This window comes from Parasteatoda tepidariorum, chromosome X2, assembly GCF_043381705.1.
Source record: "Parasteatoda tepidariorum isolate YZ-2023 chromosome X2, CAS_Ptep_4.0, whole genome shotgun sequence".
NCBI classification, from domain to species: domain Eukaryota; kingdom Metazoa; phylum Arthropoda; class Arachnida; order Araneae; family Theridiidae; genus Parasteatoda; species Parasteatoda tepidariorum.
In genome coordinates this window covers 8,372,256-8,439,611 of record NC_092215.1, presented here as the reverse complement: position 1 = coordinate 8,439,611, position 67,356 = coordinate 8,372,256, and the positions used below count along the sequence as shown (strand labels likewise).

At 28.1% G+C, this 67,356-nt stretch overlaps 2 protein-coding genes across 3 annotated transcripts; both read left to right on the top strand.

The window, feature by feature from the left end:
- The first annotated feature begins 888 nt into the window (after window positions 1-888).
- On the top strand, window positions 889-5,354 carry LOC107452334 (uncharacterized). Its single transcript, XM_016068734.3, has 2 exons — window positions 889-1,473; window positions 4,740-5,354. Exon 2 carries the CDS (start codon window positions 4,740-4,742, stop codon window positions 5,232-5,234), a length of 495 nt encoding a protein of 164 aa, XP_015924220.1. The 5' UTR covers window positions 889-1,473; the 3' UTR covers window positions 5,235-5,354.
- Window positions 5,355-19,433: 14,079 nt separating this feature from the next.
- Window positions 19,434-53,527, top strand: LOC107452324 (uncharacterized). 2 transcript variants are annotated; one of them, XM_016068723.4, is made up of 2 exons: window positions 19,434-19,573; window positions 52,459-53,527. In XM_016068723.4, the coding sequence occupies exon 2, from the start codon at window positions 52,505-52,507 to the stop codon at window positions 53,099-53,101; it is 597 nt and encodes a 198-aa protein (XP_015924209.1). In that variant the 5' UTR covers window positions 19,434-19,573; window positions 52,459-52,504; the 3' UTR covers window positions 53,102-53,527. The 2 variants fall into 2 exon arrangements, with proteins under 2 accessions (XP_015924209.1, XP_071044177.1); XM_071188076.1 differs by lacking the exon at window positions 19,434-19,573 and adding an exon at window positions 48,250-48,370.
- The last annotated feature ends 13,829 nt before the right edge of the window (window positions 53,528-67,356 follow it).

Sequence of the window (67,356 nt, the reverse complement as noted above, 5' to 3'; positions counted from 1 at the left end):
TTGTAGTTCATTTACGTCGCACTAGAGCTGCACAATGGGCTATTGGCGACGGTCTGGGAAACATCCCTGAGGATGATCCGAAGACACGCCATCACAATTTCGATCCTCTGCAGAGGGGATGGCACCCCCGCTTCGGTAGCCCGACAACCTGCACGCGAAGTCGAGCACTTTACGGTAGAACAGTTTAACGAGGACCAATACCGCACACCTTCGATCCCTACGCAGACTGAACCAGGTGGTCACCCACCCGCACACTGACCGCAACCAGTGATGCTTGACTTCGGTGATCTGCTGGGAACCTTGTCTTACCGATCTGTGGAACGCAAACTAGGAGAATTAGCGTAGAAAAATCATGCTTTCGATCCTCTTGTGATGTCACGTGCCTGCTATCAGGCATAGAGTATGTGTGGAGTAAGCGATAGTAAGTCGAATAGCCTACAGACAGCCATAGTGGATATTGCAGGTTCGTGCTTTGAAGTTACAGAGAAAACTTACTGTTTACAAGTGAATAACTATTAGGCATTTTGGGGGACTCCACAATCATTGTTCCACCGCTCATTCAGTAGCGTCAAGGTAGAGGGTTCGAATCCCACCCCTGGATGTGTCTTTTTGAAACCTTTCTATAACTTAAGCTAACAGTTGTTTAGTTTTACAAGATCTGTAATGAGCACATAAACCTGTAATTATATTTAAACAAAATTAACAGGCTTTCAGTAGTCACAGTAGTAATGCTTTGTTTTTGTCGCACTAGAGCTACACAATGGACTATTGGAGATATTCTGAGAAACGTCTCTGAGAATGATTCGGATCATCACAATTTTGATCCTCTGCAGAGGGGATGACTTTTCGTTTTGGTAGCCCGACGACCTGCCAGCGAAGTCGAGCTCTGGACGGTAGAACTGTTTAACGAGGAACAAATCCCTTCGTAGGCTAATCAAGTGGTCAACTATCTGCTCACTGACCGTTGCCAGCAACGCTTGACTTCGATGATTTATTGAAATCGGATCTTTTGATCTGTCCATTACCGTGGGACTTAATTGTTGCACATTTGCATACATATGCAGGTTGGTGTGCTCATTGGAAAGAGGGCTTATTAGCCCTTGTTACGTTGAATGCCAAAGAGCACAAAATAGAGAAGGGCATCACAAAGATCCATGTAAGGTTACGGTAGGATTCGAACCCACAACCTCAAATCTATAAAGCCTTTGGTAGATCAGTGAGACCGCTTGTCCAAAGAGGTTCCTAAAGGTACTGTTTAAGAAACTGTAATTTAGACACTAACTTCAGGCACTAACTAACTGCAGATACTGTTTAAGAAAATAGCCCTATGCGCATGTCGCAATAAAATGCGCTTTCACATCCGGTTTCAGATTTGTCTATTTAAGCCTGGTCTGTGCCAATTTGCTTCAGAAATTTTGTTTGTGCAGTGCGATCATATTTGGATTGTGATAATTTCCAAGCTTCTTCTTAAAGGTAAGACTCGTTTTGATTTGTCTTCAACTAATTAAACGTTTAATGTAGTAGTTAAGTCTATAAGTTTTAAGTTATAATTTATTACGTTAGCATCTTTTTTATTTTGAAGTTAAAAATTTCTTCGAAGTGTAATTTTAGCCGTTGAGTAAGAATTTCTTGTTGTGATATATATACGTATATAGTGCTAGACTGGCAACTTTCTTAATTCTAATTTTTACTATATCACAATTTTAATAATCTCTGCTGAGCATATCTTTATCTCTCTAATTACTTTAAACTTATTCATCTAAAGATTACCGATCTTTAACTTTAAGATTTTTCCTAATGCGAAGTCCATTTTCACAAGATTTTTAAAGATCTTAATGATAGGCTAAGTAGTCCTTTTTTTTTATCTAATGTATTGCATTTTCCTTTGAACGTGTGTTTTTAGTGCTGCTATTAAATCTTAATTTTAAAAAATCTTCTCAAACTGTCTATGCAATTGGTAGAAATGTAGACTAGAACTATACAGCTTGTGGACTGACTCCTTATATTAATAAATTTTGTTCGAAGCGTTTTAAACTTAAGATTAACATAAAATCAATGATTGCGAATAGTTTTTGAGTTTATCTAAAAGTTTCTTATACAATTATCTTTAACGGAATTCGGCTTAATCAAACTAAAATTAGTCTTAAATTCGTAAAGTTTAAATAAATTTATCTTTATCTTTATCTTATGGTTATAGTTTCTAATTTGTAATTCTTGCAAATTGAGCATGCAAGTATTAATTTGCAGTTAAAGAACTTAAACCACTTTAGAATTTTTTCGTCAGGTTTACTTTCTAAATTTAATTTCTTTCGCTTATATAAAATACATTTTGGTGCTTAAGAAGTTAGTTTATAATGGAATAAATCCTGTGATTTGGATTCCAACGAAATCTTTATACTGGTATCCAACTGCGTTAATGTTATTTTAAACTTAAGATACTTACTAATTACTGAAAATCTCTACGAAATTAAAATTCATATTTCAAATATTCCAGATACTTTTGTGCCTAAATCTGATTAGAAGTTAAACTGAAATTTTAAAGCTTTTCAAGACTGTTTTTAAAATAGATTTCATTCGAATTTAATTTTCCAAAGTAAAAAGAGTTCCAGTTCCTATTACTACTTTTGTACTAGATTCATATAGATAGGTCTGTTGGATAGATTTTCCATATTGTTAATCTATCGCCTAACAGTTTTTTAAAATTGTTAAGGCACTTAAAAATTTCACGATTAAAGCTTTTTAAATTGGTCTTTCCATATATATCCAAAACTTTTGAAAATTATCTGAAATTTTGACTTTTTAAATTTACTTCTAAGGTGTTCAAAGTTTTACTTTGACTTCTGGTCAACTCATTTAAAACATTTTTATTTTGTGTGTGCAAAATACATTGTATCAGCTCAATATAGAATCACACGGAATATAGCTATTTCTATGAATTAATTTAAATAGAATGATTTTGGAAAAAAAATATTCAATGTTTCCATTTAGAACGAAATTGAGCTAACATTTTCTGTATACGGTTGCAGACTTTGTATTGACCCAAACAGCATAATTTCTGAAAGTCTTATCCCGAAATTTAAAAGCTACCTTTTATGACTTTGTTTAACGGGTCACCTATATTTAGGTAGACTTTGCTTTCCATAGCATATTGCCTTTTCAACAAGCAGTTAAGTCAGAGCTACGTGTGACAGTTCGTACCTTAAAACAAAGGACTATTTCTAAAATATTTACTCCTGACAAATGTGTACGATGAATTAAATTTAATTCAAATTTTACTAGCTTCCCCTGGATCTAAAAATTCTGGTTCTTTGCTTTTAGAATATTTTTACTCAGATTATTAAATACATATAAACTGAAATGTTTAAATTTCAACTAAATAACAATTTATCGTTATGGAAACTAGGTTTAAATTCAAACTACGTAATTAAATTAAATATTTATATTATATAGTTTGTCTAAAGTAAGAACTTCTCCAGACATTCGTCTGGACTTGTGGTGGTGACTATGGTAACGAGATATGACTAGGGTTTCGGCAAGATAAAGAGAATCTCTTCTGTCTATTGAGTTAGTCCTAGAGTGAAGCCACCCTCCCTAAAATGCGCCATTCTTGTTTCCATAGCAACAGACGGCCTCAGACTTTGTGACGGGAATTTTTAGCTCACACAAAGTATAGATGGCTTTCCTTTTTGTTCTGTTTTGGTATTACACTAGCTAAATCGGTTCTGTAAGATTGTGAATATATTACGACTTTTGACAATAAGTCTTAAAATTATTTTTCTTAAATTTCGTTATCAAGGAAATGGGCTAGTTTTAATTAGTATTGGAGTCGAATGAGTAAATACTGATTTCATTTGTAAGAGAATTCCTAACTTCAAAAACCAGTGTTTTAAAACTTCAGTACCAATATTTTAAATATCCAGTTTTTAGAGAAACTTGGCTGTAGGCCGGATGCGAGTATTTAGACAGGTTGAGTGTAATTATTGTATTTAATATGAACACCAGTCCTTTGGGCACTTAATTCTTAATAGTTATCTTTGTAATTTATTTAAAACTACTCTAAAAAATTTCACTCAGAACTAAATTACAAATTTTTACTTTTTAAAAATATTTTTACCAAAAATAAATTTAAAAACTGCTATATGTAGCGTAATAAGTGCTTTTTTAAATCCAATTGCATACCATGAAAGCTAAACGTAAGATTTACATATTCCTAAACTTCTCAATTTTGATTGTTTGGAGTATTCTGAAATATGGATTTGACAGAAGATGCATAACGTATATTGTCGAAAAATCTCAAATTTACTACGAACTAGGCACAAAGCAAGTTAAAAGTAATTTTTTAAGTGTGTAATTTGAAAATTGAAGGTCTTGAAATTTATAATATCTATTTAAGAAAGTAGTCCTTTGCAATAGTTGAGTCCGATAGTGTTAATCGGAAATTCACTTAGAATAACTATTAAATCAACACTGCGACAACCAAAAACAAACTGAAGTTCCCAATTCGGTTTTAAATTTTTGTTCTAAGAAAATTTCTTTTAAAGTGCAGATTCCGATGCAGTGAAGTTGTGCATTTCTATTGTATCAGCAAAATTTCTACGGAAATGGCAAGTTAACTTCGTCTAAAACAACTCTAGATGGAGTCATTGTGCTGAATTTATGAAAAATTAAAATTTCACAGAACTATTAGTTTAATTGTTAATGTTTCAGTGTTAATTTATTTTAAAATTTAATTCTTTTAGATGGCTGAAAGAGAACCTACTCCTTCAAAAAGTGAGAAATCAACGTCACCAGCAGAGGAAGAACGTACTGAAGTACCAGATTTGGAGTCTGGTAGTGGTTCAATTCAGCATCCTTCATCAGAGACTGGAGAGTCTTCAGCAGTACCAGAAGCTGAGGCAGTTCCGGGCTCTTCTACGTCCTTCTTTGCCACACTTACTTCAAACATACAAGTTAGATTTAGAAGATTTACTAAAAAGAAAAGCAAAGGCGAGAAATGGTGGAGCAGAGGAAAGAAACAGAAAATATCCAAGGCTGAATATGCAAGACAACATGGAGGTTTCCTTCATTCTGACATGGAAGGTTATTTTGAAGAAGAGTCTAGTGGGATAGCCACTGAAAGTTCTGTGGTTGAAGAGTCCTCTGTGGCTCAATCTCCCCTAGAAAAGGAATTTCCTGATAAACCCGATTTAAAGGATGATCCCTCTGATGAAGACGCACCTCCAATGGAACAGTAGATCTGGAACACTTTCAAACAATGTTTAATTTGTGGGAGACTACGTTGCTATTTTTAAGCCCTTATCTTGCCGTTCCACTTTTATGACCTTGTTTAAATAAAGTTTTAATTCTTATGCTGCTATAGTTTAAAATTCTTTCTTTATTATTTAATTCTTGTCTTAGATTAGTTGAGTTATGTTCTCCAATTATTGCACTTGAAGTTTTAAAATACTCGCCTATTTTTCTGCTTAAACTTTGTCTTAAGATGACTATATACAACGGGATAAATCATTCGCGACAAATGTTAAACCTCCATTGTTAAGTTTAGATAAACTAGTTCAGGAAACCTTAAGTTTAAAAAATGTCCTTCATATCGAAAGGAAAATAAATTTATTCCAGGATAACTTCCCTCCCACGTCATCGTAATTTGCATCTACTTTTCGATGTTTAGCAAATTTTGTCACCTGTAAAACTTCATGGTTTATTTAGCTATGAAGGATTTCGTCCGATGTATAGCGTCATCTTGAGGCAGTGATTATTTAGTGAAAACTGAATAAATTGAAAACTTTCGGTGCATCACTTTAGACTGGCCATGAGTAATAGTTTTATTTCAGTTAAATCTTATTATACCGGAAGGCTACTTTTCAATCTAGCGTCGTTTGAGGACCAGCTCTCCTGTATGACATTTTACTAAGATCTGGCGCCATTCTTTGCTTCGCCACAGCGAAGAAGAGTTTAGTTCGTTCTTAAAAGGAAAAATATATTTGTTTTTCTCTAAAGAAATATTATTTATTGTTAGTCATATGTAGTTAGTCTATACTTTTTCACCATTCTTCAATTTTTATTTTTCGTATTCGTTGATACAATATTAATATCAAGGTTTTATACATAACTGTATAAAACTTGATCTTCATTCTTATTTTTTTTTAGGAGTGCAGTAGAATTTTATTCCGAAATTCGAAAAATATATAGCAGACTAATAAATTAGGCTTTGATAATTGAAGTTATCCGAAACAGTAACTTAAGAAGCATAATCGATGTAAACTACTTTTTAAGACTTAAAAAGCTAAACTATAATGTCAAAGAAATGTTAAGCTCTTTTCAGTTTTGTTGCAGACAGTAAAGTATTCAGTACATGAATATTCTTTCGAAATTTAAAAAACTAAGTTGAAAACAAATGGTGAAAGGGAAAAGGAGTTCGTTCTTACGTCTGCACCATAAACTTTTAGAAGATATATTTTAAAAATTATAAGTTTTTTTTTAAATGTAGAACTTTCTTTTGAAACTGTGATAGATTTATATAACTATGTTAAGGCAACCTTTAGTTTTTTTTAATATCGTAATAACTGCTGTGGAAAGTTCTTATTTAATTGTAAAATAGACAAGAAACTTTTAAAAGAAAGAGTATTTGAATTAACTTTTACCTACAAAGTATAATTATGAGATTATCTAAATCAAATTGTCGGCCAAATTATTTTTTAAATTATTCAATTAAATGAAATTTTGCATTTACTTGTAATTGAACACTTTATGGTGATTTTTTAATTTCCTAATAGAAAATATTTTGGGTAGAGAGTTTGTTCCATGAGAGATTCTTTGAGTGCGAACATGAAAAATCTGATTTATTGAAAAAAGGTAAATTTGGATCATAGGTAATGAGCTAAATAAGGGTTATAAGATAATTTAGTGAGCAAAAGATGTAGTAAATTATTTTAAGATATAGAGACTAGCTTATAAGATAAAGGTTTTGGAAATTATCAGTTGATATTTTTCAAATGCAAAATCATACGGCACAAATCATAAAATAACAATTGAATAAAAGTGACGTATAAATAAATGAAACAAAAATTGAAACGCTACTAAATCAAAATTTTTGAAATTACAATGAATAAACGTTACTTCTCGAAAATATAATACACTGAATCAATTTAAAATACATAAATCGAGTCAAAATATATTGAAATATTAAATTATATTTAAAATAAATTGTTATAAACTTAAAAAAATTTCATGAATTCAAATAAAATTATTTTTTGTGTGAAAAAAATATTTTCTGCAACTTCTGCAAACTATCGAAAAATTTAATTTTTGCTCTTTATGGAAATTGATTTTTAGTGCTCAAAATTTCACTACGAATTTTGGTAAACATGCTCATTTTGAAAAACTTTTGAGTTTTGTGTTAAATGGAGCCAAAATACTTTGTATCAGATGCATGGAATAGCTATTTCGTGAGTTTTGTGTCAAATCGAGCCAAAATACTTTGTATCAGATGCATGGAGTAGCTATTTCGTGAGTTTTGTGTCAAATAGAGCCAAAATACTTTGTATCAGATGCATGGAATAGCTATTTCGCGAGTTTTGTGTCAAATAGAGCCAAAATACTTTGTATCAGATGCATGGAATAGCTATTTCGTGAGTTTTGGTGTCAAATAGAGCCAAAATACTTTGTATCAGATGCATGGAATAGCTATTTCGATGAAAACGAATTGAAATCAAATGGTTGTGGAGAAAATTTTCAATGTATCTATTTATAACGAAACTTGGCCAAAATTTTCTGCGTACGGTTACAAATTTTGTATTGGAAATAAGAAATAATGGTGATCAAAATGACAAAGAAGAAATAGTCTCCTCCAATCAAAATTTCGATGAGAATGATTTTATTTTTATGGAAGAAAAAGGTCGGAGGGCGATACGCAAAACATTAAAGAAGACTATGTCGGATTCAAAGCTAAGTTAATGGAAAAAGAAAATTTCAGTTCAACCATCATAAATTTAAAAATAAAGCAGAGATAGTCTTACTAAAAGCAAAGGCCTTAGGTAAGCCACATGCAAAAGGCTATAAAAAATACATTGAAGAGAAAAATATTCTTGAGAGATAATATTGAAAACGAATCGCCAAATGCAAAATCACAACACACAAATCATAAAATAACTATTTTTTTCGAATGGCAGGCACTGAATTTTATTCGTTTCGCCTTAGAAGATGCCAGATGTGTTACTCATTTCGCGTTACCCAGTGGGCACCTGTGAGCCAAAGTCACGGAGACGAGTAACATTGCCCACGCCACACTGCCACAAACTCGTTCATAGGGTGGGCCACATTCACACATCGCACATAACAGAGGACAACACAAGAGAGAGAAACATCCATGCCCAGAGCGGGATTCGAACCCGCGCCCATTTTCTTCGCAATCAGGTGCGCTAACCGCTCGGGCACATAGCCGGCCATAAAATAACGATAGAATATATTCGAATAAAAGTAACGTATAAATAAATGAAACAAAAATTGCATAACGGGAAAAATTTAAATGTATGAAATTACAATAAATTAAGCATTACTACGCTAAAATATCACAGCATTTACGAAGAAAAAAATAAATTTCTTTAACCGTTATAACATATATATACATAACTGTTTTTTTCTTTTTTCCTAGCATAAAGTAAATAGGGATGAATAATTTACAATTTCTAATAGTATGAGTTTACTCAAAACAAAAACAATCTAAATATTATTTGGTTTTGCAACCAGTTTTTTTTCCCAGCTGATTTCCAGTTTTGCTTCAGATTCTTCAAAAGTTTTGGGACCGAATGCTTCAGTTTCTTTTATTCAAGAATATCTAGAACTCTACTTCGTAGAATAAAGGGTTAATAATGACCCACCTAATTGTTCACATAAATCAACACACGCCAATCAAGTCATGGCTTATGTATATGATCAATTTAGGGTCATGAGCCTTTCTGTGCCCCTGTGTTCTGCAATATAAAAGACATACCATCAAGTGATATTCTTCTTGTACTTTATTGAAATTTCGAGTTTTTTTTTTTGATAATTTTTTTTCACGACGAGTATGTACGCGTCAAGCACGCTTAACTGGTAGAAACAAGCTTAATAATATAGTTTAAGTTAAAAAATAAAAATAAATAAAAAATAAATGAAATCTTTTTTACGCTTCGAAAAATTTAAGAATATTTTGTTAAAAATAAATATTTATCGTAAAATATTTACATAAAAATAAATTCAAAATATGGATTAAAATTTTTATGACTCTATGTCGTTCGATTGTTTCTTTTTTTTCAGTTAAATTAAAATGGCTTTTTTATTTGGTCTTACTGTTGATTGTATTATTACCCTCCTATTTAACAGGGACCTCAAATGAAGATGATTTTGTCCACGTATCAACACACTTTAACACTCCATTGCAGCACAAAGACAGAAGCGTATTTTGCGTATTTCGCCATATCTCAAGAAATTTTTAGGTGAATTGAATTAGTTTTTTCACACAGTTATATAATTCGTATATCCAAAGATAATTCCACTAAAAAAATGACTATTTTATTTTATAAACTTATTTGATAATATTCTAAAACATTTTGAATAGAAACATACACATTTTTATATCCTTTAAAAGAATGTAATTTTGAACGGTAGAAAACAAAATTTGAACGAAATCGGTCGAATGATTCCTGAGAAACTGAACATTCTCAGGATTTTTTGTTATCATTATTTTGTTACATTTTGAGTTTAACAATATTAAACCTACAATAATTTAAATAATAATTTAATGCTTTTTTATTAAAATTTTCTGCGTCATATTTGAGAGAACCTTTAACCTTCTGGGTATTGAGTTTTAAAAATGGCAGAAAATATGGTTTTTCTGAGAAATATGTTGCTTAGAAAGAAGCAAAATCATAAATGTGATTAAAACAATTTATTAAAAAACTCAATAAAGTTTAATGAGATTTTTTTTTACTAAAAAATTATAAATTTTAATATTGTGGGATATTGAAGGATAGTTTCCTATTAATAATGTTTTTCGTCAGATTTCGGTTACAAAATGAAATACGCAAGACTCTAATAAAATATTTATCAGCCTTAAAACTGTTCAAAAGGTTACCTCTATCTAATTTATTAAATCTAATTAATAAATAATTAATTAATAATAATTTATTACTAAATTTATTTAGCAAATAATAATTAATTAACAAATTTATTTTTAGTTGTGATTAAAATTTTGTCTAACGAAGGTAAAACCAATTATATTTTTACAGAAATTCTTTATAAAGGCATACTAACAGAAAAAAAAAATCATTAAAAAATAATATTTTACAAGGGATGCAATTGTACCTAATGTTGTCCATGTGTTTGAAATAGGGTTAAATCTATAAAATAATTTAGTAATAAATTAACTAACTTCTAATCTTCAATATTAGTAAAAAAAAGTTAAACTTTGTCGTAAATTTAATCAATATGGAAAGTTAGAACTACAAATATTTTACAATATGATTTGTAAAATGATGATCTAAGTATTTCATTTTATATTGCAAATTTTATTTCCTTTCCTATCTATCATCTAAATGTGATTCGATGCAAGCAAATGCAAAAAAAGTAAGGAACAATTATCAAAAATTACGCAGGTGTCCTTGAAGAAAACGAATTGGTATGACGTAGAATGAATATAATCGGATGACATCATCGTTGGCGCGCAAATCCCGAAGGAAGTTTTCTGTCATTTCCGAGAACAAAACTATAAAACATTAGTTTGCAAGATTTGGCGCATTATCGCTATCTTGGCAAATAAGTATATATTTCATGTTTTCATTTATTCTCAAAATCTACTATTTCAATCGTATCAAGCAATTTTGCCGTTACAGTTTTTGATGTTAGAAAACTGCACTTTTTTATCACTACCTGCAAAATACCAAAAAATCAAAATGTTTAAAACGATTAATATATTTCATTTTAAATTTATTATTATGAGTGAAGTTTATAAGTAAATATCAAATTCGCTGTTATAAGCTAAATATAAAAAATTTATACCTTTTCAAACTTTCCTACTTAGTAAACTCATATTTAAAATATACACATTTCAATTATAAATATTTAAAATATACATATTTAAAATACATTTTTGAAATTAGCAAAAAAATTGGCGTGTTAATTCATATGTTGCGTGTTAATTTACATTCACATTTTATTCCATGCTGAAAATTTAGGAACATGGAATTATATTCGGATTAGAAAAAAAGTGCAAAAAGTTTTTATTCTTTAAGTTCTCAGTGTCCAATATATTGCACAACATTTGGTAGACTTGTATGTCTTAAAAAATAAGATTAAGAATAAGATTTAAGATTTTGTTATAATTGTGTGCCTTTACAAATCGATTATCTATGTGAAAATATAATTAAATTTTTAGAACAGAATCGAAAATGTAATTGAATTTATTGAATTGAATTTGGGCAGAAGGTTTTTAATTACAAAAATTTTTAATTAAATTTATTAATTAAATTAATAAATACTTTATTTTTTGAGTTTAATGGATTTTGTTTCGGACCAAGTTTTTTAGCAATATATCTTACTATAAAACTAAATAATAAAAATTAAAATTAATTATTTTAAATGTGCTAATTAAAAATAACTAAAAGTTAAGTTTAATTAATTAGATTTTTTTTAGAGAAAAATGTTTTAATACGTCTGTGATTTTAATTTCTTCGAAGTAAAAATCGAAATAATAATTCTAAATAAAAATCATATTTTATGCCATTATTTAAAGCTGAGGTCTTAAGAGGTTAAATAGTTTTAGAGATGAAACTATTTAACCTCAGGTAGTGAATAGTTTTAAAGACGAATAGATTCAAAGAAGATGAAAAAAGTAAATTAGGATTTAAGGATCCACCGTACGTTTTTGTGTTTGATTTTAATATTTAAAACATTGTTTAGTCAGGAAAAATAGCATATGCAACGATAGCTCCTGGAATCCTTAATTTTCTATCCCAACACGTGAAATTACGACCAATACATCAAAAGTTACTACAATTTTTCGTTTTTCCATTTCACAGACGTTTTGATTTTGAATTGATTAGGTTATGGTGATAAATACTTTATAAAGATATGAAGGGACAAACTTCATAACAAAGTAATTGACAGATGTCTATTTTTTAAAGGTAAATTTTATTTTATATTATAACCGTCGTTGAACAGCAGACCCATTTTTAAGGTTTACGACTACTAATGTTCAGCTCCGTAGCCTTGTAATTTTGAACCCAATCCAGAAGACAAGAGAACTCCTGGACCAAGTATTTAGTAGATTTTTGATGGAACTAACCCGCATTTGCCTTACATGGAGAGGAAAAGCGCGAAAATCTCCCACGGTTAGCCTGACGGCAAGGGGACTCCTACTCATGATCCGCCTAATACTGAGGATATTTTGCGTTAGCGCTGTGGTCGGGGAATTCGTATCGACCAGCCATCGCTGGGATTCGGTTCACCTCATTGGAAGGGGAGCGTTCTATCCCCTGAGTCATTTTACGGTAAATTGTATTAATTGGTCCGAAATTATTTAATATTTTTTTACAGTCCACTGATTGTTTTAAAGTCATCCAGTAATATTACGCTAACATATTACAATACTGACAGAATTCTTATAAAAATTCTTGTTTTTAATATTTTTTTTTTTTTTAAATCTAATTTTTTTTTTTTTTTTTTTTTAAATCTAATTTTTTAATTTATATATTTTCTAAGAAGTGATACTTTTGCAAGTCATGATTTTTTTCTAAAAAGTTCATGTACATGCACAGTGCACAAAATAAAAAATTTTACACCCTGAATTACTTTTAATCTAATGATCAGATCTTCATGTTCCAGGATTCAATCTTAAATGGTTTGAGGGGGTGACCTCAAATTAAATATTAGCTAATTTAATAAATTTGTCTTAAATAACAGATAATTAATTAGTGCTGACAATACCTTAAGTTAAGAAATCAGACACAAAAACGTACTTTCTCAAAATAAACAAACGTTTATTTCGATGGATTTGGATTTCAGACTCTCAAAATATAAGGCCAAAAATAAATTTAGCACACAATTATAAAATTTAATTAGCCAAAGTTAATTCATGCAAAAAATAACTTTTGGTAAATATTTATTATTTTATTTAATAACTGACGATATACCGGAGTTCCCTTCAAAATTGCATGGCTACACTGATAAATATTGATAGTTATAAACTCAGAATTAGGTCAGTTGCTCAACGCCAGTTATAAAATAAAATAAAATCCCGGGGTTTGTCGAGCAATTTCATTTTAGAGTTGATATGTATGGAAATCGGTGCACGGAAAAACAAAAATACAAAAAAAAAAAAAAAACTTATTTAACTTCTAAATAAATGTAAGCATCGATTTGATTCGAGCAATTGTGTCCCAATTTAATGTAAATAAATAATAATAATTCGAAAGGTAATTAAATATTTCCTTACAAAATTAATTAGCGTATCAGTGTTTATTTCATTTAGTGTGTTTGCAGAAAGGAACCATTCTCTCTTAATTCTACTTAACGATTAGGACTCTTAAGCGATTCGAAAATTTTTTCGAAATTTAATTCATTACACTTATTGTATTGTAATTTTGTATTCATTAAAAGATCAACCTCTAAAGACTATTGTTAATTGGTAAACTATCTGTTACAAGAAATTATATAATTGTATTTGCAATAAAAAATATATAAAATATTAAAAGTTCCGCTAAGTAAACTTCAAATTAAAATTTGTACCTTAATTATTATTTAAGATACATCTAATGATGATCTAATATTTAATTACATTAAATTCGGGTTCAATTGAATTCCAATTGAACATCACAATTGTAGAATAATTTATAAGGTGCTTTTTTCCTGTGCGAGCTTTTTTTTCGGTTTTCTTTTATGTATGAAAACACTGTCAAATCAAACCTCTAAACCAGTGTTTCCCAAACTTATGAATTTTGTGTACCCTTTCTAAATTTTTCGTAACGCTGTGTACCCCTAATAAAAAAATGAATGTATTTTTTACCATAAAAAATGCAAAAAAGTTAAAAATCACAACTGGCTGTTGACACCACGAATTATTAACTGTTAACTCTGCCAAAAATAACCAATAGAAAAATACGTAATCGTAAATTTTCATGGCTAGTTTTGCTTTTAAAAAATTTTTTTTGAAATTTTCATATGTTGCAAGATATTTCGCATAAGAACGCGTACCCCCGCTGAACTGTTCCCGTACCCCTGGGGGTACGCGTACCATACTTTGGGAAACACTGCTCTAAACAATAAACTGTCTCTTAAAAAAGGTAATTCCAAAAAGCATTTACGTGAATTTACAACCAAAATAAAATTGTCACATGGAACTCTGATTTCAAACATTTTAATAATTAATAACAAAATTGATGGACTAATTTTCTTTGCCATAAATCATAAAAAAAGGCATTCATTTTCTTTAAAAAAAATATTTAGTAGCCCACACACCTTTGCACCGAACGTAGCTTTTCTTTCAACGATACTGATTAAATAACAACCATGTCTAAACTGAACATAATTCAAAAGTTGATCGAGCAATTAAAATTAGTTCTTACAAATAATTGCGTTGGCGGTAGTGTTTGAGTGCCTTGGGGTAGAAAATGATAAATTTCCTGTCATATCTTCATTAAACGAAGAGAGAAGGTCAAAACGGGTCAAATTCTCGTTTCCCTCCTCTTATGGATTTTTTTATTTTTAATCTTGCATCAGTAAAGTCGAGGAGACCGGAAAACCCACTTCCCCTGAAGGATTTGACCCCCATCAAAATCTGGAAAGTGTCACTGTAAAAAAAGAGGAAGAGAAAAAAAATCTTCCCCGCAACGCCCCATGCCGAACAAAAATCTCTCACGAATAAAATAATAAAATAAATACCAGTGTCACTCAGTTATACTATTCTAGGAATGCCTGCAACAAGTGTGCGAATTGTTTCTTCTTCCAAACGAGCGAATACTTGGAGAACATAAATTTTAAGATAAGAAAAAATGGAAGGCTTAACTAATGTTGTACAATTAGTTTACTTTAATATTTTTTAAACTAAAAAATTATTTAATTATAAGTTAATCTTATTTAATCCAATAAATAAATAAATAAGTAAATAAGTGAATGAATGAATAAATAAATAAATAAAATAAACGCCAGTGTCACTTAGTTATACTATTCTAGAAATGCCTGCAACAAGTGTGTGAATTGTTTCTTGTTCCAAACGAGCGAATACTTGGAGAACATAAATTCTAAGATAAGAAAAAAATGGAAGGCTTAACAAATGTTGTACAATTAGTTTACTTTAATATTTTATAAAGTAAAAAACTATTTAATTATAAGTTAACCTTATTTAATCCAATAAATAAATAAATAAATATATAAAATAAACGCCAGTGTCACTTAGTTATACTATTCTAGGAATGCCTGCAACAAGTGTGCGAATTGTTTCTTCTTCCAAACGAGCGAATACTTGGAGAACATAAATTCTAAGATAAGAAAAAAATGGAAGGCTTAACTAATGTGGTACAGTTAGTTTACTTTAATATTTTTTAAAGTAAAGAATTATTCAATTATAAGTTAACCTTATTTCATCCAATAAATAAATAAATAAATAAGTAAAATGAATAAATAAATAAATAAACACCAGTGTCACTTAGTTATACTATTCTAGAAATGCCTGCAACAAGTGTGCGAATTGTTTCTTGTTCCAAACGAGCGAATACTTGGAGAGCATAAATTCTGAGATAAGAAAAAATGGAAGGCTTAACTAATGTTGTACAATTAGTTTACTTTAATATTTTTTAAAGTAAAAAATTATTTAATTATAAGTTAACCTTATTTAATCCAATAAATAAATAAATAAATAAGTAAGTAAATATATAAATAAATAAAATAAACGCCAGTGTCACTTAGTTATACTATTCTAGGAATGCCTGCAACAAGTGTGCGAATTGCTTCGTACTCCAAACGAGAGAATATTTGGAAAACATCAATTCTAAGATGGGAAAAAATGGAAGGTTTAACTCAAGTTGCACAATTAATTAGTTATTTTTTAAAGTAAAAAAAAAATTCCAAGTTAACATTATTAAATCAAAAGCAAATAAAATAAGTAAAATAAATACCAATGTCACTGAGTTATACTATTCCAGGAATGCCTGCAACAAGCATGTGAATTATTCCAAAGGAGCGAATATTTGGGGAACATAAATTTTAAGATAGGAAAAAATGGAAGCTTTAACTCATGTCGTTAAATTATTATTTTTTAAGAAAATTTTTTAAAGTTAAAAAAAAATTCCAAGTTAACATTATTGGATCAAAGATGAATAAATTAAAAAAGTAAATACCACGTTTCTTATTCGAAACGAGCAAATATTTGGAGAACATAAATTCTAAGATAAGAAAAAATGGAAGGTTTAACTCATGTTGTACAATTTTGAAAGTATTTAAGGGGAGCGAACTCCGACGTATTATCCGATTATAGCTTTAGTCAAGAAGTATGACTTCTATTAACACTTCTTTGAAACCACCGACCACCATTTCCGTGGCATTTTAGTGGAAGTTCCGGTGCTTCAATTAATTTTTAAAGTGAAAGAAGAGATCAAACTACTTCAACTCGACTGCCAACTGGATATTTAAAAACGTTCTGACTTTCCATGGTGTTTAGACATTGTTTGTACATCAAACTAAGACACAGTTTGTACTAAGTGTGGTGAAGCAAGAGCCACTTCGCGACATCTGATATATCACGCAACAGCTCGCGTACCAAATTAAGAATTTTATGAGGAGACCTATCTATATTTTAAAGGTATTTAGGGCAAACAACCTTATGATCAGATCCTGATCTGATTCAGATCAGAGGAATAAGTATCATCAAATTTATAGAGTGTTGCATCTTAAATTTTATTCATTGTCCGTTAATTGACGTAAAATAATAATAAGATTAAGGTTAAATTTAATCTAAAGTGTTTTATGCTCTGGTATATTTAAAATACTTGAAAATCAATTTATATACCTTTTATTTTAATTTCGTGGATTTTCGTGAGTTTTTGCCATATTTTTTCAACTTGAAGTTTCTAATGCATATCTGAAGTCAGAGAAGTGTAATTAAAGTGTCAATTGAAAAAACTGAGATTCTTGTTAGAGATTTTGTTTAAATTGAAACATTTTATTCTTTTAGTTACCTCGGTAGTTTATTACTGAAGGATATATTTGAAGCATTATAAGAATAAATGAAATTATCAAATAAAGTATAACTTATAAGAATGAAATATAGCTTTTAAGGAAACTTTATCTGGTAAAAAATGATTTTATATTAAACATTTTTGAATAAAAATAATTTTTGGTGGCAATCAATGTACTTCACTTAAAAACTATCGTCATAATCGCGTTAAGAATTTTTAATCAGTCTATAATTTCATAACTTTTATTGAAAAAATCTAAATAATTTTTAGACATTATTTCCTAGCCTTAAGTATAATTCTTGTACACTATTTTAGAAGAAATAGCCTTTTTTTTTTTAAAAAAGAAAAGGAGAGAAATTGGTGATGTTTATTTTAAATACTCAGATTGAGCAGAAAAATTGAAATCTGATATGTATAGTGGCGTGTAATACTACATTATATATAAATTTTATTCAAGCTATAAATAAAAACTTTATTATTCTAAGGTTAAAGAAATATTTCCAAGAAATCAATTCAATTTTTTTCTTATTAAAGTAAAAAATGTTGAAAATTTAGTGATCTGAAGCTTTAATTTTATTATATCTAAAAATCATACAATTTTTACCCTTCATTCAAAATTTTGCTTCAGCCAAAGACTTGCCCGATAAAAAAATTTAATTTCATAATAAGAATTAGAATAAATTTAAAGTTTAGTTGCCCTTAGTCGTCGATTAAATGCCCTCTTACGCTAGAAGCCCCTTTCCCGCAACTTTACTGAACATATACAAAACCTTACTCAGCTTGGAAACATTTTAAATCAATTAAATTTTTACTATTTGATAAAAATGCAATTCTATAAATAAGCATTTGAATATGATAGATTTAAAATATTACGGATATTACGAAAAAATTCATCCTGCTTTATAATTTAGTAAACACTTGGTTGCACTGAATGTTTTTAATGTCTCTGAACTGATGTTTAACTAAAGCTTTATACACTTTTACTGAGTAGCTGAGAAATTGATAGCTCGCTTATAGTGGACAAATCTTTCTTGCAGTTATTTAAATAAACGATGCAAAATTTTTAGACAATGTGATAAGTTCAGAAGTATATTATTATCAATTTTAATTAAAAAGAAAGTAATTCGCAAATAAAATGAATCATTTCTCTGGATAAAATAAAGCAAGTGGTTTCAAAAACAAGTTTATGGAAGGGCAAGTTTGTTGCGCAGAAATTCAAATTTCGAGTTGCAACCTTTTCAAAAATGACGGAAATAAAATAGATTAATACTTAAAATATTCCTAAAATGACGAAAATTGAAATGACATACGTCTGAAAGTTTTGATACAGGAATACAACCTTTTGATTGTGTTGAGAATATTTTAAACGTTATTTAACGTTCAGATTAAAAGTTTCATCATAGAATGAAATTCTCTATAAGGAAGCTTTATTGGAGAGAGATTTTACATGCATAATTAGTTAATATTTTTTAAAGCAAATTAACTACTATTGCAATTACTATTTCATCAACAATACTATTATATTATTAGGTGAGCCAGAAAGTAATGTCGTTTCGATGCATTTGATATTTGTTATTAAGATTTTATTTTTAATCAATAACGTATTCATCCTCGTTAGCAACAGTCTTGCAATGCCTGCTCGAAAATGAATCGAAATCGATAAAAAAATGAATCGGTTTTTAAGACTAACGAATATTTAATGCACCGAAACGACATTACTTTCCGGTCCACCTAATATTTTAAAGAATTTGATAAAGTGAATCATCGTTTATAGAGGACTTATTGCTCGGTCAGAAGATGTTTCACTGTAACGGGGTCCAACAGTAATTTTTATTCATAGAAGAGTAAACATTTAACACTAGAACGGTAAAAAATCAAAAATCCAGAATTGTAAATAAATAAAAATAAACTCTAAATATTTTCTTTTAATTATGCTCTTTTGTTATTGATTACCTTTCGATACATTTCGTAGCAAGATTGTATTTAACAAATAAAAGAATTTAAAAAAAAAAAAAGATTTAGGCGAAGTTTTTATGTAGGCGAGTGTCACTAAAGGTTTCGAATACTTGTTTGGCAAGGTAAAAGTGAAGTTTTTTACTTATCTGGCGCCAAATGTGTTTTTTCTTCCCTCCAGATATGATATCGAAATGGCAGTGAAAATAATATCAAAAGTGGGCAACCCTAGATTCGCATCCATGTGCTTACTCAGATCTGTCAGAGGAAACTAAAGCTTCTCAGGTTTTCGTTGAGCGAATAAACCATTATTTTGATGAGGTGATCTTGTTCACTTAGTTGATCTTCTTTAGAATGGGGTTGATCACTTTCCGATTCTACTAGACTTTTTTTTCTTCTCTCTCTTGATTTGTGCTACAGTAAGTCTATTGTTTTTTGTCTTTTATTATTGAATGATTTGTTTTGATAAGTTCTTATTTCTAAATTTTGTCTTCAAATTTAAATCAATTTGCGGATAGTTTTTTTTATAAATCAGTCAATATTATTCTCGAAGATAAAAGTTATGAATACAGATTTGATTCGTCTTTCTAAAAAAGTTACCCCCTTCTTGATTCTTTAATTTTGAGCGATTTAAAAATTTTTTTTTGCTGAAATTTTTTCTAACTATTGCTTTTTAGAATTTAAATTAGAGGGCATTTTCTTCGAATATTAATATTTCATAATGGGTTTTATGTAAAAAAATAGAAATTTTAACAGTTTCTGATTATAAATTTTTTAATTGACTTACGTTCGTCAAGTTTTTCGTTATTGTTTCAATATTATTGTTTTTTTTTTCATTACTAGTTTTATAAATTTATTTAGTAGATATTGCTTAAAATTTTAAATTAGATACTTTTTGCTCATAAACTCGTTTTATCTTGACACATACAATGTAGTGATTTAATTAATTTTCGATTTAGTGAAATTATTTATTTATTTATTATTCTGTTCTGTTCTATTTTTTTTTTTTTTTTTAAATTTCTAATAGAGATGTGGTTTCACCATGTTNTTTTTTTTTTTTTTTAAATTTCTAAATTTGCTTAAATTTTAAGTCCTTTATAGATTTTTTATATGTTAGTAAATAGTTAAAAAGTATTAATAAGGTATCAATTTGTGAAGATTTTTAAGCTTTTAAAACTTTTGTATTAGAATGAGCATTATGCTTTCTCTTCGTTCCTATTTGAATTTTTGTTCTTGTTTTTTAAGTTATTCATTTATTTATTTTGTTTAATTTGCTTTCTATCCTAAATTTGCTTTCTAAAACAGTTCATAATTCTGTTGCTTAGGTAAATTGCTTTTTAAATATTTCTAAAGAAAAAAATAAATTAGTTTGCGATTCTCTTATAAGTTGATTCAGCGAAAACTTCTTTGTTTATTTATTTACTTTTATTAAACTAAAATACTTATGTTAGACAGCATTTATGTCCGACGTTTTCAACTTTTTTCACTGAAGTTTTTGGTATAATTTATTTATTTTCCTTTCTAGCTTTTTCGGAACAGTTTCAGTCAATGCTTCATTTTCTCAAAAATCTTTAAATTTAATTTACTTTGAGATACGGGATATAATTATCATTTCTCATTCTTTATAACTTTTATATTTTATCTAACATAATTTCGTCTTCCATTTGATTTTCCTATACAATTTAATTTTTTATTTATGAATTTACTCTTTTTCTAAACAAATTAAGCTTTGCTTTTCTTGGTCTTTGAAATAAACTAGTTTATTATTTTATTTCAAAGAAAAGCTTTTTTTGCTTTTTTTATTAACAATTTATTTACTTTGCTTCATAAGTTGTTAATAAAGTCAATAATTTAGGAAACGTAATTTTTTTCTAAATTTGTTTTACGTACTAAGCGCAAAAAATGAAAAATAAATAAATAAATAAACGGACCAGAATGATTAACTTTTCATCTAATTAGCGGATTTTCATGCTCTCTCAATCTTAATTGTTCGAGGAGTTGACCTTAAGTATGCTAATTAATTAAAGCAGACGATATTTTAAGTTACGATATCAGACGCATGAAAGTACTTTCTCTGTATAAGCATACCTTTTTTAACGGATTCAGATTTCCGATCCTCGAAATTTAGAGAGTATCTGGGAAATATGGTCCTTATAGTTTTGTCAGGAGAATGATCTAAAGTACGGAACCCTTAATGCTTATATTTTTTGCATATTTCACCTCATATCGAGAACTTTTGAAGCGAATTTAAAATTTTTTACACAAAATTATAACTGTCGTTTATACCAAAATGTAACTTAGCAAAAAATAACTTTTCTTATACATATATTATTTTATTTAATAATAGTCTAAAAATTTTGAATTGTAAAGTATGTAATTATTGCATCCTTTTAAAGAATGTAATTTTACGAGGCAAAATACAAAATTTGTACGAAATCGGTCGAATAGTTCCTGAGAAATCGAATTTAAATTTTTTTAAATTTTTATTTTTAAAATTCGCATTTATTGGTAAACATCTCTAAAGCTTTTTCCATTAAAATTTAAAATTCCTAATTGTGAGATTATCTCTTAAAGGACAAATAGTAAAGATTTCTTTTTTTTTCTCTTACTTGGTTACAACTTTAACTGTTTATCCAACTTTTGAGGATCAGTGTACAGTTTAAACAAATTTAAACAACATAATTTATGCATGCATAATTTTTAAGAACCTTATATTTTCTGATTTTGTTACACCTATGTTAGATTAAGCTTACTTTTCAGAATAATAATCTATCGTTGCTGTCTCAGACAACTTTAGATTTATGAAAAAAAGCTGTAAATTCACGCCAAAAACTCTGCTGTATGCATATGTATATCTGCTGTATACATATATTGCAAGTCTCAAAAATCCAAAATGCCGGGCATGTTAGTGTTACTAAATACATGTTTAAACATCTTTTCCGAATATGTATGTAAGTACCACTAATGAATCTATCAAAATAATAATTTTAAAAACATTATGTCTACATTAACATTTTTATTTTTAGTATGAATCAGAATTATTTACGTAGAAGTTTTAAAATGGAATAAAAATTAATGGAATTATTTTGCAATGCTCACGGGTTATTTTGCTCGAGTAAAACATAAAAGTACCTTTATGTTTTATTCGACCTTTATGCTTATGTTTATACATAAAGTAACTTTATGTTTATACAATAAGTACCTTTTATCCCTATTATATTTGTCATAATTTCCTCGTGCGTTTATTCGGTATTTTACGGTATCTGATTAAGGGTAAATAATAGATATCTGACTGAAATCTCACAACTTTTCGGTCAATATAATTTTCGTGTTTATATTTTATGAATATTTATTATGTGTAAAACAGTTAAACAAAAACTATGGAAGTAAATGATGAAAATATAAACATGGTTAAGACATCCTTAAAATCAGGGAGACAGATCTGGAGCACACCGGAGCTATGTTATTCCAGGAACTGAAACCGGAGATGGTGCTCTGAATTCTTATCCACAATGCATACATTCCATTGCTTAAAATTTTTTTAAATTTAACGAAATGAACAGGAAGTGAAATTAAAATTACCGATCTCCTGACTAAGATATTGGAGTCATATTTTTCAAATTGCATCCCTTTGTACGTAAATTAGAACGTTATTTGTACGTCCATTAGTACGTTGCAATTAGTACATCATGATGTGTCATTGCAGTTTACCAATACATGAAGTTTCTTAGTTTTCACTGGATTTCGGTGTAAAACTATGGTGGTTAAAGCATCCTGCTAAAAACCGAGAGGTCCTTGGTTCGAATCCTGCCGGCAGCCTACAAACATCTCTTCCACACATTTCTCACTCCGCATGCTTTTTGCTCAAAAATGAGTATATGCTGTTTCAAAATTAAATGCAAGAGGTTCTTAAATTCTACTAATATTTGTTTCGGAGATATTTTTATATATTCGGAAAGACAAATTTTTGTTTAATTTTCAGAAAACTTTTTTTTATAATGTAGATTTTTTGTTTAGGATTTAATATTGAATTATCTAAATATCTGAAACTTTTCAATTAAAACTTTTCCCTTTTAACTATCCATATTCATTCAATTAAAGGATAAATCTTAGGCAGGGAAGTCCTTCTCTGAGGCAAACAAAGGTACAGCCAACATTTTGGAAAATCCCGCTTTAGATAAATACTTTTAACACAAAGAATTTCATGAATTAATATTTTCCTTCCCTATTAATCACAAATTTCAACTGGAATCGCTACATTTTTAAAAATTAATACTTAAAAACCACTAGAGAGAAAAGTGTTCTAAATTTCTTTCGAGAATTTTCAGTTGTCTTTGACCTCTTAAAAATGTCTATCGTAAATGTCAAGTGAAATCATAGAAGTTGTGATTCCCTTTCCTTTTTTTTCTTCTGGTAAGTTAAGGCCATAGAACTTTTTGATCGTCTATTGTTGTCTTTGATTTTTAAGAGTTTTTTTAAAATGTGAATTCTAAGTTTCATTATTAGATATATTATTTTAGTATATTTTTTATGATTTCATAAAAAATTAGATCATTATTTTCAAAAGTTCACGGAATTATAAGTAGATTTTTCAAACAGATATTTCTTAGAATGTCTGCAATAACCTTTATGTTCAGGGTAATTGTTTATTATATTAATAATAATGGAATGTAAAAATATTTTTTTTCGCTCAGACAATTTTTCCCATCGTATAACTTTTTCGAACTATAATTGTTCTATTGACGTTTTCTGTAACGCCACACGTGTGGAACTGAATAAAAGTTTTTCATGCCTTCGGGTCTTGGTTATATATTTTTTTCTTCTAAATTTCGTTCTCACGTTGCTTCTTCAATCAGAAAACGAAAATGTTTTTGTAGGGTGGAATTTTGTTGATGAGACTTAAGATTGTTATACGTTAAAATGTTAACAAAGTTTTTAAGGTAAAGAAATATATTTTCACTAAAACCTTTTTTTGCAATTTAATTAGTTTCAAAAAATGTGTCTTTTTATGCATTCTTTTATTCGAGAACAATTGTTTAATTTTGGAAAATTGAAAAGAATTGTGAAAAAGACCACCGTGTACATTCAAATGGGCTTTTTTTATTTGCTTGAAAGCAGTGGTGTAATTTTGGAGAGGGTTTGGGAAAAAATTCCCTCCAAAATTATACATTACTTGATTAATGAGCTATTGTACGGTAGGTAGGATGTAAATATAAAAACTTTTTCCTTTTTTTCCCTTTTTTTTCTCATTTTTTTCTCTTTTTTTCACTTTTTAACAATAATGTTTTTGTACAATTTTTTATTTTGAATTATTTTTCTTCTTTGCTTTTGATGAATCTTTTTTTTACATTTTTAATTTATTTTAGGAGTTCTATATACTTGCAACTTATGCGCAGTTAATAAAACTTATTATTTTTCTCTGCCTTTCTCGTTTTTTCTATTATCCTTTTTGTTTTTATTGTGTTATTTGTGTGATAACCTCCTTAGCGATAGATTACAACTACGTCGCAGTTTGAAAGAAATAATTTTTAATAAAATTTATAAGATATAACATGATAGCAACAATTATTAGGGATAAATAATGATTCAAAATAAAATAAAATCCTCAATGAAATAAAATTCCAAAGTTAGATATGTTCAGCGTTGCTTAATATTTATACCAATCAATACAAAGATTTGTTCAAGAAAATAATGTCTTAGTTCTAATACATGTATGCAGCCTATGACTATTTACATAGAAATTCCTTGTGATTCACAATATTTGCTTATGAAATGTCTGCAAGAGTTAAAATTTATCTTCTTTCAAAGTTTCGTATTATTTAACATTCCAATATGACTTAGTCGCCATTTGTATCTCGTAAGAAAAATGACATTTATAACTAAATGAAATATTGCTATTATTTTAAGTAGAATTCCGAAACAAAATCTGAGTATTTTTTTATATCATTGGTTTATTTATATCTTTATTGATCAGTAGAAATGACGCATTTATTTATTTTCACAACTTTACTTTTCATCAATTTTACGAGTTAAGTATTCACGCCATCATCGAGTAAGCGTAACATTCAAAATACAGTGCGACTATTACTTTTAGTTGAAAGCTGTAAGAAATATTTTTATTTGTAATGATTTTGAACTGTTCCAAAAATAGCATGTTATACGTGAAAGGTTATTACAATATAAACGCCGAAATGCTCATTATTCATTATTTGTCGTCAATTGGTCTTAGCAGTAATAGGAAAATGATAATGAAAATAATTTCCAAGCAATGTTCAGAATTTAATGTTCTTGTTCGTAAGAAAAAAAGATAAAAGCTTTATTATTATTTCTTTTTTCATCAAAAATTATTTATTCGAGTGTTGTTAGCAAGTAGAAAACAAAAAGCAAATGCTAAAGGTTGTTTTCTGACTTACCGATTCACCAGAAAGCTATAATTTTGAACTGTTATTTTTTGAACAATAATTAGAGCATCACGTCTTTTCATATGAATAACAAAAGTAAGACAGGAATTGTTGCTTATTTTTGAACAATGTCAAAAGTCAAACGTTTTCCTTTATTTTTTAACAATTCTCTGTAATAATAATTTTTATAATTGAATTTTTAATTTTTACGGAACAGTTGTAAAAAGACCCTGTTTCGTAAAAAGACCCTAAAGCGAAGAAAAATGTTCAATTTCGTTATTTAAAAAAAATTATAATAGTCTTATTTTGCTTAGCAATTATGAAAATTTAATTGTGAATAAACAATAAGTGCAGAAAAATTTTTAATTATAGTTTATTGCAGAAAAATATAGTTTTACTGAATTGAAACACTAAATTGAAAACAGCCCAACTCAATTTTTGCCTTTAGCCTTCTAAATGATCATGTAACGACCGCGATAAGAAAGTGAAATTGATTTGAAGATTTTAATTTACTATATAAACAGTATGACATTGAATTTAAAAACATTTGAGTTTAAAGTAAATGTAATGTTTACTAGATTTTCAAAGACTGAAGTACGTCTTTTTAAAATGAACACTTCTGAATTATGCTGTATGCTATAACCGGGATCATTCCATATTTTCTGTGAACATACCCAGTTTTTTTAAAAAATCTCAGAATTTGGTAAATTTGTGGAACTAGGATCCTGTTTTTGCGATTTTGGGAAAAATTTCAAGAAACAATAGTTTTTGAGTCCTAACATTTGTTGAACGGTCTTTGTGAGTTTATATAATATTTATTATTGTGAATTTTACACTACTTATAACTTTCTGAAACTTATATAACTTTGAATCGGGCCCTTTCTTTCAGTGCTCTATGTTTGTAAAAATATGAAAATAAAGTTCTGTTTTTGTAAAAAAAACATGACTTTAAAAAAGTTGAGTTTTTAAACTTATAAATTGTGAATTAAAGAAGAATTTTTTTTAATGGATCCCTTTTTAACATAAAATAGTTTGTGACGGGTCTATTTCAATGATAAAGTGAGTTCTGAAATTTTTACTGTAAGATAATTGGTGATGAAGGGTCTGTTAATGGACCAGAATTTTTCCTAAATTGATCCCTTAATACTTTTAAAATTATATTACTTTTTCCTTTAAATTAATGTACAATTCATCTCGAAAAGAAAGCAGGTTTATCTTCTTCATGAAAAGTTAGTTTGGAGGAAAGCCTCAAAATGTAGGAAAATATTGAGTGAAAACATCAGGATAAAATATGAGTATTCTTTACTATGTGAAGGTTATCTTAGTTTAGCATTGTATTAGAATAATCAAAAAATTTTCTAACTCTAATAAAAAAAACTGATTTCTTTTTAAATCTCCTTTTTTAAGTTAATCAAGGATATCAAGTAACAACTTTGTTTAAAAGAAAATATGTTTTTATCACAATATTTCAATAACTCTAATTTATACACATTTACTTTTTTTTTTTAATTTCATAAATTATTGAATCTTTTGTAGTCAAAAAGACAAAAACAATTCTCTGTTTTTAATGATTCGCTGATTAATTTCAAAAATTATATAAATTGCACACAAAGAATACTAAGAATTTAGTTGCTGTTAATACAGAAACAATTTTACAAAATGTAAATCATTAACAACTTTAAGTTTTAAGACATAAAATTACAGTACTTTTTACAGGAATTTTATCCGGGATTTTTTTTTAGTGTGGTTTTGATTAATTAAGTGATTAAGATATATCCGTAAAGGACGGAATTTCTTCTTTCCTTTGTTGTTTTTTTTTAAAAAAAATTTTTTTTTTCTTTCCTTTGTTGTTTTTTTTTAAAAAATATTTTTTTTAGAAACCCTTCATCTTAATTTTATTTGCTATTATTTTGTCCCTAGTTAAGCCTTTATTTTAAGCATCGGCATTTGACTTTTGGATGTGATTAGCTTCATAAATTTGATATTTTTGTTTTAACCCAGTAAACAGTTTGTTTTTAATCAAGTTTATCTACATTACTGACTCGATGAAACTTTATTAACTTCTTAAATTGTATTTTATCACCTCATCTTTGAAAGATATATTGATTTTTGACTGATGAAAGTTCTCACGGCTTGTTTGTTGGGGCGAAAATGTATCTCAGTCACTCTTTCATGTATCCCGACTCAAGTAGTTCAACGCATGAGTTAAACGGGGTTAAAGATTCGTGAAAAGTTACCCATCATTTTGTATAAACTGTTCAGACATTTCTTTTTTGTTTGTGTACTCTTTATTGGTTAGTTTTAACTTGTTGACAGCATTAAGACATGTTCTTTTTGTTTGTGGTTAAAATGATTTAAGATGGTGCTCTAACAAAATTTACTTTAAAAAAAATCATAATTTAAGGAATAAGAACATTTTTTACGTGTTTACAGGTTTGAGCTGCAATCAGGATCGAAGTATGATTATACTTCGAAGTATCAAACTAACATCCGAGGTGTTTCGTTTACACTTTTAGAATTTTCATTCTATAATTATGGTAAAATAACCGTCAGCAGTCTCAACATCCGATTAACCGTAAAGTTTAAGGTAAAAAAAAATGTTTTACCTAAACTGTTTTTAAACCATTTACAACTAGCGTAATTTCAAAACCGTAAAAACGAAAGTTAACTGGACATAGGAGATAAGCTTTTCGTTGGGTAATAGGCATCGGAGAGTGCAGGACACAAATAAAGGAGTGCAGGACATTGGAAACTCTTCATGTATTGAAAATAATAGAGGAAATAATGTGGTGTCAACTCTGTGACTTGAACCCTTGTTCTATCGGTCATGAGACTGCGAGATTTGCCCTCTTGGCTATAATATGTACGCAGTTGAAAGGAACCAAGTGTCTTCATTAGGTGAGCTTAGTTGGTGTGATGAAAAATCGTGTTGTTTAATCGTATTAGATGAAAACAGTTAACAAACTGTGTTACCTCACAACTAACAGCTTGATTACCATCTTAATGGTTATTTAACTGTTTTGTTTGAAAATGGCAAAACAACTATTAAATAAGCTGCTATTTAACCATTTTCCCCTAGAAATTTTGAGCAGTGTAGTAAAATAGATTCTATTAGCTCTAAATATCGCCTTTCTTATGACATTCATCGATGAAAATAACTATTTTTTTATTTCTATTTTATTTTATATATTCGACATCGTGCATTTGTAAGAATATTGTTTCAAAACCCATCAAGGAAAGTAATACTATTAAAAAGGTCCTTCATAGATAATTATGTTTATTTTTTTATATGAAAACTTTAAATTTTGCATTATTTGACGGTAGAACATATCTCCTCGCTGATAGATTATTAAAAAAACTGAGAATTCGAGCAGCGATCATCATCAAAACATGTGCGCAACCGAAGAAAGTATGGAAGCGTACCATTATTGTCCGATGTATTAAGTGCATTAGTGTCTGAAGTAATACAGACATCCTGCTAAGGTACTCATTTTTGCTTCATTCTGGCAAGAAAACCCATTTTTCATGGCTGTTTGGAAATCGTCCACTGAGCATCTTTTTTATTTCTAATTTTATTGTTTTTCGAAAAGTCGATTTCTGAACTATTTTGAATTATAATAAATCCAGATCGCTTCTATTAAATATGTATTAAGTTTTATTTAATCAATCAACGTTTATTGTTAATTACTCGGAAAAACGTAACTGTTCCTTAGCAATATTCAAGCAGTGTATTAATTGACAAGGATTCTAAAAATACACATTAAGGGTGGTGATTACATCCTGCATACCAATAGCCTTTTGTGCGTATAATTATTATAATTTGAGTTTATAGCAATTTGCATAATTGATAAAATATTCAAAATTAATTAAATATCTATTGAATAGATGGCAGCACACGGTATAGTTTTGAAGTTGGTTAAAACGTATTCATATTTTGATCATTTTGATGGTGTTATGAAAGGGATTAAAAGTTGTTTCAAAACAATAGACATTTTATGTCTTAGGTTGTTAACAATAAAACATTTTTGGGATTTTCAGAAACTTTTTTTGTTTGTTATAAATGCTACAATTAAAGTATAACTAGATATCAACAAACATTTGTAACTGCATACTATTTTATTCTATTTCGTATAAAAATGCAATTCAGTGATATAAATAATGGTGTTTGTTTGTGCTGTTTTAAAAAAGTGCATAATAATTACAGACCCTAAATTGATAGGCGAAAAAAAGATAATAAATCAAGTCACAATATTTCCGACTTCCCGGAAGATAGTCAATCCATATTTGCCTCTGATAAAGACAAATGATTTTAAAAAACAAAAGTATCTTTTTAGCATCTAAACTGATTACCAGTGCTTTAAATAAACGTTAGTAAACGTATTTGTTCATATCAATTATTGTTACGCAATTTTACATTGATTAATTCAAGTAATTTTACATTTAATATTTCTTTATAAAATTTTCGGGAAACAATATAACAATTTACCTGAACAAATTGTTTGTGTGAAGCAATTTTAAATATGTTACGAATTTATGGTATATTTTGCCCCTGAATTATAAGTTTTGTTGTTTACTAACAATAAATAAATTTGTGAAATGTATCAGTGAGAAGTTATAACTGGATTTTTATCAATTTGCAAATCAGAAATGAAACATTCACTTTCTAACCGTATTTTGTAAGTGAATAATTGTGTAAATTTTAATTATTGGTAAAAAAAGATCGGAAAGATAAATAGCTTGAGTAAATGAAGCAATCATTTACTCATTTGCGCTAATTTTAATTTGTCTTCTCACTTTCATCAACGTTTAACGTAATGATTTGTTACGGATGACTTCGAACGTTTCTCAACCTTAGAGAAAGTTACTCATTGTGCCACTTTTTTATTTAATAAGTTAAATTTTATCAGGACATTAAAAATTAGTTTCATGCCTGACTAATTTTTGATGCAGAAGTATAAAATAATGATAATCCTTATCTTTGTTATTGAATGTTATCTTTGTGTTATCAGTTCAATGGCAAGTTTCTTCCATAATCGAATAAAAAAACCGTGGTAAAAACCGTGGTAAAACTACGGCGTACGATATATATTTCCTCCGATCACACGTTCTAGAAATGGAAAAAATTCTTTTTTCAAAAAGAAATATGAAACATTAAAAAATTTTTTTAAACATTGTATAATTGCAATTTAGTTTAAATAATAGTTGTAACTGAGTTCTTCAAATACATAGTTTTTAAACAAGTGAAAGCTAAAAAACAGCAATTAGAAAATAATTTTATTCTCTCCATAAATTGTTTTTGTTTTAGAAATGAAGTTTTCTTAAAATTCTTCCCTAGAAGAACGAAAACATTAATACGTATTTTTAAAATTTCAACTCCTTGAAAAAGATGTTTTTCTTGAGTTTTTTTTTCTCATAAAAACAAGACACTATTTTCAAACATTGGAAAAAAAATATTTGCATATCTCGGTTTTTATTATTAGAATTATAGTTTTTAAGCAGAAATGTACGCAGTGCAGTAATTCTACCAGAATTCTTTTCTCTATGAAGAAAGTACATTTAATGAGTAATTTAAACTTATTTATAAATCGTTAAAAATATTTTTAAACATTAAAAATATTTTCCTCATTTTTATGAAAATTTGTTACACATGCATTTGTTATTTAAGATAATCCAATGTTCTAAAATTCAATGGAAAAAAAACATTATATTGTTAATTCTTTTAAATAAAAAAATATTTTGCATTTATGGTGAATATTTAGTGCATGTATCACTGGAATTCAACACTAGCTGCAGTTAGTATTATTGTTTCCGCCTTTTGAGAAGTTTAGCTTATTACGAATTAGTATTTTGAAAACCACATACAGTATTTGGCCAAATTATTAGAAGTACTCTGAGATTCTATGTAAAATCTTAATTATCAGATGATATTATACCGCTTTATTGTTTTTACGAGACAGAAACCAGTTTGCACTTGTTTATGTTCGTGTATCAATTGGTTAAATTAGGTGATATATAATATAAATTCGACGATTGGATAAATTCAATATATTATATAAATATAGAAAATTTATTATATCAGGTATCATATAAATATATTGTAATAATTAGATCAAATTATTAAACGCTCTGTTGTTTTTAATAATTACATGTTTTTCACGAGTCTATGAGCAATACTTTTACATTTAAACATATATGTAATCGATTTTTATTCAGGAAATTTTTTATATACTTCCGATTAGTATTTATTTGTAACGTATTGCATTGCAATGTTAGCCAATTAATACACGAACGTAAGTAAGTGCAAACCCTTTTTCAACCGCGTAAAAACAGTAAATCTGTATAGTATCTTCTGATAATAAAGATTTTACATAGAATCTAATAATGCGTCGAATAATTTGGCCAGAGACTTGAACTTGTTGGGTTATTTTCTTAGTTTATCCTTGAAATAATACTTCAGAATGATGTGGAGTTTTGATAACTTTGTGCATGTGTGAGAATTTTTTAATTTTTATTTTTTATCATCACTTAAGTGCCTTCTCCAATATTTCTTTTCCCGCATTTCGAAAAGAATATTATCATTGTTTTCATATGTTAAGAGATATAAAAAGGTTTTTGTTCAAATCTGCATTCATAGGGAAAAAAAAGCATGTTTTTGAAAAGTGGATATATGATTACTCGAATCACGGCATCTTAAATTTGATGAGATTTTGAAAAGGCCAGTGAGAAATTACGATCTACGATATCATTAGTTGATGGCAATTGTCGAGTGGTTTAAAAGTTTTTATTATTATTAATGTTTGTTTTGGCGAATAATGACGATAATATATTATTTTCTGTCCCTTCTTTCAGTAATTTTTAAAGTTACTACTTTTAGTATTTAGTTTAATATAATTTTTAGCTTTATACAAATGTATTTTTTTATTAAAATTGAAAAGATTGAATGCAATGTAAAATTAAGAGAAGACGATGCTCTTGATTTAATAATGAATATTTCTTATTCGGTATTCGTCCAAATATTCGGCCAATGAATAATCATCACAGCCAGGCGACCCAGACTTTTAAATCAAAACTTATCGCATTTTTAAAAAGTTCTCTTAACGTATGCACCCATTTCATGTGTACTTCTTTATTTTTAATTGAATGCAAATGTTTTTAGTTATTTCTAAAAGTAGTTCAAAATTATTAATAATGTAATTTTTTCAAATGAACATTGCTTAAATTATTAATAAAATAGTAATGAATATGATTTTAAATTTTATACAAATGTTTTTTATTAAAAAAGAAAACGGGTTAAATGTAATATAACAGGGCAAAATTTAGTGCTGTTGATTATACAAAAATGTTCCATGAACACCACCCTTAGATGCATTTTAATTTATTACCGGCGTTGAATAGCCGACCCAATTCTGAGTTTACGATAATCAATGTTCACCTCAGTCACCCTGTAATTTTGAACCTTACCTAGAAGACAAGGAAACTCCTGGATCAAGTTTTGGGACAAATAGCCTTCATGGAGGACTTTTTGATTGAACTAACCCGCATTCGCTTTACACAGAAAGAAAAACCACTAAAACCTTCCACGTTTAGCCCTGCAGCAAGAGGATTTTAACCCATAATCCGTCTACCACTGAGGATATTTTTACGCCAGGACTGCGGTCGATTCGGAATTCGTATCGACCAGCTGTCTCTGGGATTCGAACCTGTTCCCCTCATTAGGAGGCGACCGCTCTATCCCCTGAGCCATTGCGGCTTCTTTAGATGAATTTGTAGAATCCTTATCAAAATTAAAAGCAAGAAAGTAGCACATCAGGAATCGCCGAAAAAGTAAAAACTGTTCTTTATCGGGAACTTCATGGTAAATTGGAGGGATAGACCGCTACCGGTTATTTTTCCATAACTTCAGAATAAAAAATCTAACAGAGTATAATTTTATAGATTACTTATTTTTCTGATTATCATATTTAATATTTTATGACTTTTGCTGCTTAATTATTTTTTTTAACATTTTATATATTTATATCGACTTTCAGATGTCATTTCATTTTATAAGTGTTGCATATATGGTTTGTGGTGACTTATTTCCTTATTATTATTACTGGTATCGTTATAAATTGAACGAGATTAATAATAATTAACTAAAAGTGTGTTGCGTTTTGAAGCACAGAAATCACTAGTTTGAGAAACAATCATGACAAACTTATATTCCGTGATCATAAATTATGCCATGTATCTAAAATAGTTTATTTTGAATTGATTAAAAGCTCTACAAAAACATCTATTTGATTTAACGATAATAAATAAATGAACAAAACAAATTCAAAGAGGTAAATAAATAAATAAATTTTAAATATACTTACATAAATATATTTAATATATTTTGATAAATATATTTTCTAATACAAAACCGAAAAAATTTATCAAATATATATTTAAGCACTCCTCAGATCATTTTCTTACTTTCGTATTTTCAAGGTTTCTTCTTTGATTTTTTAATTAAATAAAATAATTTATAAAGATTTTTTTTAAAAATAAAAGAATAAATAAAATTCGATTCGAACTTTTCGTAGAGTAATAAAAAATCACCACCCCGCTTATTACTGTTCATACTCTTCAGTTTTATATTTCGTTATTTAATATAAAACTTAATATATTTATCAGAAATATATTTGTGCTAAGCACAGCTAAGATCAATTTTTTACTTTACCTTCATTGTTCCTTCCTCAAATTATAACATTTTTCAAAGTTTCGTCTATTAAACGAATAAATAAAATTCAATTTAATGTTTTTGTCGCATAATAAATCAACCCCACCCAGTATATTTTTTTCTTTGAAAAAATACACTTAAAAAAACTGGGTTCAATAACTTTCTCAGCACCTTTCTTTTCAATGTTCTAATATTTTAATTTCTGACAGAGGGCAGAGAGTTCATAACGATTAAATGGCCGATATCTCGAATTTTCGTCAAAGAATCACGTTTCTACATAGATATGTTCTAGTTTGTTTTAAAAGTCTTGACACGGTATAACAAATGTGTGGTTTACCCAGCTGGTTTCTTTTCTTGTTAAAGGAAAATAAATACTCAGGCGACGTCACCCACTGACTGATGACGAAGAGCAGGACACCCTTTTTTTCTTCTCCGCCCACGCTCTGTTCAAAACATTACATATTGTATCACACTTTTAATTGGATTTTAATCTCATTCAATGTTATTTTATGTATGAAATTGAAAATAAGTATTGGGAGATTCACAAAAGGTGGGAGCATAATACAGATCTAAAGTTTAAATTTTTGCAACAACTAAGTTTAAATTTAATTCGCAATAAAAATTGTATAGTAAATTTATGATTCTGTTTGGTAATAGCAGTTGTCGAAAAAACTACATTTTCTTTTTGGTAAACTACAACTGTTTTATTACAATCGTACTTAACTACAACTCCTTTCTTTTAAAATGTAACGACCACAAACTACTTTCGAAATGTAGTTACTACTTTACTACTTTTAGTAGACATACTTTGCTGGAGTGTATGATTTACACCAGGGGTGTCAAACTCAGAAGCTAACTTGGGCCAAATAAACAATGCTTAACATTAGGTGGGCAGCAAAAAAAAAAAATCAATGTTCATAGAAAACAAATATTTTTATTTTGAATTGTAATAAACATATATAACGTTAAATAATTGTTTACGTCCTGATACTTGGCATCTCTTCTCTGGTACTATCTTTTCTATTTCGGGAGAAATTTTATTTGCCGAGACTACTTTTAAAACTGACCCAACGTGAGTGTAATTAATACGGTTTCGGACAGGATATTTATTTCCATTTGTAACAGAAAATAATTGCTCTCACTGATAAGTACTTCCAAACATGGAAATAATTTCATATGCGAATTTTCGAGTATTTTCAAACCTTGCCTGTAAATATTCGTAAAATTCAGGCACACCCACTTCAATGACTTTGTCGCACTGAATCTCAATCACTTCCATTTGCTTGTAACTGGGTAATAAGTCTATATTTATTGAGAAAATCGAAGAAAACAAACAAAATTTGTCTCCCAAAGAATTAAAATCTATAAACCTTGTATGGAATTCTGTTCTAAGATTTGAAATTTTTTTCTGCGTATTTTTGATACGATGCAGTATCATCTAAACTAGATTTGTTCCTGTTGCACGTTGGGAAGTGCGTTAAATCTTCATTTTTCAGTTTCCTTTCACAAAGAAATAGTTTACATTTGAATGCTTTAATTATATCAAACATGTTCATAATGATCTGATCCGTGCCTAGTAACAATAAATTTAAATCGGATAATTGTTTGGTTATATCAGCCATAAAAGATAAATCTTGCAACCATATTTGATCGGAGAGCAAGCATGTATCTTGATTTTTAGTTCGTAAAAACTTACATATTTCTTCTTTCAAATCCCAGAATTGTTTGAGAACCTTGGAGCAAGATAACCAACGTACCTCGCTATAGTAGGATAAACCTGAATATATACTATCTAATCGATAGCTTAGTTAGAATCCATTTCAGCCAATTAGAAATTTACATTTTCGTGCGTACGATTTAAAATTATCCGTACAGTTTATAAATAAAGTATATTATAATTTTATATGCTGATTTCGTTTCTAATTCACATTTCTATTTTACTTTTACTTTGCTCCGGATATATTGACTGCTCCACAAAAATGTTCATCTCGGGCCGCGAATTTGACACCCCTGATTTACACCAATGTTGAAAATGTTTTTGAATAAAAAACTGACTTAGTTAAATATGAGAGGTTATTAAGAAAAGTTAATTCATATTTATATACATGATATAGCTTGTTATTCTAAAGCATTTTTTACGAATTTATACTTTTAACCTTCAAACTCTATATACAGTGAAGATTCAATTTAAATTATAGGAAATTATGAAATATTTGGGATTTAAATGATTAATGACTTATTTCCCCCAAGAAAAAAAGGACATTGAGGAAAATAAAATCGGACCACCCTGAATAACTTTATATCTAATGAGCAATTCTTCACGTTCTAGGATTTAATGGTTCGATTATTTTTATATATATATCCGTTGTTGAACAGCTTACCCAGTTTTGGGTTTACGACTGCTAATATTTAAATCAGCAGCCTTGTAATTTTGAATCTATCCAGAAGACAAGAAACTTCTGGATCAGTGCCCCCAGAGGTATGATTTGTTATGGGAACGTGGAGAGCTTAGAGACTCGACAGATTTAACGTGCATCAGTCACTATTTACAACACGGGGAGTCTTCTGTCTGCGGGGATCGAACCCGCCACCTGTTGGACATAGGCCCAGACTTACCAACCATGCTATCGCAGCCCAAATATACTTCTGTTTCTGTGTAATGTTCTGAATCGAGATGAAAACTGATTGTTACCTTCTCGCGCTCGAATTGTTAACAATTTAGTTGTTGTCTGATGGTTTCTAGACTTACGCGAAAATTGGCGAAAATAATTCATAAATAAAGTAAATATGTCGAATCTAAAAGTAAACTTTCTTATTCATTAGAGTTTAGAATTTACTAAATTTTTTAAAGCGTGTATGAACGTCTGAATCGATATTAGCTTGAAATAATATAAAATTTTTAGAGTTTTTTAACACCAAATTCGGATACGTATTACACCACAGGTTTTACAGTGTAGATGGTTGTGCTTAAAAATAAAGGCATAAATTCTAAATAGGACAAAAAATATCGGTAATAGATAAGTTATATTGTAGTATGAAAGATTTTTCGAAAAGCAACTAAATACTTTGATTCACATTCAAAACAGTAATGTCTAAAATCACTTTATTCTTTTAACAAAAACTGGAAATAGGACAAAAATTGTCAGTAATAGATAAGTTATATTGTAGCATGAAAGATTTTTCGAAAAGCAACTTAATATTTTGATTCACGTTCAAAACAGTAATGTCTAAAATCACGTTATTTTTTTAACAAAAACTGGAAATAGGACAAAAAAATATCTGTAATAGATAAGTTATATTGTAGTATTAAAGAGTTTTCGAAAAGCAACTTAATATTTTGATTCACGTTCAAAACAGTAATGTCTAAATTCACGTTATTCTTTTAACAAAAACTGGATTAAAGTATGTAATTGAAACTTATTTATCCTTCCTGAAAATGATTTTTAAATTATTAAAATATTTTATTATGTTTTTCGAAAATATTTTTGCAGTTAAATGGTATTTCGTTACACGTGAAACATAGGATTGTTAAAATTATTTATTTAAATATCAGTAATAGATAAGCTATATTGTAGTATGAAAGATTTTTCGAAAAGTAACTTAATATTTCGATTCACGTTCAAAACAGTTATGCTTAAAATCACGTTATTCTTTTAACAAAAACTGGATTAAAGAATGTAATTGAAAATTATTTATCCTTCCTGAAAATGATTTTAAAATTATTTAAATATTTTCTTATGTTTTTAGAAAATATTTCTGCAGTTAAATGGTATTTCGTTACACGTGAAATATAGGATTGTTAAAATTATGTAACGTACGCAACGTCGGAAGCTTTTTCAATAATCTTTTGTTTAAGAGACTGTAATGCCCTAAAATTTGATGAAAAAGTTATTATAGTGTTCATTTTATTTAAAAGAAAAGTATAATGCATAGAGGTGTAAACAGATTATTACCCTTCTATTACGTAAGAGGCAGACTTCAAAAAGTTAAAATTACCAAATAAATGATAGTTTTGAAGATTATTTGGATTTTAGATATTCAGAGTATGGCATAAGAACCATTTATTTAGATAAATTTACTTTTGCAATTTTTATTTGTTACTTAATAAATTGTAATGAGAACTATAATTTTGTTAAGCAGAGTTCCCAGAAAACCGTTACAACGAATGATAAAATTACCATCTGTATGGTTTTAATACCGTATATTTTAGTTTAATTCTTAGAATTGTGGGTTTTTTTCACCAGAAATGTCTTTATTACGCAAGTATGGTGATTTTGCAAGAATTTTTTTTTCGCCGTGCAGGGATGCGGAAAATTCATAGAGCCAGAACACAGTTTTTTTGGTTAGAAATTTCCCCCAAAATTATAATTCCTTTTCTTTTTTTTTATTTAGTTACAATTACTTTTTCAAGATATTTTAAGAAAGTAAAGCTTACTTGTTGTTAACGTTTTTCAATAAATTTTTCTTATAAAGAAAAAGTATTATTTTGATTCTTGAATTAATTCTTGAATCAAAAGAATTCAAGAATTCTTCAATTCTTGAATTAACAGTAAAGTTCATAAAGCGGAAATTTTTTTTGCTATAAGAAAATTGTAACAATAACTTCAACAATGTACAACAATAACTTCAACAATGTCAATAACTTCAACAAATAACTTCAACAGGATTGTTTGAGTTTCCCTCGAATCTCGTTCGTGCAATTTGACACCCCTAAGGTATAGTACAGTATGGTAGTTTTATTAAAATTTTTGAACACAAATGAAATATAAAATATGAATAAAAAAATGAGTTTGAACCATTAATATGTTGCACTAATGTTGTTGTATGTTTTACTTTTATATAATTATTATACATTAATCAAATATTAAGAATTTTGAAATATTGATAACGTTATAAAGCTGTCTTTGAATAATCGAAACTTCACTATTGTTTTGCTTAAGTCTAATTATTGTTTTGTTAAGATAACTAGCAGACAGAGTGTTATAGTTATTAAACTGATTATATTAAAAAAATATTTTGAAACCAGTAAAACGTTGCATTTACGTTAATGTATGCTTTGTTTATAAATAATTATTATAAATAAATAAAATATTATAATATTGCGTTTTGTTTATAACCATTGAAACGCTCCAGTAATGTTATTGTATGTTTTGTTTGTGTATAATTATTATACATTAATGAAATATTAAGAATTTTAAAATATTGATAACGTTTTAAAGCTGACTTTGAAGAATCGAAATTTCGCTTTTTTTAATAAATTAATAATGAATTATTTTTAATTTTTTAATTAAAAATTATTAATTATTATAAAAATTATTTAATTGTTTTATTATGATAACTTGTATATGAAGTATTATAGTTATAAAGCTAGATTATATTAAAAAAAATGTTTTGGAACCAGTAAAACTTTGCACTTACGTTGATGTATGTTTAGTCTATAAATAATTGTTATAAATATACAAAATATTCTAGTTCATAATATATAGTATAGAATAATAAAACAAAAATAACTTCACTCATTGAAACACTTTTAAAATCAAGTTATTCTTCGTAAAGAATAATAATTGTGAGATATTTTTCTCGTATCATGATTTTCTTTATATTTAGTTACTTGTTCGAAACGATTTGTTGATGTTTTGAAACGGCTTCCTTTGGTTAATTTTTTTCTTCTCTTTTTTGCGCTGACAGATTGAGTCTTATTAAGATTTGTTTATGTTATATTTAAACTGACAATTCTGTGAAAGATTGAAAGTTACTTAATCCAATAAGGTATCTTTTGTCTTCTCTTTATCAATGAGTCATGCTTGATCAATCATGAACAATGAGCCGTGACGACAATAACCCATTTTATTAAATAAAAACAAATTGAAATATAACAATTGATAGCGTNTTTTTTTTTTTTTTTTTTTTTTTGTAAATGATTTTGAAAATGATTGAGTTAAATGTAATAGTATGCTATAGCGTTTCTTTCTTTCTTTTTCTTGTATTACTTGTACTTCTATTGTATGAGTATTATTTTTCAGTTGACAATATTTCATCAGTTATAAGACGATTTTTTTAGAGGCATCAGCTTGCGTCTGTTTATATCTATTTTCTTTTAATTTATTTTGAGTACTATTTTTTAATTAGCGATATTTAATGAGGAATCAGTCGTTTTTTATCGAAGGATTTGCTCATATCCATATATAGCTTTTTTTAAAATTTATTTCTAATGCTATTATTTAATTAAAAATACTTCATTAGTTATATGAGGCGAATTTTATCGGAAGATTAACTTACCTCTTTATTTTATTTACTTCGAGTATTATTTTCTAATAAGCAATATTTAATTAGTTTATTGGAAGATAAGGTTACCTGTGTTTATTATTTATTTTAAGTATTTTTAAATTAGAAGAATTTTAAGCAGCTGTAAAACGATTTTTATCAGAAGATTATCTTCGCTCTGTTTATATCTATTTTTTTATTTGTTTATTTTAAGTATCATTTTTTAACCAGCAATATTTAATCAGTTATACTATGATTTTTAACGGAAGATTAGATTACTTCTGTTTATATCTGAGTACTATTTTTTTACTTAATTCACAATAGGACTATTTTTTGGGAGATAAACAAACCTTGTTTATATTTTTTTTTGTTTTCTTTTTTAAATTTATTTTGAGTACTATTTTTTTAATTAGCACTGTTTAGTCAGTTATAAGACGAATTTTATCGGAAGACTAGCTTATCATGTTTACATATGCTTTTTTTAAAATTTATTTTGAGTGCTATTAATTACTTAGCAATATTTATTCAGGCATGAGATGATTTTCATGCGCAGATTAGCTTACCTCTCTATATACCTTTGTAACCTTTGAAAGAGATTAAGCTTCTATTTGCAGATTATCTTACCTCTGATTATTTTTATTTTTTTATTTTGAGCATTATTTTCTAATAAGTAATATGTAGTCAGTTATAATAGGATTTTTATTTGGAAGATTAGCTTACTTATGCTTATTATGTATTTTGAGTATTATTTTTTAATTAGAAAAAATTTAATCAGTTATAAAACATATTTTTTCAGATTAGCTTACCTCTGTATATGCTTGTATTCTATTTAGTTTAGTCATTATTTTTAATAAGCAATATTTAAACAGTCATAAGAAGATTTTTATCGGGAAATCAGCTAACATCCGGGAAATCAGCTAACATCAGTTTATATTTGTTTTTTTATATTTCTCTTTAATTAACTATTTAAATTCAATTACGTATTTAAAATTTATTTAAAAATCGAAAAACGAATGATGCATGTTTCGTTTAAAATAAATTTCGTTTTAACTTTTATCACTATCAGCTAGGAACAGGGGAAAATACTGATAACCTTGTGTTAATAATTATGTAAACCTTGCGTTAATAATCAAAACTTAAGAATCTTGCGTTAATAATCAAAACCTAAAAACCTTGCGTTGATAATCAAAACCAAAAAACCTTGCTTTAATAATCAAGTAAAAATGCTTCACTGCTTTTTTTTCTAAGGCTAGTTTTATGATTTCGTTTATTAATCAATGAATCATCAGAATAATACAGCCTTCAGGACATAGACGTAAATAACGCCCTCCCAACCCAGCGGAACTGGAAAGGATGCTCACTCTAGAAGAAAATAACAATATATGAATTACAATAAAAATATTTTTGTTAATTTATAAGAAATTTTATTTTAATTTACTTTACAAATGATAATTACCCTTAACTAAACTTTGAATATATTTATTGCAAAATAGTGAGTTATTTCCTCGCTTTATTAAGATAAATTTGATTTCAATGTGCTAAGTAGGTAAATTTATATAATGTTTTAATTACTTAAAATTACGTAATTTAAATTAAATAATTTTAATTTAAATATATATATTGATATATATTAATAGAAAATGAATGATTATAAGTATCCAATAGTTTCTTCCTAGTGTTTTTGTTTTATAAAATAATTTTGAGAATTTTATGTTAAGTCTAAGATATGGTGCATTGAAATATTTTGCTTGGGGGGGGGGCACACCAAAATCTATGACCGCCACTGCTCCAGGAGCTATTCTTCAGGTTAATGCATTGATCTATATGATTGGAATAGGAAATAAAACGTAAATTATTTAAGAAAAAGGAAATTTTTTTATAATTGTTAATAAAAATTGTTTTGGATATCATTTATGCAAGCACCCTAAAGTTCTAGAAATGTGGGGGCCCTGGGTAAATGCCCCACTTGCCCCACCCTTACGACAGTTCTGGCGAAAGAAAAGCTCTTCCTATGGCGTGGTATCACGATCTTAGTACGTGTTTAGAAAGTAAAATTCTTGTAAGATCACCAAACCCTAGTTAAATCCGTTTGAGGGGGGAGGGGGTAAACATTCTCGAATGATTTCACGCTTACTTGAATAACAGGGGTCCTTTAATTCGAGTTACTTTTATAAACGTTAAATTCACGTTTTAAGGTGTGTTTTAATTTTATTTTGAGCCTTGTCGAGACTGCTGGAATCAAACGCCTAAAATGCCGCCATTAATTTTGGAATTCTTTTTTTTTTCTTTTTAAAACAAAATGAATAAGGCGGATTTTCAATGTGACCGTGGCATGGTTTTGTATTTTACTATTTACAGTTCCGCAAGTTTTGCTTCCAGGCAAGACAAATCGTATGGTTTGAAACTTGTTTTCGGTTTTCCTTGAACACTGTTATTTGTGACGCCTTATACTTTCGGCACAAGTTGTGAGATTTTGTGAAAGATCGGTGCTCTTAAGGATTTTAAAGGCATCCAAATCTATTATTTACTTTCAAAAATGTAAGCCAGCCTATTTATTTTCAGGAGGACACGCTGAAAAAAAGGCTGGATTATAATTTTCGTTTAAAAAATGTATAAGAACTGTTATAAACGTTGAGAAGGGTTTTCAAGAAAATTCGAATTAGAAAGCTGGATAAAAAAAAAGAAAAAAAAAACTGAGGGTTGAAAAGATTAATGGGAAATACTTACGCAATTTTTTTTATAAAATACCCATTTTTCTCATAATTTTTTATTCAGTGTTCGAATATTTGAATAAACACACCTGCATATATATATATATATATATATATATATATATATATATATATAAAATATAGGATGTCATATTTCCCAATTTATTTTTATTCATTGTTAATTGTTGCTCTTTTTACTGTTTTTGGTTATTAGATTAAGCGAAGCACGTTTTGAAAAGTTCGCACTATGTAAAAAATATTAAATGTGTTCAGTATCGTTTAGCTAGCACGATACCGTTGCTTTGAGACACCAACTCCTGTCAGTCAACGTATACCACAATTAATCAATTTTCTCCAATATTTATCACTTCCAGGGCCATGAAAAAACCTATTGCCATGTTACTTATATTAAACACCTATCAGCATATTTAGTAATGATTAAAACATCATCGATTGCTACTATTTCAGCAATACTAATTATCAAAATTAATCAAGTCTCATTGCCCCGAACAGACAAATTCCCCCAAAACGTATCTTTTCACTTTAAATTTCATTTTTTTGTAGATACCTTTTTTTTTCGGGGGGGAGGGACAGTTGCTGTTGATTTTAAGTTATTTAGTTTTATCAAAACACTTTTTTACAGAAGTTACTANAGACTATATATATATATATATATATGAACAAGTTAAAAAAAAACAAGTCCTTAACTCTTGGATCCTCTATGAGATCCATTTTTCGCGGAATCCTAGGGTTCCATAGAACACGTATTGGACAGGGATGACCAATAACGAACACCTTAAGGACAATCTTTCGTGAAAAAAATGTTGAACGTGCCACTCCACTTTCCTTGCTCTTCCCTTCAGTATTATTTGCAATAAATAAAATTCGAATTAAAACATAAAGTTTTACATTAAAAAGTTAAAAAAATTATAATATAGAATCATAAACTTAGTTTTAACTTTATGAAAACAAATTTACATCTTTTTAATAAATGTATCGTTAAATACAATAAAAATTAAATTAAAATAATAATGGGAGCCAATTTCTATTGTTAAATAAGATTAGAAAATAATTTTTAATCAGCAAGAAAATGTATTTTGATGACTTTTCAAAGACAATTATTTTCACAAATTGAAACAATAATTTTACAAACGCAAATAATAACGCAGAAGACAATTGAAAGCACTTAAATATTCATGAGTCAGCATTTAACGACGTTTGTTCAGTACGGAATATGAGTACGAAAGTAATACACACTATTAAGCTGAAAAATGGACCAGCTAAAAAAATAAAAAACAAATTTAATTTACTTATTTATTTATTTATTATTAAAAAAAAAGATGGGTTCGCATGTCACTCAGAATGCCTTTTAGTGCCCCGTGTTGGCCACCCGTGGTTTAGACAGAATAAATTTATTGATCCTAAAAGACAGAGCTCCCAACCTTTTTCAACGCTCAATGTTTGATAATTTTATCCACTGGGGAGAGGGGACTTTGATTGTTCTGGTTTACTATTTTTTTAAAAAAAATAACTGTATTTAAACAAGCTTTCAAAATAAAATACAATTTCACGCTCAGGTAACGCCTCTCAGTTCTTGGATAGCTAAATTACAATCCAGTGATTTTTACCGACTCGTTCTCTATTGTAGTGGGTCCCAATTTTAAAAGAAACTTTAATTTCTTTTGAAATTTGTTACCTGAACTAAAACAATGTCAAAAATCAGGTATTTAAGTTTAAAAAAAAAAACTTTTAACTGGGGAAGCGGGACGTTAAACGCCTCTGGATTAGAAAATCGCTCTCGGTTAACCTGTTGTCTATGGAAAGTCGTACAAACCTGAGAGGAATACACCACATTATATAAAATGGAAATAGTTTAATACTCTTTCGAGAGCTTGGAGGTTGGAGATCACTGCTATAAAATTTAAAAAAACATGCATTTAATACATTTTAAACTATATTTTTTATAAAAAAAAAACACGTATACTTAATTTCTCATTAACTATACATTTGTTACCTTTAAAGCTCAAAAGCTGTAAATATGTTCACTTCCTTGCTAACTGCAGATTAACTTGGATATTCCATTAAAGTGAGTTTCAAATTTCAATTTAAATTTTTTAATTTTCATCATAGCATTAGAATTAATAAATGATTAATCGTCTTCTCATATAGAAAATACAAATTTAATTCACATATATATGTTCAGTCTTAAAAGAATAGAATTTAATAAATTCTTCTTCATATTTGAACTTAAATATTTATGAAAGTATTTTAATGCCGGGTATAGTTTTTTTACTGAAACTTGGCAAACTTTAATTCCGTCTAGGATGTCTGTAGGATATAATGGAATTGCTGGAGTACCGGAGCATGGGACACTTTAAAGCTCCAGCTTCGGGGAAAATACGACTCCGGAGCGAACCGGTTCCCCGTTTCAGCTTTAGGAACATTTTGGTAAACTCGCAAGCTCTCAAATTACGTAAAAATAAATAAATCATTTTATAAATTTAGAAATTAATGATTAAATGTAGTTAAGTTAAAAATAATTAAATTCACGGTTACGTTTCATTTAATGCTGTTCATTATGTTTGCCGATAATATTAATAACATGTTTTTTTTATTTTTAATTTTGATAAATAAAAAAAAATTGATAAATTTTAGATAAATAAAAAAAAAGTGTTTTCCTTTCTAAAAGCAGGTTAAAAGTTTTTTTATTGATACTTGGATATTTCAAACACATTAAACTATTGAGAAATATCTTCTTTCTGTTTTTCAAGGAAAAAAATAATTGTGTAAGTCGTCGTTTGACCTAAATATTGTGACTTACATCGCAGGCAGAGCTTCTTATTCTTCTTATTCCATCCTGTCATGTAATGATATTCATAACATATTTCAAATCATTTATTAACTAAATTTCATTAAAATTACTAAAAAGTAACACTCATATAATCTTTTTCTCAATAAATAAATATCATAAATACTATTATCGGTAATCTTTTTATTCAATAACCTTGACTTACGTTCAATATTAGCATTATATTCGAAATTATTACTAAATATTTTGATTTTATTAAAATTAGTTATTATTTATCGCTCTTTCTTTTCCGCCTACACATTTGAATGCGTAAGTCTAGTAAAAGGAGCCTTGGCAAATAAATAAATAAAGAAATTAACGGCCAACACATAAATTTCTTAAACTAGCGAAAAATAGTCTTACGTCTACTTGTTACACGACTTCACGTCTACTCGCATTTCTGATTTCTTGATGGACGTGGGTGTTTTGTGGGACTTGGCCCTGTTGCCACACCCTTTCAAAATAATTTTATTTTTTAATAACTAATTTTTTTTTTGTAAAAACTGACTTCATTCAGCAGAAGTAAAGTATATTTTTCTGTTATTTTTAACCAAACTGACTCTTAAATAAATTATTTAATTTACAGCTTGATTATAATTGTTTTTCTTGGAAAATATGGAAAAACAGACTTAATGATCACAAATGGAATTGAGCTTTATCTATTTTTAGAATTTCAAGATGTGAACGCTTTCACTTTTGGTCATTTTTAAAATTTTTACACAGTCTTGGACAGTAATTCCCATGTGTCTTGTCTGAAACTAGCTAGGGGTTTATTTAGAAAGATAACAAATTATAATTGTAAATAAAGTGTGATCTTTTGGAAAATATTTGATCGTATAAATCTAAAAAAATGTATAATAATACTTTTCTTAATAATATTTTAGTATTTCATTTTTTATGAATATTTTGATATTTAATAATTTAAACAAAAAATATTTTCTTTAAAAAAATGGATTCTTCGTAACATTTTTCAGTTTAAAAACCTTCACAAAATTATTCGTTTAAGAAACTGAAGGACAAAAATAAAATCTATTTCAAAAAATTGAAAAGACTACTGGATTTTGTTATTATTCACAATTTCACAAAAACAGAACATTTCATAAAACGTCATCTGGACCGACACCAGAGAGCATCTAAAACGATATCGAAATTTTTTTTGAAAATATAAAAGACGTAAAATTAAGCTATATTTTAAGTAAATTAATTATAAGTAAAATTACTACTTATAAATACTATTATTATTTATAAGTAAAATTAAGCACAGAACAGAATTTAATATAATTGTAAAGTGTGATCTTTTAGAAAATATTTTATCGTGTGAACGGAAAAAAAAAATAATTTGAATATTATTTTATTCTTTTAATGATATTTTGATATTAACTAATTTAAACAAAAAATATTTTCTTTTAAAAAATGGATTCTTCGTAACATTTTTCATTTTAAAATCCTTCCCAAAATCCTTCATTTAAAAAACTGATGGACAGAAACAAAACCTCTCACAAAAAATTGAAAAGACCACTAGATTATGTTATTACTCACAATTTCACAAAAACAGAACATTTCATAAAACGTCATCTGGATCGACACCTGAGAGTATCTAAAACGATATCGTTTTTTTTTTTGAAAATATAAAAGACGTAAAATTAAGCTATAATAGACAATAGACTCTTTTTATTTAGTCGATTAATTCTTCCATTTAGCAGAACAGAATTTAATATAATTGTAAACTGTGATCTTTTAGAAAATATTTTATCGTGTAAACGGAAAAAAAATAATAATTTGAATATTATTTTATTCTTTTAATGATATTTTGATATTAATTAATTTAAGCAAAAAATATTTTCTTTTAAAAAATGGATTCTTCGTAACATTTTTCATTTTAAAAACCTTCACAAAATCCTTCATTTGAAAAACTGAAGGACAAAAACAAAACCTCTCACGAAAAATTGAAAAGACCACTAGATTTCGTTATTATTCACAATTTCACAAAAACAGAACATTTCATAAAACGTCATCTGGATCGACACCAGAGAGTATCTAAAACGATATCGTAATTTTTTTGAAAATATAGAAGACGTAAAATTAAGCTATAATAGACTCTTTTTATTTAGTCGATTAATTCTTCCATTTAGTAGAACAGATTTTATGGGTTTTATATGCGGCAGTTAAACCGTAAGAGGTCTTTTTTATTAGTTCTGTAGACCTCTTTACGTACAAAATCAATGCGATTTTAAACAGAGAAAACCTTTTACAGTGAACTAGATGCCGGCTCACCTTCTGCGATCGCCGTAAGTAGAATTCATTTGAAATACTTATGATAATTGAAATAAGAATTTAATTAAAATGTCCATTAATTGGGAGTGTTCCGTTGTATTGAAAATCCATTTCCGCCCATTAAAAATATGCTCGCTGTTTAATGTAGATTACATTGTTTTATGTGGGTGTAAACACCATTGCACACCCATCAATTGAAGATAATTTATGAAGATGCCTATCGTGGACCTTGTTCACGGAGAAAGGCAGTAAGATGTTATTTCTTTTGATGCATTAGGAGTCGATTCAGACTTGTTGTGAAATTGTGAAAAATCTAGTCATAATTTTGTGAATTTGTGAAAAAGAGTTCTGTTTTGTGATTTTCATTGTTTGTTTTCATATTTGTTATAGTAGGTTTGAAAATGTTTGTTTACTGGTCTCTTTTGTTTTTGCTTGTAAGATTTTTGGTCTTATAATTTTTAGAATTTATAATTAGCATGCAATAGAGCTCATTGTGGCAAAGTATTATTTTGTGAAGGCGATAAATTAAGGTCCTGTCTTTATGAGAAAAATTGAGATTTTGTGTTTTGCAAATATAAAACTGCTTGTAAGACACTAAATTTCAATTTTTCTCATAAAAACAGGACCTTATTTTAACGCATTCAGAAAGCAAGGAACCATTTCAGCCATTTTAAAATAATTCAAATAATTTTGAGATTAAAAACATTGTGAAGTTTCCGTTTTTATTGCATAATAATTTGTGAAAAGGCAGTTAATGGATCCGAATTTTTCTTTAAATAGGTCCCTGATCAAATGTGGTAATTCTATCATAAATACATCTTTTTTTATTCATTAGATTGAAAAAGCGTGAAATAAATTTTAAAAGAAAGTTTATATAAAAGTTTTGTGTAACTTTATATTATAGTTTTGTTGCAACTTTAGAGCATTAACACATTATATTTTTTAAGAAAATGCTTAAACTGTACAAATGTAACTCACTTATTGTTCACTTCATTGTCTCGCTTTCTCAGTATTATTATTAAATTATTTATAGTTCGTATTAGGGTATCTCATTGATATTAGATATTTATAAAAAAGTAGGGGAGAATATATCGATTCTGAGAAAAATAAAGTATTAAATTATTATAAAAAAGCAGGGGAGAATATATCGATTCTGAGAAAAAGAAAGAGTATTTTCAAAACAACGTGAATATTATAAAATTTGTCATTTTCTGGATATATGGGGACACCAAATATCTCGGTAATTTTTTCTCATATTCTTTAGTAATGATTTTGGTAAAATTAACAAAAAAATATAGTTTTATAATGTGTGATAAAATTTGGTAATTTCATCATAAAATCCCGTATTCGGTTAAATTTACTTTTCAGTTTTGTATTTTTCATTAAATGTGTGATACTAAGAACTATAATTTTAAAAACCAAATTTCAGGTAAGCCGTTATCATATGAATGGAAAAATTATCAATGGTTTAAATATTGTATATTTTGATTTCCTTAACCAGAATTATGTTTTTTTTTATAAGAAGTGTCATTATCTTAAAGTGCTGAAATCTTACCAGATTTTTTTTTCTTTGTGTTTGTAAAAGCAAAAATGCAATATATTTGAGCGGACTATTACGCAGTATTTTTCAAGGAATACGCATTTATGTGAAAATTCTTCCATACCAGACCACCAAAAAATAGAGCGGTATCTTTGAAGAGTAAATTTCTGTTAGTATTATAATTGATTATGCTAATAACCACTATAATAATTTTCAAGGACCACCGGAACCCTGTTATTAATTTGTGAACAAAATTTCTGAAGGAGAATTTTGAAGAGTTATAATTTTCTTGAAGCATGTGATGACGATTCTCGGCAGCATTCTCTCAAATATTTACACTCTTGGTCAACGCATTACCACCAACAAAAAATTAAAAACTAGTTTTTTTTTCTGTCGTGGATGGCAGTTCAGTCATTAAGGAATCACTTGTGTGCTTAGGGCGGAGCATGTTTTCTAGAAGTGAAATAAAAATGACTCGTTTCTTATTAATTTATTTGTAGGTAAAAAAAAAAATGAAAAAACCCCATAGAAATGTATTTTTACAGTTAGTCTTAGAGGATATGAAATTTATGATGATTCGAATGCATATGTTCGATAAATTTAATGAATTATTATTTAAATCGTATCAACTTTGACTTATTATTTAAAAGAGAAAGTGATAAGAATTCTGCATTGATAAGTATTCCATATATATATCGATATACAATACCAGAAAGAATTGAAAAATGAAGAAAAAAAATGCTAAAAGATAATATCCTATGTTTTTTTTTAAAAAAAATATTTTTTATAAAATTGTTATTTAGTATTGTAATAGGTCAATTTAATTATAACTGGCTGTTGAAAATGACACATATTGCAATTCTAAACGTNAGAAAAAAAATGCTAAAAGATAATATCCTATGTTTTTTTTTAAAAAAAATATTTTTTATAAAATTGTTATTTAGTATTGTAATAGGTCAATTTAATTATAACTGGTTGTTTAAAATGACACATATTGCAATTCTAAACGTCTTTTTAAAAAAATTAAAAATATTCTACTCGATTCTTATCAATTTATTCGTTGATAATAAAAAAAGGGGGGAGGAAAACCCCATAGAAATGTACTCTTTCAGTTATAGCTGATATGAAATTTATGCTGATTCAAGTGCGTATGTTCGATAATTTTAATATTTACTATGAATTATTATTTAAATTCTATCAACTTTGAATTATTATTTAAAATAGAAAGATTTTAAAATTCTCCATAGCTAAATATTTCATATTTAAACTCATATACAATACCAGCGATACTTTAAAAATAAAGAAAACGCCAAAAATTATTATCTCAAAGTTTTTTTCAAATATTTTTTTAAAACTATAATTTCGTTAAAATTACATTTTTAAAAAATTTTGTTTATTTTGTTATTTTGTTAATTGCTTAAATCATTTTGAAAACATGCTTAGTCACATGTAAGAACCTCGTGATATGAACAAAACCATTTTGTATGAAAATAATCTACGTTTTGAAAACTATTTAAATTATTTTATTGTATTTATTTTTTGAAGTAAATGCTATTAATTTCCCTGTGGTTTATTTAATATTGAGAGAAGTGCCCTCATTCGAACAGATTGGAACGTTTGACTGCGCTTTATTGTTTGATGCTCGAATAAACATTATCTAAATAAAACTACATTAAAAAATCTAAATGTGTTTATAGTATTTCTTTAATTTGTATTATTCATGATTGGTTAACAGTTTTTACATTAGCGAATTAGCTATTTGTGATATACTAATAATACACATTCGTTCATGTAACTATTAATTTCGAGGTTTGCGTTAATTATTACATAAACATCTTAAAAGTGAGTTGGACATCTGAAGCTATATATTTCAGAATTAGTAATGCATTAAATTCAATTGAAAAGTAAATATTTTTTCTTTTTTTTGCTGAAGCTCTAACATGTGAATATCACATCCCATTTCTTAACATTAAAATATTTCTTTATTATTATTTATTATTATAATAAGAAATTAAAATAATAATAATTTAAAATAATAAATATAATAATAATTTAAAATAATAAATATAATAATAATTTAAAATAATAATAAAGAATTATTATTATTTTAATCATTACTTTGATTATCATTGTCTCTAGTTCCTCGTTAACTACAATTCTACAGTGTAGTAGAAAAATTAACGGAAGTAACAAAAAATTCAAGATTGAGTGATTTGAGTTAGATATTTTTATATGATAAGTTACTTATACAAATTTTTTTTCAAGAATAAATTTTGTTTTATTTTTTTGAAATTCTATTTTAGTGTTCATATCAGCAATAGAAAGAAAATAATTGTCAAGCCACTTTTCGCGAAATCTATCAGGAGACACGTTGTTTTTTCGATTGCACGGCAGTATTAATACTGAGTATTTGTTTAATTAATCTGTGTTAAATTTATTGGAAACTGCAATGAATGCGTGATCAGAAAATAAATTTGCTTTTAGTGATAAAAAGTACCAATATTTATAATAATATAGTTTTGCTCATTGAAATTAATTGAGTTTTTTCATTTTTTTTTTCAGGTCACAGCTTCTTTTATCTGAAAAGCAATATTGTTAATTTTTTATTATGAAGCAGCCAAGATTGCCCGGCGCTGAGAAATTTAAATTCTCTTCATCGGACAAACCAGCGATTCACATATCTTCTCCAAAACAGAGATCTCTTTCAGTATCTCAATCATTTGATAATAATTCACATAAAATATTGTCTCGAAGAGCATCATGTTATAGTCAAAGTGAACTCAGTCCTTCTCCATCAATAACAATGTTGAACCGCAGTGATTCCAGAAGACGAGCTGTACTACCTATTACGTGCAAGAAAACTTCCAGAATGTTAACCAACACAAATCTCGAACTGAATGTCGACATTGCTGATACAGTTTCTGAAGAAGCTCTAAAATTAAACAGGCTTCAGATAGAGTCGAATCGCGTTCCATCCTGCCCGAATCTTGAGGCTTCTTCAAGAACTTTTCATTCATCGAAGACATCTTTAGATGCTTCTCATTTAAGGAAGATGTCGTTGCAAAATTCAATGATTCGTGATCTGCCACCAGATTTTGACTGGAAAAATATTAGAGCTCCCGTGTTTAGACTCTCTGCTTCTTGCTCGAGTGCCAGTTCGAGTGAAGAGAACATTTGGGTTCTGAGAGAAAATCCAGAACTCTAAAAAGTGTTTTATTTCCTGGATAATACCGGATTCACCTTCCAAATAACATTTAAAATGAGACATATCTGTTACACTGTAAAATATTTCAGATAGAAATACGTTAAAAAGTTATGGCACCATTCTTACCGTAAACCTTTACACCGCAATTTTTACAGTTATATTTATTTAATTACAGCGATCAGTAAAAAAAAATTATGGTCTATCAGATTTTTGTTCCGTAAAACTTTACAGTAAAAATGAATTTTATGGATACTGCACTTAGGGTGCCATTACTTTTTACAGCAATTTTATATGGAATATTTTATAGTGTAGGATAGATTGTAAAGTTTGAAGTATCTTAAATCTTTTAGCTATGATACGGAAAAGTTGTCTACTTCCATCATTAATCCTTTGACGCAGAATTTGTATAAAATATATTTTTTTAAATATTTTTCATCACTTCGTATTAATTTAATTCAAATGAAGTGAAAATATTATATTTAGCCTTTTAATAATTTGGAGTTATAAAATACAGGATGAAACACCGGTGTGTTTTTCTGCGTTAAAGGTAAAATCTTTCAAGCACGGCTCACTTATAAACGGTAACTTTTCAAATGTGCACTTATTTGCAGTTATTTAGATCTAAGAGAAACAGTAATTCATCATTGAAATTTCTTTAATTTATAAAGTCAATTATTGATAAATTTTTGAATATAAATGAAAAAAAAATTTTTTTCAAATTATTTTTTTAGTATTTTATTTTTTAGAACGCATATAATTCCGTTATCTAACAGATTTTTTTAGAAGCTATTAGACTGTTTTGTATAATTAAAAAATATCAAATACATTTTTGTTTGTAGTTAGATCCTCAGAATATATATAAGGGACACCGGTGTCCCATCTGCGCCAAAGGGGTTAGATACAAGGTGGAAAACTCTGAATTAATATATTCTGCTTCTACAATGAATGAAATTAAATAAAAATTACAAGGAAAAAGAATCAGATTTTTTATTAGCTTGCGAAAGCACTTCGTTATCATTTATTAACACGGTTTTAAAATTTTAACATAGCAACAGCATTGAAGTTCAAATTCAGCTGCTGAAGTGGTCAAAGATATCAATTTAGAAAAATCAACTCTTTAGCTGAATTGTCACCTTAAGCGGTCGCTATACCTCTTGAGAAACTTTTCATCGCAAATTCTTCTTTTTATAAGATCTCCATTGGTATATTGAAATTTAAAGTTCAGAGAAAATCGTGTTTAGGTAAATCTAGAGGAAACCATAAAAATTCAAATGTTTAAAAAATGTTGTTAAAATATCACAATACAAGCAAATTAGGAGAGATTCCCCACAGCGTAATCCTAAGTAATTCTTTCATAATTTGTTTGCATTTTTATAATTTTTTTTCCGGAATCTGAAGCAGCCTGGCTTACTCTAGGTTTATCTGAATTCACTTTTTTCTATACTTTAAACTTTAAATTACTATTTGAGGGGGAAGAGATTTTGCCATGAAGAGTTTCTCCTGTGGTATAACGTCCTCTTAATGATCAATCCAAGTTACCAGTTTCCGTGCCGTTAAGCTATAATTATGAAATTTTGTACAGATATTCTTGTTAAGAAATTATTTTTTACATGGTTTCATAAATTATTGCATATTGAGGCTGCAAAATATGTTAATTCTACATTATAAGATTATGCCAATTTCCTAATGTTGGTAGTTGTCCGCATTATCGCAAGAAGATTTAAGATACTTAAACTTTTTTCGATTTTTTAAGACCTACTAAAAATAAAAAAAAGAGCTTTATTTCAAGTCATTCCGTTTTATATCAGTTCTTAAAATACATTTGGAAGACTTTTCTAAAAAGTAGTCATTAGAAGTTGAATATTAATATTTAAATGATGAAAACAAAACTTTCTTAAAATCTGACTAATCATCGCGGTGAATTGCACCATTAGAATCAAAATCTCAAAAAAGCCAATTTATTTGTTGGAAGAAACTAAAAAGTGTGACATAACAGCAATTCTACATAATATTAGTAATCAGAAATGCTTATTAATTTCAATTTAACTGGAAATTTGTTCATAATTTTACCTATCATTCTTTATAACAAAAACTATCGGGAACACAAAATTTACTTTGTGAGATTTTAATAAATGGTGTACTTGTACTGATCAGAAAAGCTTCTCAGTTTACTCGATGGTACAGTGATTAATCTTGTTAATGATCCGTGAGATATTGATATATTTTCTTTTCTAAATGTGAAGGTTCTTAACTAAGACTAAAATTATTCCAAGGACGAGGATTAGAAAATACTTTGCATTAAATTCAAAAAAATTGATTCTTTGTGAATCCGGTAGATTCTTTTTTTTCTATCTAGTCTGCTGAATCTCAATGTACGATTTTCTTAAATATGTTAAATATGTTACAGTTATTACAGTAATGTTACAGTGCAGTATGTTAAATATGTTACAGTAATATGTTTTCTCTTACAGGACCAGTTGGAATGTGAAACTATTTTATGTATTTTTTGCCGAAACAATTAAACTCATTATAATCCAAAATTTTATTAAAGTTTTGTATTTTGATTGGTTTTAAGTGATGTAGAATTTGTTTTATATTTTTCTAAATTTATCTTGTTTTTCAATTATACAGTCAATTCGAGGTTTAAAATGTCACAAATTTTATTGCAAAGAAGCAGCATAAAAATCTATATACTTAATTTAAACTTTATTCACCGCTTCTAAATTGTACAGTTAAGGATTAAACGTGGGTGGTATAATAAGGGATAGGGTAATGAGGTAAATACCCCTACAATGATTTTCAAAGTTCGTGGGAAAGATTGTGAGACGAAATTCTTTTTCATAATAGTATTTTTATTTTTTTATATTTTTTTTGAAAGTGTCTACAAAGCATCCGCAAAAAGTTTCCACTTAACTTTTAAAACCTTTAAAATTTATGAGATGAAATTTGAGAGCGCTTTTTTTTTTATTCTTAATTTAAATTTCAGTTGTTAGAAACTGGTCTTCTCAAACATCTATGGCAAAAGTAAACATCAACAACGAAGAAATTTTTTTTCTTGTTTTCATTTTTGAATTTTTTAATGCTTATGCTTGTTATTAATCTAGGTTCTGAAGGGAGTTAAACATATATGGAAAGGCTGATGCTAATTTATTTCTGGTTATAGTTGTAAATACTATAGTGATGAAGAAAATCAATGTCTTCGCCCTCCCACGTCGTTGACCAGTTGGGGGAAGGGAGCGAATTATACTAAAATGAATATAATTTGCGAATCATTTAAAATTGAGTGATGAAAAAAATGTCATAACAATCAGAAAAATATAACCTTTAAAAAATATAATTTCGTTAGTGGTTATTGGTTCATGAAAATAAACAAGTTTTTTTGCCATATAATTTTTGCAACTGATAGTCTGGAATCTAATGTGGGTTAAGCGATATGGAAAGCCTAAGGCAATTTTAATATTTTCTTTATTTTTAACGCTATTTTATGATTATTGTAATATTCACTCTAAAGCGGTTTAAAAACTATTTTGCCCCCCACATGACCGGTTATCTAAAATGAACATAGCTTGTCATATGAGCGACTAAAAATATGCAATTTAACTTTAAAAATGTATGTGTGGCAGAATTGTATTTTTATCTGAGTTTATCTGAATTTTATCAAAGGAATTCAGATTTTTTTGTTGAAAAAATTGAACGAATTTCCCCCTTACCGATATTGCTTTTAAATTTCCATCACCAAGAAAAGGGTGTAGTGAATTATTTCTGAGAAAGATTATTCAATATTTTTTTTTCAAACTCCGTAATCATATTACGTCCTTACTTAGAGATCAATTTTTTTTTCATCATTTGCTATTAATTATCAATCAAAATTTTATTACAAGAATCTAGCAAATTGAAAAATACAAATTATTTATAAAAATAATAAATTGTTTATTTTCAACCATTCTCCAGATTATTATTTTTTTTAGTTTACCCCGGCAAAGGCAATATTCAGAATATATTGATTTTAATGGTAGTTTTAGGTAGAAAACATCTGGTGGGCAAAGCTATTCCGATTGTATAAACCATCTTGGTTTCGATTCTTTACTTCAAAAGAAAGCAATGAAAATCAACACCTTAAATCAACTTAGTCCTCCTCCAAGTGCAGAAAATATTTTCTGCTTTGCAACTGTTGGGATGCAAGGTTTAACTGCGATCAACACAATTTTTTATTATAAGTTTCCGATGATAAAAATTCATCTTTTAGCATTATGCAATAAGATATATCATTTTAGTGATTAAGTTCTAGTATAAAGGTGATAAATAAAAAACCGCAGTAGTGAAAAAAATTCTCTGAAATCTTAACTAGAGTAATACTTAATGCATCGAAAGTAGGATGTGGTTAACAATATCATTTCTTGGAATTAATGTTAACTCATTTGGATGAACTTACCTCTTTGCTGATAACTTAATTAAACAAAGTGCCTTTAGAGCAAACGTGCTGTCTAAGGGACAAAATGCTGTAAATTGTGACACTTGAGAAATATTTTTTTCAATTTATTCAATGCTTATTTAGATTACATTTAGGTTTTACCCAACAAAGATTAAGTTTCGAAATATATTCAGGGGTCTGTTCACACTGTAAAAAAATCCTACTAAAGTTATAGTAAAAAGTACAGGCACCCAGTGTGCCGATACATTTTATTATAAAATCTATTTTAAATTAAAATTTTATATCTTAATTTTTATAGTACTATTTATTTATTTACAGCAATTCAGTGAAAATTGCGGTATATCAGATTTTTTGTGTTATAAAATTTTACGGTTAAAATGGATTTTACAGTAAAAATTAACGGCACTCGGGGGGCCAGTACTTTTTACCGTAATTTTACCAGAAACTTTTTAAATTTCAGACATTTTAAGAAACAACCTGTTTTATTTTCTTTCTTTGAAATTGTGAATATTTTCCTATGTACTAGAGATTTTGTTAAAGATACAAGTGTTCTCTAAACTCTACCTTTTTAGCATATATATTAGACTCCTAATTCAAACCGAAGATAAAAAAAATGTATATACAATTGGGAATCTCAAATAATAACTTAAACGAGGAAAAAACAAAACTGCTATCAAAATCAGGCAAATCACAGCAAAGGAAGGCGAGTGTACAGATCATTATAACCTATTTTATTGAAGGTTTAAACTCCTAAGTGTTTCTAATAATAATTTTCTATCTCCTCCATTTTTTTCTTTCTGAAATCAAGCCAACTTCAGTGTTTCTTACACCTACTTCTTCAACTGTAGTTTGACAGATTTTGTTAGTATTTTTACTTTTTCCTCGTTTAAATATCAATTGTGAGAAAGGCGGGATAAAAAGCGTTACACCTTACATATTGGTTTTTTGATGACACCAGGAGGTGTTTACAATAATCGTCTTTCAACTCTTCCGTTTTTTTTCCGGCAATCAAACTGATTTCGATATTTTCAGTCTTTTTTTTTTTGGTCAATTGTGTATTGATAGATTTTTTTTTCCATTTTTGTATTCTTTTTCTTAAAATATTTATTTGTAACCCCTTAGTCTTCATTTTTGATAAGGTTTTTAAAAATACATATCAAGGACAATGTTTACAGAACACGCTGTTTAGTATTTTAGAGATATATGTTTCACAAAATTGGCTTAGAATCGGTTTCTTCCTGTCAGAGTCAAGTTTTCGTGAATATTAAAATAAGATCCTGTTTTAGTTAAAAAAATGCATACAATACAAAATACATATTTTTTAAGGAGTTGCATTATTTTTAAAGTTATGAGATAATGTTGCCGTTGACTCAATTTTTCAAAAGGAGAATTTCGAGAAGGATTTATTTTGATGATTGATTATGTGTGACTGATTAGTTTTTAGTATAAAATAATTTGAAGGGCCCTTTGTACGGTAAAATTATTTGTGAAGACTCTACTTATTTAAGAACTCAAATTTCTCCAAAACAGATCTCTGTTGTTTTAAAATTAATACCTTATGTTGCTTCAGTTCAACACAAATTGTCTAGATGATTATAAATTTCCTTTTTGTTTTGTGTGTGGTTTATTATTTTTTTTCCCGGTTCGTTAGTGTTTTTTTATTATTATTTCTTTTTAAGTAACACACCAATTCGAACTTTCTAACTTCAGGCTGCTTCAGTTCAACACAAATTCTGTATATGCTTCTAGATTTCGTCTTTGTTTTGTGTAGGGTTTATTGTTATTTCTTTTTAACTGACACATCATTTAATGCTCCCTTACTTCATGTTACTTCAGTTCAACACAAATTTAATAGATCTCTATTAAATAGATGTTCTTAAATTTTTTTGTGTGATTTGTGTCGGGCTCATAATTATTTTTTTCAGGTAACATACCATCGTTACTTTTTTGTATTCTTTGAAATTCTATCGCCAAGGCAAAAGCTACAATTTTAGTGACTGAAAAAACCTTTGGTTTTAAATTCTGTAAACTATAATGCTGAAAAAATTGTCTTTACTTTAAAAGGAACAAAAGACTTACAGTTTTAAAAACAACTTATATTTCAACTTTTTAAAAATTAGCAATTTTGCGAGATATTTCAATCAAGATTAAATTCGTTCACAAGCAATGAATAGTTCTCATTTTTGGTAAATTTGACAATGAATTGAGTCGCTTTGAACTAAGTTTTCAAATTTCATTTTTTTTATTTTCACAAAACAGTAACTTTCCTTCACTTCGTTGCAGGCAAATTGCTTTATTTTCAGAATAAGCTGATATAACGTTGGATAAATATAAATAAAATCCAACAGTCTTCATTAACTGTTGTAAGCTTGCAACAGTTAAAAAAAACTTACATTTTATTCGCTGCGAAGGATTATTTTATTTGAAGACAGAGCTTTTAATGAATATGCTTAACTTTTTTTTCTCCAAATATTAGATTGTCGTTAATAAATTTAGAACGCCTTTTTTTTAAGAAATAGTAATTTAGAAGTTATTAGTAATATAAGTGAGAAACGATTACTTTTTTTAAAATTTTTTTAATGTCTAGTAGCTTTATTGTATATTTCTAAAAACTATTAGAATATTTTCTAAAAAAATGGATTATGAAGAAAATAGGGAGAATAGAAAGAAATAGGTTGAAATAGAAATGAAATAGAAAATAAAATAATTAAAAATTAGTTTTTTTTTGTTTGTTTATAAAAATAATGGAAAAATTAGTCTGTTTGAAAATTGATCATGTAGAAAGTTGAATGGATGGAATGCAATGAAAAAAACAATAGAATGGAAATTTAAAAGAATAAAAAAAGATGTTTTTTTTCTTATGTTCATAAAAATAATGGAAGAATCAGTCTGCTAGAAAATGAATTTTGTAGAAAGTTGAATGGAGGAAATGTAATAGTGTAAAATGAGAATGAAAAAAAATAGAAATTCCAACTCGATAAAAAAAGAGATTATTTCAATTCATTTGTTCATAAAAATAACGGAAAAATCACTCTGATGAAAAAGGGATTATGTAGAAAGTTGAATGGATGAAATGTATTAGAATGCAATGAAGAAAAATAGAAATTCAAACGAATTTAAAAAAAAGAGAAATTATTTTACTTCATCTGCCCATAAAAATAATGGAAAAATCAGTCAGTTAAAAAATGGATTATGTAGAAAGTTGAATGGGGGATATGTAATGGATAGCAGTGAAAAAAACAGACAATATAATTGACATTCAAAAGAATTAAAATAAGTAATTTTTTTCTTTTGTTCTTAAAAGTAATGGAAAAAGTAGTCTGTTAGAAAATATGTTATGCGAAAAAAAGAGTTGAATGGAACAAATGTAATAGAATGAAAGAAAACTAACAAGGAAATGAAAGTTTTAAAGAAAAAATTTAAAAAATATGTTTTTTCTTCTGTTAATAAAAATAATTGAAAAATCAGTTTGTTAGAAAGTGGTATATGTAGAATATAGTAAGGAATAGAAGAAATGGAAATGGAATAGAATGAAATGAAATAACACTGGAATGGAAAGTCGAAGGAATAAATGTTTTTCGTTTGTTTATAAAATTAATGAAAAAACAGTAGCTTGTTAGAACTTAGATGCGTGCAAATGGAGAAGAAATAGAATGGAATAAAATGAAGAAAAAAAATACAATAAAATTTAAATCCACAGGAGAATTTAATTTTTTTTAAAAATAGAAGCAGAAAAAACTACAAAGCTGAAAAAAGGCTAAAATAAATTATAAATATTGGAATAAATGTTAAATCAGTTTAAATATAATATTACAGCCATTAAATATGTAGACATAATATAAAATTGCTTATAGGTAGATTTTGTAGAGAATTATAAATTAGAAAATTGTTTAAAAGAAATCTATGCCAAACAGAAACAAGGAAATACATTTTTGTAATGAAGTTTGAAGGGGAATTCTTGGAAAAGACTGCTATTTAAATTAAATTTTCAGTGTTTTTTTATTTATTTAGTTTTGAAATGTAGCCTACGGTGTGATAAAAACTGCTGATTTGGCCCTTGTAGTGTAATAGAATTTGACTTGCTAAGCATAAAAATAGAAGAAAAAATATTATTAAGTTAATTAAAACCTACGAAACCGTGAAATTAAATTTCCATAGTTTGAACTTTAATTATTTGATAGTGTAACATCTTCTTAAAGGGATAATTTCCTTTAGGTAAATATAAGTTCCAAGTCTTAGATTCACTCTTGTAACCTTTTTTACTTTTAAATATTCATTTTTAATATCCATAATTCAGTTTTCCTTTTGTTTTTGTTCGGCTTTGTTCATTATAAAACTATTAAAGCCTAGTTAAAATGCTTAACTCCAAATTATCCTGAAATTTCGACCCCAACTTAGTTTGAAGCCTCAATGACTCCTAAGTAAGTATTAATATTATTACTAAGTAAATGTTAATTTCAAATTATATGCGTTGGTAACTAATTGAATTACTACTCTATTTAAAACTAATTAAATCTTTATATTTTGTCAATAGCTCCCGAACTAATGCACCAATTTAAATGCAATTAGGTAAGAAAATAGGTTAATAATATTAAGGTTGTTTTTCGAAAGCTCCGCCGTAACAAGAAATGAGGCATTTTTGCGAATAGTATGTTATTGTTATAACTGCTGTGAATTTGCAACTGTTACTCACGACTGTTAGCCCATCTAAAGTCAGCGTTGTTTACGCTTATTTTAAAAATGGCGGAAAACGCCAATATAGAAAAAAGCCATAGATTTGTGAAAAGGAAAAGCGTTAGTGGTTTGATTTTATAATAAAAACTTACTCCAATTCTGTATTACTTGGGCTCATAAAAATTTGCAAAAACTGAGAATAAGGCGGTGAGTTTGATAATGTTCATCTAAGTGAAACAATGTCGCCAAATTATCGATTTTTAAAAAAAATTTAATAACTTTTAAAATATTATTTAGTTATTTGTCTGCTCTAAAGCCCAGATCTAAAGTTTTTTTTATTAAATATTTTATAACCGTCGTTGAACAGCCGACCCAATTTTATGGGTTTACGACTACTAATATTCAACTCCGTAGCCTTGTAATTTTGAACCCAATCCAGAAGACAAGGGAACTCCTCGATCGAATACTGGGGGAAATTTCCCTTCGTGGAGGACTTTTTGATGGAGTTAACCTACATTTGCGTTACATAGAGAGGAAGATCACGAGAACCTCCCACGACGGCAAGACGTCGGGGGAGGTTCTCGTCAATTAGCCTGACGGCAAGAGGACTCTAACCCATGATCCGTCTACCACTGAGGATATTTCACGTCAGCACTGTGGTTGGTGCAAGCCGGGTGCGAAATTCGCATCGATCAGCCCTCGCCAGGATCGAACCCCGGTTCACCTCAACCTGTCGATATTGAAAACGGCGCCCTTAACTCAATTTTGGAAAAGTTAATTTTAAAGAAAGACCCTTTGAATTGCCTCTCTGGTGTAGTCTAATCATAACGCTTTATAAAATTGCTTTTTATATTTTAAATTGCAATATTGCTGACAGAAAATTATAAAATCTAAATCAACCCAGAATGTTGATGAACACATGATGGAAATAAATAACAATTAGCGATTTCAAGGTTAAAAAAAACTGTCAATTTATTTAATGAGAATATCACTTCAAATATTCTTTAATAAATGTCTATAGAAAGTAATATTTTTAATGAATGTAATCTCACAGAAATATATAAGCATGAACATTAAAATGTATTTTTTCGTGTTTTAGCAGATGCAAATGGCCTTGTAGACTCTTCAAAATCAATTGTTTCTGGTTTCATTTTCGATAAAAATTATTGCTAAAGAACTCTTTTGTGTCTTTGTAGGTCTTAAATAGGTTTTCATAGCTTTTATTTTGTTAAAAGAACGTTTAATACTTGTACTGGGAGTGTTAACACAATAATTAAACTATGCACAAGTTCGGCAAAATATTTTTTAACTTCTTGCTGTTACATCAGTTCAACGAGGACCAATACGACACACCCTAGGTCCCCCCACGGGTCAAAGTTGTCACCCGCCTTCTCACTAACAGCTACCTGAAGTGCAAGACTTCGGTCATCTACTGGGAATCGTGTCTTGCGATCATTGCCACTGTGAGACAAATAAAACATGCAGGAATGGACTCGCCCACCGGGACGTATCCTAGTGTATCCTGTTAACTTGCGACCTCACGCACAGTTACTTTCCTTTGCAAAAGAAAGTATATATATTTCTTTTGTCTTTGAGTTTTCGAAAGAAATATATAAATGAATGAGCTGTAGTAAAGCAGGCCCTTGAGGTGCCTGCAAGGCAAATGGGCTTAGTCATAAACGTAGAGAAAACAAAATATATGTTTTTCTCAAGAAACGGAGTCCCAGACCCCTATCTTGAAATAAATTCTTATAGATTTGAAACAGTAAAGAGTTTTACTTACTTAGGATCAATTATTACCATTGACATCAGAATTACTCCTGAAATAAAAAACCGACTCTATCTGGCAAATAGGGCTGTCTATGGGCTGAGAAGATTTATTAAATCTGGATTTCTTTCTAGAGAAACAAAGTTCTTAATCAACAAAACTCTTGTCCGGCCAGTCTTGACACACGCTTCTGAAGCTTGCACAATGACAAAACAGGAGGAAAATTGTATCGCAACATTTGAGAGAAAGATTTTGCGCAGTATACTTCGTGGTATAAATGAAAACAATAACTAGAGAAGGAGATTTAACTTTGAACTCTACAAGATTTATAAACAACCTGATATTATTAAATACATAAAAATAAATAAAATGAATTGGATGGCCCACTTGATTCGAATGAGTGATGACAATACAATAAAAAAGATACTGCTTTTTAGACCCACTGGAACAAGAAAGCGGGGAAGGCCGCGGTTTAGATGGGCTGACTCAGTGGAGTCTGATTTTCTCGCAATTAATGAAAAGAATTGGAGATCAAAGGTGAATCAGAAGTCGTCATGGAGAAATTTTCAGAGGAAGGCGTTGGCTCACATTGGGCTGTCTGACCAGCTATGATGATGATGATGATGATGTAGTAAAGAATTACAAAAATTGATTTTTTAGTATTTTAAATACTTTGAAATAAATCACAATATAACCTTCAAAAAATTTTGGTGTTTAAAAATTTCATTGTTTCGATTTATTATTTATTTATTTTAACATATTTTTATTTTCATATACACCAGTGGTTCCCAACCTGGGGGCGATCGCCCCAAAGGGGGCGATAGAGCTTCTCAAGGGGGCGATAATCCTTAGGGNTTGGTTAGATTATTAAGTATTAAGGCGTAATGCTAGTCCCAAATGTCTCACTTTTAATAGCATGTTTTGAAAGTTTTAAGTAACTCACTAACGAGTAAATATCGTAATTGTCTGCTTAAGAATAGTGAAACTGATTTACCTATAGTTATAAATATTTCTAAAATGTTTCGTAGTATGTTTATATAAAATTACTTTTTAATAAAGGAACTAAACTTTAACGAAGTGCTTAAGCATTAGCATTTCAAAACATAAGAAAGGATCATGCATGTATTGATAAGAATAAACAAGGAATTTACAGACAATATATAACATTTTTTAATTGTGCTCATGACAACTGATGAAATCTGAATCTTAAGAAACCATACTAAGTGATTTTTTGGCTAAGCAGACAATGAGACGTTTTTAGACCTATAACCATAAGAGCAACTTATGGGTATCAAAAAATTGTTTAAGTTTCTTGAATTTTAAGATATGTTTAATTTTTTGCTTAAAAGTTCTGTAGTTTGAAAATCTTCTATGAAAATTTTTAAGATTCTCTGCTGTGTTAAGTTTTTTTTCTTTCCGTTTGTTTTTTTTTTTTTTTTTTTTTTTTTTTTTTTTTTTTTTTTTTTTTTTGTAAATTTTGGTACTTCCATAGATGAACAAAACAGATGAATTAATATCTTTTTAAAGTTAAGCTTAATAATTCATAAATATCTGATTTTGAGTATATCAGAAACTAAGCATAAAACCTTATCGTTCGGAAAGAAATTTATAGAACTTATTTCTGATAAGTATGGGGCATTGATAAGAAATAAAATTAGTTTGCTTTCAAGTTAAACGTGATTTTCAATTATGAAAAAGAAATGGACTTAGCTGTAAGTCTTTTTTCCTTACTAAGTTAATTCTAAACCTCTAGCGCCGAAGTGAGGGAGACTATGAATTTAAAAACCTAAATCAGATTTTTACTTTCAAACTTAATTATATATTACGATTTTTATTTTCAAACCTATTAAACATTTTAACAGTCTACATATACTTACATTAAAAAAAATGAGTTGATAAAACAAATTCTAAATAAGTACTAAATAATTCTTCGTGCGTGATTTAGCTTAAATCCAATTATTTTACAGTATTGGTGTAGTTGCAGTTGAAAACAAAATTTAATAAAACAAATTTACTTAAATGCGTAATTTTCTCAAGAATTTTCAACGCAATTTTAAACTAATATAAAATTTTTATTTTAGCGAGTAGTTAATTTTGTAAAGGTAATGCGCTATTTAATCTAGTCAAATTACTTAAGGTAAATTGAAGATGAATTAAATTACACGTCTATCATAAGTTTATATGAGTTTTAATGATACTTATTTGCTGCTGGAGTAGCAAAATAATTACTAACTGTTCAGTAATCACGTAACATACCTTAAAATTAACCATAACACTAATGTTCTGCTTCAGTTGGTGAATAAGAATAGAGTAAACTCCTTTTTAATACACGAAAAATTATAATTTGGATTCGACTGAATAGAAACTGCGCTGAAAAATTTAACTTAATTAGAAATTTTATTTTTGTAATAAAAGTCGAATTTTTGAATTAATAAATTCTTATAGAAATTTTGTTTCAAAGGTCACAGTTCAAAGTGAAAACTAATTTGCGAACGACTAAAAAGTCTTTCAGCGGCAATTATTATAAATTTACAATAACCTATGAATTGCGCGCATTACATTTGAAAGTACTTATAGCACCTTTAGTCTAAAGTCAGTTTTACTGAGAAAATCAGGTTGACATTTAGTTCTAGCCCGACTTATTTTTCTACGATTTTGTTTTTGACATTAATGTTTCATGAAATTTTATGCGTAAAAGAAACTTTTTATATTTGAAAAAAATACTTTGAATGGAAAGTAAACATAAAGAGATTTGTTTACAATGACAGCTCGTATTTGTGTGAAATAATATAAACTTTAAAACTAAAGTATTGCAAAAATTAGTCAATTTACGTATCGCTTTGGGTGTGCAGCCCCTCAAATCTCATAATACGACCTTTCGTGCCATACAAAACTGGAACGAAAAAAAAAGTCCAGTGAATATGCAAAAGATTTTCAAGTCAAAAAATTAAATAGAATTTAATTATTAGCTATAAAATTTTCACATTTTCCAGATTAAGAAATTTTAACTGTAAGAAAGGGACTTTTTTTTTATAAAATAAAGGCTTAAAGTAAGAATATTGTGAATATAAATATTTTCAGAAATTATTAGTTCAAGAAAGTCACTATACTTTTAAATTTATAAATGATACTTTAAGGCTTTCTGGAGAAGTTTAAAAAAAGTGTCAAAAACTGAAAGTATCTCTTTAATTATTGCAGGATAGTGTAGGTCTAAAATTCTGCAGGTTGCAACTCGCAACGCCCCTTTGGCAGTCATTTGGGCTTGAAATAAAGCGTCGTTGAACAAGTTGTCAGTCACAGAATCTATCTATCTATCTATCTATCTATATGTAACATAACTGATCGGTCCAACTGCATCATTTTACACATATATATATATAT

Bases quoted from the DNA above. Each gene is read 5' to 3' on its own strand.
- LOC107452334 (XM_016068734.3), top strand. From the start codon at position 4,740: ATGGCTGAAAGAGAACCTACTCCTTCAAAAAGTGAGAAATCAACGTCA.
- LOC107452324 (XM_016068723.4), top strand. From the start codon at position 52,505: ATGAAGCAGCCAAGATTGCCCGGCGCTGAGAAATTTAAATTCTCTTCA.